The sequence below is a fragment of the Mesoplodon bidens genome, assembly GCF_964165515.1.
Source record: "Mesoplodon bidens genome assembly, chromosome: 7".
Lineage (NCBI taxonomy): Eukaryota > Metazoa > Chordata > Mammalia > Artiodactyla > Ziphiidae > Mesoplodon > Mesoplodon bidens.
This window is the reverse complement of record NC_138164.1, coordinates 30460841-30532929: the sequence shown is the minus strand read 5'-3', so window position 1 is coordinate 30532929 and position 72089 is coordinate 30460841. Positions and strand designations below refer to the sequence as shown.

Here is a 72089-nt window from a genome sequence, read left to right as displayed (position 1 = left end):
AGGAACTTTGCAGATATGACTAAGTTAAGGATATTAAGATGGGGATGTTATCTTGGGTGATCTGAGTGGATTCAGTGTAATCATAAGGGTCCAGATAAGTAAAAGAGGAAGGCAGGAGGGTCAGTGTTAAAGTCAGGGAGAGAGATGTATATTATGCTAAACTGCAGGTTTTGAAGATGGAGGAGGGGACCACACCCTTAGGAATACAGGTGGCCTCTAAAAGCAAGAAAAGGTAAGGAAACAAATTCTGCCCTAGAGCCTACAGAAGTAACAGTCCTATCAACACCTTGATTCTAGCCCACAGAAACCCATTTTAGATTTCTGATCTTTATAACTAAGTAACAAATTTATATTGTCTTGAGACACTAAGTTTGTGGTATTTTGCTACATCACAATAGGAAACTAATACACCATTTTACATAACATAGTCGTGGGTTATGGGGATTAGAATGTGACTATTTCTGGTGAACCATTATTCTGTTACCATAATCCAGAGACAGTTAAACCCACCCAAGGTCATGACCAACTGAAAGAAGAAGCATTTTGTAGCATCTTATTTGGAGTGTATAAGAGCAGAATTTAGGAAGGCAAGAGTAAATTTAGAGCTTAGATTTTAAAAAATAGAAAGTTGTATGCCTCTACTAGTAAATATTTTGGGACTTTTTTATGCTATCAATACAATTTTCTGAATTTTGATGTCATTTATTAAATGACATTCCTCTCGGTCCCGGTAATGTATGGAGGTCGAGGGAAAGGGCTCTGGCCTTCCCAGTGTCACATCTTCGGCACGGAAGGCTTCCATTCCGTGGGTTCTAACCTCAAGTGCCCAGACACCAGGCTCCAAGGAGCAGGGCAAAACCAGGGTTCAGCAGGCTCCTTCCTGGGGTACTCACTCCTTCTTTGATTTCAGGTCTGTGGAGCTGTCCTAGGAGCCAGAGTTGTGGTATCCCCTCCTCTTCCACATTGCATTGCAAACAATAAAGGCTATTCTACAGTAAATAAATAAACAAACAAACAAATAAATAATGATATTCCAATGGGGTAAGCAGGCCAAATGGATGTGCCATGATGTTTGTGAAGTATTCCAAACATCTCAAATGAAAATTTGTGGGTTTTTTTAAAGACAAAGATTTAGATTTATATTTATATGCTACTGTAGATGTATTCAACAGCATCCTACGTGCCAAACCAGCTCCACAGTTAATAATCCCTAACTTTAATTCCTTTCATTTGTGCATCAAAGAATGCCTCTACAAACAAGGATAGTTAAAAATAGTTAAAATCCAGGGCTTCCCTGGTGGCGCAGTGGTTGAGAGTCCACCTGCCGATGCAGGAGACACGGGTTCGTGCCCCCGTCTGGGAAGATCCCACATGCCGCGGAGCGGCTAGGCCCGTGAGCCATGGCCGCTGAGCCTGCGCGTCCGGAGCCTGTGCTCCACAACGGGAGAGGCTGCAACAGTGCAACAGAGCCCGCGTACTGCAAAAAAAAAAAAAAAAAAAATCGTTAAAATCCAAAGTCAGGCTAGGCCAAAACAGCCTCAATAGTAAGCTGGTAAAGCAGGATAAGATTTGTACTTTACTAATACATTATGACATTGTCCACTACTAGAATCACTGTGCAATATTGGCCATAACTCCCCCAAAAATAAATGTTAGTATTTTAGATCCAGAGTGGGTTCATTAAAACTGAGAAAAGTAGAAAGACAAAGAGTAGAGGTTCCTTTTGAATTAAAGTGAAAGAGAATAGCATTTTGCATGCTACAAAAGTGAAGACTAAGTGAGAATGTGATAGTATATATATTTTTAAATAATGTAAGAAAGAAAAATGCCTTATCACACTGAGTTTTAAGTTTTAGGGAAAAAGAATTCTCTTTCGAATTGAGAAAGTAAATTTAGAAGAATCAAAGAAAGCATCACTTTCCTCAATGAATAAATTTATAAAACTCACTACAAGATATAGTAATCTCTTAGGCAAAGGATATCAAAAAAATCAGAAGAGGGACTTCCGGGCTTCCCTGGTGGCTCAGTGGTTAAGAATCCGCCTGCCAATGCAGAGGACATGGGTTCGAGCCCTGGTCCGGGAAGATCCCACATGCCATGGAGCAACTAAGCCCATGCGCCACAACTACTGAGCCTGCATGCTGCAACTACTGAAGCCCACACGCCTACAGCCCGTGCTCCACAACAAGAGAAGCCACCGCAATGAGAAGCCTACACGCCACAACAAAGAGTAGCCCCCACTCGCCACAACTAGAGAAAGCCTGCGTGCAGCAAAGAAGACCCAATGCAGCCAAATAAATAAATAAATTTAAATAAATAAAGGGATTTGGAAAAAATAATCAAAAGAAAAGTTAGACACACTTGTCGGAGGCAGAGCTTCTAATAACTGATAAGAGAAATTTAGACAGGTTTATCTTTAAAATCACCGTCAGAGAGGATCACTTGCTTACAATAGCATGGAAACACATTTGGATATTTGAACTGTCCAAGCATGAGTCTGGAAATTGTTTAAGCAAAAGTTTTAATTAAAATATAACACATATATAAAGGGGGAACAAATCATGTATATATCATATATATCTTGATAAAATTTTATGAAGTAACCACCACCTAGATTAAGATATGGAACATTACTAGCACCCCAGAAGTATTACACATTACCCCCAAAAAAAATTGTTATCCTGACTTCTGTCACCAGAGGTTTAATTAGCCCATTTTGAGCATTTATATAAATAAAATCATACTGAAGTATATATATGTAATATTAAAATAAAATTGACATCAAAGAGGATTACCATAACCTCATTTTAAGTCCATGTTGGCAAAGCACATGAAGAGATGCTCAACATCACTAATTATTAGAGAAATGCAAATCAAAACTACAATGAGCTATCACCTCACACTGGTCAGAATGGCCATCATTAAAAAATCTACAAACAATAAATGCTGGAGAGGGTTTGGAGAAAAGGGAACCCTCCTACACTATTGGTGAGAATGTAAATTGGTACAGCCATTATGGAGAACAGTATGGAGGTTCCTTAAAAAACTAAAAATAGAACTACCAAATGATCCAGCAATCCCATTCCTGGAGAAAATCATAATTCAAAAAGATACATGCTTGACCACCTAAAGGGGTGGGGTAGGGAAGGTGGGAGAGAGATACAAGAGGGAAGAGATATGGGAACATATGTATATGTATAACTGATACACTTTGTTATAAAGCAGAAACTAACACACCATTGTAAAGCAATTATACTCAAAGATGTTAAAAAAAAAAAGATACATGCACCCCAATGTTCATTTCAACACTACTTACAATAGCCAGGACATAAAAGCAACCTAAATGTCCATCAACAGAAGAATAGATAAAGAAGATGTGGTATATATATATATATACACACACACACACACACACACACACACGCACACACAATGGAATATTACTCAGCCATAAAGAAGAATGAAAATGCTATTTGCAGCAACATGGATGGACCTAGAGATTGTCATACTGAGCAAAGTTAAGTCAGACAGAGAAAGACAAATATATGTTATCACTTATATGTGGAATCTAAAAAAAAATGGTACAGATGAACTTATTTACAAAACAGAAATAGAGTCACAGATGTAGAAACAATCTTTTGGTTACCAGAGGGGAAAGGGGGGGAGGGATAAATTGGTAGATTGGGATTGACATATACATGCTATTATATATAAAATAGATAACTAATAAGGACCTACTGTATAGCACAGGGAACTCTACTCAATACTCTGTGATGACCTATATGGGAAAAGAATCTAAAAAAGAATGATATATGTATATGTATAACTGATTTGCTTTGCTGTACAGCAGAAACTAACACAACATTATAAATCAACTATACTCCAGTAAAAATTTTAAAAATAAATAAATCACATTGGCAATAAAATGCACCAACACCACTCAATACAAGAAACATAGAGGTAAATTTTTGTTTCTAATAACAACAAAACCTCATTAGTTTGAGTCAGAATGGCAATGCCTGTGTTCCTACAAATGTTGATGCTTTTAGAGAAAACTACATTGTATACATATATAAATACACACACACTTGCATATATTTTAATAGCTTGTAACATGTACAAGATTTTCTCAATTTCATGTAATTTTACCCTTTCCAGTTAAAAGAATTCTTTAAATGTGTAACTAAATATGACTTAGTTTTTATAGCTCTATAGATATTTTATATAAAAAATTCCAAAAATGTTTATTCTTTTATTTATTCAAAAATGTTTATCTCTTTCTTCTTTCTTTGGCATTAAGAAACCTGGCTCTCATTATCCACAGTGAGTGCATTAATTTGTTTAACCCTAGTACACAATGAAAAGTAGTTTCACAACTGCTAACTCATATACCTATGAGAAACAAACTTACCAACTAAAGTACAGTGTTTATACCATTCCTTTTGCCTTTAGTCTTACTGATTCATTCAATATATTGTTTTCCAAAGTTTTGTAGGTCAGCTCCTTTCTTCCCCATCCCCTTCAGTGTGGTTATGTCATTAATTTTAATAGTTAGATTTATTCATCACGATCTGCATTCCATGTTGAGCTCCTCCAATGTTCTGGCTAAAGTTTTTTCTAATTTGCACACAGTAAAATTCACTTTTTGTGGTATACAATTCTATGAATGTTGACAAATGCAGAGAGTTGTGCATCTACCACCACTGAACCATGAAGATTTGTCAAGCCAAAATTTCCCTTGTGCAGCCTTGAGCAACCAACCACTGACCCATTTTTTGTTCTTATGGTTTTGCCTTTTCCAGAAAAGGTTAAAGCTAGAATAAAACCTCTGGTGCTGGATGGGAGTCAGAGTCAGCATGAATTCATGCTGTTTTAAAATATATATACAGATAGATGGATACAAAAATACAGACATGTATGTGTACATCGGTCAGCACACATATGCATATTTCCTTGCTCTGTCTGCTGAGAGAACCTGACGCTCAGATCTTGGTTTCTAAAAACTATTCTCTAATAGAAGGAACCAGGGTTTTGGGGGAAGTTATTGATTCTAGAACTGGTACAGGGAAAATACAAGATAGGTCTGGAGTAAATAAAAATGGAAATGTTTTAAAAGGACACAGGAGGGCTTCCCTGGTGGCGCAGTGGTTGGGAGTCTGCCTGCCGATGCAGGGGACACAGGTTCGTGCCCCGGTCCGGGAAGATCCCACGTGCCGTGGAGCGGCTAGGCCAGTGAGCCATGGCCACTGAGCCTGTGCATCCGGAGCCTGTGCTCCACAACGGGAGAGACCACAACAGTGAGAGGCCCGCGTACCACAATAAATAAATAAATAGATAAATAAATAAATAAATAAATAAATAAATAATAAAAGGACACAGGAACTAACCTAAAAGTGCTTCCAATAGCCAAAACTGGAACAATTTGACCAAAAAAATAATGATAATATTGTATTATAACCCAAAGAATAAGACAAATATCCATAAGTCCATACTGACATAAATGATTAAATAAATAAATGGGAGGGAAGAAACAACTCTTCTTTACAAAAGAATTCCAATTAATAAACGTAGAAGAAATGAGGGAAATAGAAAAATCACCATTACAAAATTGTTACAAGCAAGATCCACAAATGAATGCTAAAATCAGCTGGAAAGTTTAAGGAGAAGCAGAATATTTACATAGCCTCAAAGTATCTCACCCAAAGTATTTATTCATCTCAAAGGGAAAAAAGTAATCTTATAGGAAAGGAGACCCTGGCTGCTATCACTTGAACCAAGTGATGAAGATTAAAATTACTAGTAAGAGAATATGTCATTATGCTGTACCCCCTAATATATCACACTGAGAAGGGTACATTACTTCTGTGGCACCCTTCCCCAAAATCTATAAACTCAATAATCTGGAGAAACACATCACACAAACTCAGACAAATTGAGGACATTCTGCAAAATGCCTGACCAGTACTTTACAAAATTATCAAGGTCGTGAAAGGAAAGGAAAAACAAAGGAACTGTGACAGATTAGAAGAGACTAAAGGACAGAACAAAATGTAACATTATTGTCTTGGGTTGGACCCTGAAACAGAATAAGGACATTAACAGACAAAACTGTTGAAATCCTAATAAAATCTGTGGTTTAGTTAACAGTATTGTACAAATGTTTGTTTCTAAGTTTTAACTACTCTACCATGGTGATATGAGATGTTAACATTAGGGAAAGCTGAGTAATGGGTAAGTAGGAACTCTCTGTACTGTCATGATCACTTTTCTGTAAGTCTAAAATGATCTCAAAATTAAAAGTTAAAATGTTTTAAACTCTTAAAACGGTTTAAAATTTTTTGTTGTACCATACATCCCAATTTTTGGAATATTAAAACATATGTTTAATAGTTTGCTTAAAAATATATTAATCGGGCTTCCCTGGTGGCGCAGTGGTTGGGAGTCCGCCTGCCGATGCAGGGGACGCGGGTTCGTGCCCCGATCCCGGAAGATCCCACATGCCGCGGAGCGGCTGGGCCCGCGAGCCATGGCCGCGGAGCCTGTGTGTCCGGAGCCTGTGCTCCGCAGCGGGAGAGGCCACAGCAGTGAGAGGCCCGCGTACAGCAAAAAAAAAACAACAAAAAAAAAACAACAAAAAAAAAATATATATATATATTAATCACTTATGTATGTATGCCTTTTTTTTTTTTTTTTTTTTTCCAGTACGCGGGCCTCTCACTGTTGTGGCTTTTCCCGTTGTGGAGCACAGGCTCCGGACGCGCAGGCTCAGCGGCCATGGCTCACGGGCCTAGCCGCTCTGCGGCATGTGGGATCTTCCCGGACCGGGGCACAAACCCGTGTCCCCTGCATCGGCAGGCGGACTCCCAACCACTGCGCCACCAGGGAAGCCCCTGTATGCCATTTTGATATGGATTATACAGAGTAACATTCCTACCCATAGGAACTGATCATTTAGATAATCTGTTTGAAAGCCATATTACAAACCCAACATCAGTGACGCTGTAGAAGAAAAATCTCACTCTTGCCAAAGTAGTAGAAGACCCTCAAGGTGCTTAATAACAAGGCTGTATTCCCCACTGCATCCGCAGGGGCAGCAAAGGTAAAAACTCTTTGGATGGGAAATACTGTGAGAGACTTTTTGAGGCCCGTGGAGTCTGATCCCCACCAGCCCAGGCTATCGCATCCCACAGCAGGGGCTTCACTTTACCTTCACCAAAGTCCTCATGCTCTCAAGCCCCCATTTGCTTATGTCATATGTCTTATCAAACCAGCAAGAATAAACTTCTTACAGCCATAGTGGGGGAAAAAAAATCCATTAAGCGCTGGTTATTTGAAAAAGAAAAGTCTACACACCAAGAAAAAAATGCTTTTATCTTGCAGTAAAGATCTTTATCTTGTAATAATACCTAACATTTTTTGAAAGTTCACAATATGCCAAATCTTGTGCAACGCTCTTTACATGCAGGACCTCATCGAATCGTCCTAGCAACCCAGTGAGGGAAGTACTGTTGCTGTGTCCATATTTCAAATGAGGGAACTGAAGCGAAGTGAGGTTGAGTAATGTGCCCAAGGTCACAGAGCTAGAAAAAGTCATACCCAGGACTCAAACCAAAGTCTATTTGATTTTAGACCTCACTTAACCCTTGTAATGTACAACCACGTCTCTTTACAGAGCAGAATTTCCTAGATGATTATGAGTATGGGCATTTCTATAAGATTTAAAACAAGCTAAAAATACCTTTTTATCTTTTTGCAAGCATATCTAAAGTGAACATATAACAAAATCTTTTATAAAAAACTACATATACTGCTTGGATGGAGAATTGTTTAATTTGCCACATGAGTACTTGGGGCATGTTGAAACTTGACTGATTCCTTTAGCTTTTGTAGATCACAATGGAATGTACTAGGCACCCTGTCTTCTTAATGTTAAAGGTGTCAGGGTTGTTAACTGCTAGCCAGATGACAAACAGAACCACTTTGCCTACTTGGCTACTGTAAGATAGGGACAGAAGAGCAAAGATTATTTAGTCTCAGCTGTGTGTTGCTAAAGTGAAGATCATTCCCCAAGGTGTCATGGGGGAAATATCAGGGAAAACTAAATTATCCTCCAAAATTCATTTCCCTTTCCTTTTCTTATTTGGCAAAGCCTAACTCTCCCGCACCATCAGCAAGTCAAAGCAGCCTGTCTTTCATTTGCTATGGAGACTGAATAGATGCTTTTTAGTGGCATGTACAGAAGGAGAGCGTAGAAGGATCAATGGAGAGACTCTAGAGGAAATTATCTCATTACAGCATCTCTTCATAGCACTTTTATTTGCTCATATATTAAATATGCATTTTAAGCACTGTCTATGTGATAGGCACAACCACAGCCAGAGAAACAAAAATGAACAACACATCCCTTGCCTTCCAGCAGCTCAGTTTCCTAGGGAAAAGAGACATAAGTCCTCAACTCTAAGAGGACTAAACTTGGTTCCAAAGGAGTGGAATGGAGAAAGCACATGCTTGCACTTAACTTTGCCTGGGAGAGTCAGGATTTTGGAGTTTGAGGTGTAAATTGGGGTTCACCACGCAGAGAGAAGCACAAACAATATTCCAGGAAGAGAGAACAGCATGTGCAAGACAATTAGGAGTAGTAGCATGACCGCAGCTCAGCTTGCAAGCTGGGGAGTGGCAGGATATGAGGCTGGAAAGGCAGACACAAGCCAAACCGAAGTGAATAACTAACTGCCTTGAGTTATCATCCTTGTCTTCTTACTAAATTATAGAACATGTCTTATTCATCAGTATATCCCTAACTCAGTGTATGCCATGTGGTAGGTCCTCACATACCATTAAACTAACAGTCCAACATAAAATTACTTGTAATTTTATGTTTATCATAATCAGTTGTAAAACTAGGTCGAGTTGTATTAAGTTGTATTGTCTGAGATTTTTTTTTTTAACTAATGTAATATACTGCCCTCTAGTGGTTAGGAGACAATGGGCTTTCTATCACAGTGAATGCCAGTAACTTTTACCCTTTAAAATCGGGTGCTGGTTGTTTTCATGTCTTGGCTATTGTAAATAATGCTGCAGGGAACATGCGAGTGCAGATATTTTTTTGAGATAGTGATTTCATTTCCTTCACATAAATACCAAGAAGTAGAATTGCCGGATTGTTTGGTAGTTCTACTTTTTATTTCTTGAGGAATTTAACAGTTGCTTGGAAGTTAACTAAATTTATTGTGGTAATCATTTTGCAATATATACATTATTTTGTACACCTAAAACTAATACAATGTTATATGTCAATTATATCTCAATTAAAAAAACAAATCAATGCTGGTTACAACCAATAAAATATCTTCACTCACTGATAACTTGCAACCTAGTTTGAAGATCAGTGATTTCTGACAACACTTGTTTTATGTTAATATTGTTTTATATAGAGAAAGAAAAATGAGGAAATCTATGCAACAGAATATTAGCATTGGTGGTTTTTCAGTAGTATATTTTTCACACTATATTTTTCACACTATCTACTTTGTACATTTATTTTTTTATCAGATAAGCCAAAAAATTAAGAGCAAATGAGAATGTCTTCTTTGATAAAAGTGTACACATGAAAGGCTAAAGAATGTCCCTTAAAGTCTGTCTTTCCAGAGTTCCGATGAAGCTGAATTACAGATCCTACAACAGTTTTTCCACATTGGAGACTGAGTTTGCTTGTCACAAAAGCAACTTCCAGGGCATTCTTTAAACAAATATTCCTTAAAGGGGCTCCTGTAGCTTCAGAATCAGACGAGGAGTAACTAATCATAAACTTGCTTTATTTCTTCCTGTATATGAACATCAATGAAATAAACTCTCCAAGGACTTCCTTGAAAAGGTTACATTAGAATGACTTTTGTTCTGTGGTTGGCGCTTTTGAAAACAAATTAAAGCACTATTAGTATTGTACTAAAGAGTGGTAAACTATGTAAGCAAAAATATAATATTGAAGGGTTGCCTTAATGATTGTTATTGCTTATATTTCCTAAAAGTTGGGTTATGAGCCAAAAAATACTTATTAAACACTTAAAATATTTTTAAATCTCTTCTCCATTTTTAATATTTTATCCTCGTACTTTATTGCTTATGTAATAGTTGTCATAATGCCTTTCTTCTAGAGATTTTTATAATGCCTAGATACTAAAATTAGAAGTTTGAGTAGTAAACATTTAAAGAACTTAGAGAGAGAGAGAGAGAACTTTACACATCATCTACTCCTAACCCATATTAGTGATAAACTCAAGTACTTTTAAAATGGCATTGGTTAAGACATTAATATCTATGAGTCTAATGACCATCGAAATAAAACTAGTATTGACTTTTTGGTTTCTAGAGTCCAGCAAATAAAGAAAAGAAAAAATATTTATCTACAGAAAAGTGAGAGCTTTGTAAGTCACTACATTTATTGGAAATCAACTCAAAGCTGTGTCATTTATTTATGTATCAATATATATTCACTCAGTACAACTCTGTTGAATACCTCTTAAATCACCTCTGTGCTTGGGACTGGGGACTCCAATAGAGATCAAGTACAATCCCCGTCAATAAATGTGTAGCCTATGAGATGTTAAAGGCTGGTAAACAAGGATTTAGCACAAAGTGTGATAAATGTTACAATAAGAGGAACAAAGTTTATACTGCAATCACATTGAAGAAGTAGCTAACCCAGACTTGGGCTGTGAAGGCAGGCGTCCTGGAGAATGTGACTACTACTTTGAGACCCGAAGGTTGGGTTAGGCAAGCAAAGATGAAGAAGAAAGAAGGGGTAATTCGGGCCATGAGAAACAGCCTATGTCAAACTCCGCCCACTTTACCTTTGTTTCATAAATCTCCAAATCCAGATACTGAGAGAGCTTCCAGGCAAGAACAATTGAACACACAATTCACCTCTGTTCCTTCCTGAACCCAACTTAAATGACAATTAAGGGATAAAAAAGAAAGAGACCAGGGGAGAAGACAGCATCAGACCTTTGAAGGTCAGAAAGCAGGTAGTCAAGTGGTAACTGACTTGGATGACCAAAGAAAGCTAAAACCTATGCTGCAGTGGGAGAAGCCTAAAAGCAAGCCAGTCTGTCCTGCAGAACCACAGAAAAAGCTCGGGTTACCCGGGGTAAAGGTGAGGCCGATGCAGGATGAGTTGAAAGTCTGTTTAAGAAGCAGTCAGGGCTTCCCTGGTGGCACAGTGGTTGAGAGTCCTCCTGCCCATGCAGGGGACACGGGTTCGTGCCCCGGTCCGGGAAGATCCCACATGCCGCGGAGCAGCTGGGCCCGTGAGCCATGGCCACTGAGCCTACGCGTCCGGAGCCTGTGCTCCGCAACGGGAGAGGCCACAACAGTGAGAGGCCCGCGTACCGCAAAAAAAAAAAAAAAAAAAAAAGAAGCAGTCAGACCCCACATCCAATTCCCCACACCGTACAGGTAGGCACCTCCTCTCCTTTTGCCAAAGCAGGAGCATTTAACAAAACTAAGAATAAAAGAGAACTCTTCAATCTGTTAAAGGACATTTAATAGTTGCTCTGATAGGCTGAGACTCCCCCTTCAGGCCTAAGTAGTATTTCCCAGCTGGTGGGAATGTCGACAGCTGGCAGGTCTCATTTGAGTCATTCTCCAGACAGTGGCCTCAGGCCAAGAGACTCCTCACATAGGGTCACACCCAGTCCCTGAGGGCAGCCCTTAGCCAGTAACTGGTAGATGTGGGATATAAAGGCCAGACCTCTTTGCCTCAAAGGACAATTCTGAAAGGCATGACTATACTCCAGCAAGAAACAGAAAATATAACTTTTTTGAAGAAAAGATGCCATTTACAACAATGACAAAAATTTAAAGTACCAATGATGAATCTTTTAAAAGATATGCAAGCCTTTTCTGGAAAAAAATATATATATAATATTGAAAGACATTTAAAAAGAAATAAACAGAAGGATATACCATGTCATTGGATTTGAAAACACACTACCATACAGATGTCAGTTCTTCCCAATGATCTTAAATATTCACTGCAATTCCAGTCAAAACACTAAAGGACTGTTTCTGGAACTTGACAAGCTGATCGGAAAATTTATGTGAATGAGGAAAGGAAAAAGAATAGCTCAGATACACCTGTATAAGTAGAAAAACATGCAGATACTTGCTTTACAAATAACAAGACTTAATAGAAAGTTCTTATAATTAAGACAATATGGTATTGGCACAGGGATACACATAAAATCAGTGTAACAGGATAGAGAGCCCCAAAATAAACCCATGCGAACAAAGAGACCTGATTTATGACAAAGCAGGCATTGCAGATCAGTGGGGGAAGGATAGAAGTGACAGTCATGGGTGTGCACTGTTTAGATTTCCCTTTGTAAGTAAAAAGGACAAAGACTGTCGCTCATCATCATACAAAGGGTTAAGACACAACACAGCAACAGTGCACCCTGAGGGGAATTCAGGGTGGGAAAATCAAGATGAAAGTTCTGTGCTTTGGATATTTGGACCCCTAGATAGTTAAGGTGCATATCTAAGGGAGAATTTTAATGACCCCAGATTCTTGCATCTTCCTACAGTAGAAAAACACTAAAATCATTAACTTGAGATGTCTGTATTTGTGAATAGCAGTAATGTTTTATCAAGATGTATGCATGACTACATGTATTTTCCAGCCAAAAAATTCATGCGTATACTAACTGGCTCCTCCCCTACCTCTTTGGAGCAGTCCCCTTAGACCTACTGAGAGGCTGTTTCCCAGGCTATAGTTCTCAGTAAGATCCCTGAATAAAACTTAACTCACAACTTCATTTTTCTTTAAGTTGACACCTTTGACCCAGGGAGGATATTGGCTGAAGCCTCTACCTGGGGTACCTTCAGCATCCTCACAGTGTTCAAACCAATGCCTCACTCCCCCAGGCTCTTCCCTGTGACTGAGTAGTGAGTGGGGACTGTTCTGGCCCAATGGGGACTCGTCCAGTGGGCAGTCTTTGTTGACAAGAGACTCATTAGCCTGGGCAAGACTTTCTTGATGCTGCTTCTTCCTTCCTTCTTTCCACATCATAATATCAACACTTTCCTAGCTAACCCCTGCTCTTACTCCACATTAACCTTCACAGGTGTTTCCTCCTAATAAGTCTCGTACGTCTCCAATTCCATCATGGTATCTGCTTCTCAGAGGAACTGAACTGAATAGTTGGTACTGGGAAATGGTCCAAGAAAGCAGCCTGTAGAGGGAAGGCCAGATCACTCACTGGCTGGCAAGGAAAACCCCAACTTGAGTGGAATGTTGGCCGCAGATCGTCCCTGGCACAAGATGGTGGCTTAACTGCTGAATAGTTCACAGATAATGGCCTGGGGAAACATACCCAGTGGAGAAAAACAGGCTTACCAGTGCAATAATTCAGGCCTTTGTAAGACACAGGAGGGACCATACCTGCAAGGACAGTGACTAGTTTTTACTAAGTGAATGGAAGCCCTTCAGAGGGTTAATGAGAAACTGAGGGCAGCTGGCAAACAGTTAAAAGCTAAGTGTGAGAACCAACGTGTGCTTGTTGTGGTACTTCTTTCAAAGAGGTCCTTCTCTTCCTGCAGTGGAAGAGAACACAGCTAAGGAACAATCACAGGACTTAATATGTAGAATGGGGAGCTGCAGAGGTGATTAAATGCTATGTTACACTAAGGTATCAGAGCATTTAGTGAAACATGAGATGGGGGACATCTGGGTGGATGTCCCCCAGTATTGAGGGTCAACAGACCCCCAGCTCTGTGCCCATTCTCTTACCATCAGCCCCAGACTACAGAGGGGAACCAGCACTGAAGCTCTTAGTGATGCTTGTCCCTCTCTCACCAGATTCTTCTGGCAGATCCTTCAGGCCCAGCACCTCCCTAGCAATATTGTGCTGGGATTTCATAATAGTTATCTGACTGGCAGCCAGAAGAGGAAGTAGGGACAACTCTGAGGCATACTCATTGCTTTGTGATGGAGAGGCCTCAGTAGGGTCTTACAAGGGGTAAGTGCTAGCTCTTACAGAGGCAGGTGCTATCACTAAGAAATTCAGCGCCAGTTCTCCTGTGTAGTCCAGGCCTAAATGTAGAAGAGGATGTCACAGAACAGGGCTCATTAATAGTGATGGACATGATGAGCCCCCAAAGTAAGAGAAACCAGGTAGCAGCACTTAACTGTCAGAAGTCAGGGGACCACAGTTACCATAAAACCAGCAAGGTTAAAGAGGCAGCTGAGAGAACTTAACTGGCAGAGAGAGAAGTAATAGAAATTTGGAGTTCCTAAGGACAAAATACCCAGGCACCCTTCAAGGGTACAACTTAACATCTTCAATTAGGGGTAAGAATGCAGGAGCAGGAGGCTGAGGACAGTGGTCCCAATAAAAAGTCACAATGCCTTGCTCAGTTCCCAGACCTGACCCAATTTTCAGATCTGGAACCACTGAGTGAAAAGATGGCCAGGTCCCCAGGAAGAAGGACCCTGCAATACATCCAACAAATATACTGTAAAGATTCCCTTGGTCCTTGCCTAAAGGGACCATTTCAGTGAATATATACTGAGAAAAGGGGAATAAACCAAATATCAAGGAATATTGCACAGGATATGAGTGTATCATGATTTTAAGCTACTAGAGTATGTGATCTACTATAACAAAGGAGTAAACTAAAGAAAAAAAGATATTAAATCTAAGAAACAGATGGCTATGGTGGCCATGAGAATGCACCTGACAGCCCTCCAACTATAGGAGGATATTGACCAAGGGCCCTAGGTGCTGTGCTTGGAAATCCAGCCCAGCCCACACTTTCCATGTGGTGGTCCCAGTGAATGACTCCATTACTAAGGCAGGCTTATTCCTGGGAGACACAGGACTCTTCTGATGGGCCACTTGAAGGCTGGTTTAACCTTCCTTCCATCTAACCATCCTTCCCTGAGGGTCAGACTTGTCTTCTGTTTTGATGGATTCCCTCAGCCTCTCCCAGTTCCCTCTCTGTTTTTGCTCACAGGCATTTCATGAATATATTATTGCTTATTTAACCCCATCTTGGCATTTAGTTCTTGGAAGACCCATTGCTAATACAGAAAAAGTCTAAAAAAAAAAAAACCCTAGGGTGATGGTAAAGGAAGATTCCAGCTGTGCACCAAGCATAGAAAGCAACCATTAAGACAAATGCAGAAGAGATGGCTACAAAAACATAAAAAGAACCAAAAATCTACTATGTTTGATGTTATTTATTACTCTTCACTCTGGCAGAGTTAGAATTAGCAATAAATTACATAAAAAACTAAACAGAAAGTCATGATTTTTTAATAACAACCAAAACAAAAAGTTGAATAAGAAATAAATATGTTCATAGTATGCTACATAACAGCAGCAAAATATTATATTTACATAGTAATTTATTAAATATTACTGTAACAAATTATAATATATTGGTAAGTACTTTATAGGCTGAAAGAAAAGAGGGTATGGGGAGAAGGGTAGAGAATGCTATAAGAGCTACCATAGGAAGTGAATATATCACATATAAAACTGAACTGTCAAGAATGACAGTATAGGCATGTTGCTTAGAAATATTGAGGTAAATTCTGAAAGAAAGAGCTAAAAGAATTAAAAGTGATTATCTCTGGGAAGAAAGAATGGAGATGGGTGCTGGTAATTATTTCATAATAACATTTGTAGATTTTTAAGCTATGTGTAGCTTTGTTAAAGTTTAAATTAAAAATAATTATTAAAAATCAACAATTTGACAATTATATGTGGAATATATAAATAGTTATTAGAAATCAACAAAAGGCAAGCACCACAATGTGAATAAACAAGTGATTCATAAAAAAACTGAAAACGTGAATTAAATGTAAAAACATTTATTTCAGAATTAATTTAATTAATTAAAGTTTAACAAAGGTTATGAAATGACTTCTAGATTTATATGCAAGAGAATGTAAAGCATATGTCCACATAAAAACATGTACACAAATATTTGTATCAGCCTTATTCATAATAGCTAAAAAAAAAAAGTTGATGGACCCAAATGTCCATCAGCTGATGGATAAATCAAATGTGATATATCCATATAACAGACTATTATTCTGCAATTAAAAAAAGAATGAAGTACTGATGCAAGCTACAACACGGGTTATGCTAAGTGAAAGAAGCCAGTCAAAAAAGGTCACATATCATATGATTCCATTTATATGAAATGTCCAGAATAGGCAAATCCACAGAAGCAGAAAATAGTTTAGTGGTTGACAGAGACTAGTGGAGGGGGAAATAAGGATTTTCTGCTAATGGGTATGGAGTGTTTTTATGGGATTGCGAAAATATTCTAAAATTAGATAGTGGTCATGATTGCACAACTCTGTTAAAAACCACTGAATTGTATACTTTATAAGGGAAAATGTTATGGTATGAGAATATATCTCAATAAAGCTGTTGTAAAATTAAAATCACCCCCCCAAAAAAAAACAAAGAGAAATGTACAGCAGAAAATAGTAAGACTGAAAGAGAAAGAAACAGAAGAAAAGCTGAAAGCCACAGTTCAAGCAAATGTGTTTCATGGTTAAATGAGTGAGTGATAAATTATAGAGATCCTCACTCATGGAATCACACATGGAAATTTATGTCTCAAATTTGGACACAATAAATAATATTCTTTCGGATGTGTCATTTCTGTATACAAAATATTTTATTTTACATACTGATTACCACAAATAAATGTTCAAATAGCTCAAGATACTTTTTTAAACATCTTGACAGGCTAAGGATTAGAATAAAAACCTATGACAGAATCTATTTCATCAACAAAGAGAAGTAAGACTGTTTTCTTCTTGGCCTGAGAAGAAAAACAAAGAATAAATGGATTTTAAAAATAAACTGTTAAAGCCACAGGTTTAGCAAGGAGATACCGCATTTCTAGGAGAATCTAGTTGAACTACCCCCAATGCAAAATATTCCATTGTGTTTACTTAGGTTGCTTTCCAAGTGTGCATATTGCCTGAAGTGGGTAAGGTTTTCAAATGGCTTTTTGCCAAATGAATTGGGAAGGCAAAAATATCATCAAAGACCCAGAGATGTTATCAGAGCATTACAAGAAAAGACCTGGAAGGAGTGCCTGACCAGGAAGCCAAGAATTCATTCATCCAAATGAATCATAAACCAAAAGCATCATTTTCAATGGGAAAGCTTCTTCCATAAAACCATCTCCTCACTTCCCAGTTTATTTTCATGAAAAACAAGCTAGAAATACATGGGATTTAATTGGCAAGGTTAGTTTTTTAATCGTTTGAGGTATATTTATAAGTTTGATATAAACAAAAGGTAATCTCCTCCCAGAAACATCTGCTAGAGTATTTCTCATACACAGAGCTTCAGTGACACATAGAGTTTCTCTACCAGTCAAATCAATTCTTAAATAATTCATGTAACTTCATCTTTCATCTTGGTACCTAAATAAACATCAAATAAAACACAAACACTTTGGATTTTTTTAAAGAAAATATAACAAAAAAAGAATCCTTTTAAGCAATAGGGTATTCAAGCACAGTATTTCCTGCCTTTGGAAGGCGGGAGGGTATGTAAGCCTTCTGAATAAGCCTAGCTAATATATCTGTCAAGATCATGAGTCTGTTTTTTATTCCTATGAATTAGAAATGCTATAGCAATATTAAAAATCTATATATTATGACCACACTACTATTAAAATCTTAAAATAATTTAAAATATTTATATTCAGGTATGCTATTTTGAGACTTTCTCATTTTCAAAAATACTGATTGTTTTCATGTCCCACAATTTCCAGGATATATTTAATTTTAAGGTAAAATTCAAACTTTCTATTATTAAAATATTTTGATATGCCTTCTTTTAAGATTAAAGGAATCAAATAAAAATAATTCAAGTGCCAGTTGATTTAACATATATGACCTGACAATAGATTCATATACCCCATAAATGGAAAGGCAAGAAAGCTCCAACTAAATTTTCAGTCAGCTTTTATTGAGGACCCACTTTATGTCAAGCCCTCATAAAACTAAGGTACTCTAGATAATTTTTCAGGCAAAAACAGTGGTGTGCAGTCATGAGCAGCTTTTGGATGAGTTACTGTAATGATAATTTGTTGACATTTACAACTGATGTCAATTGATATTGCCAATGATAATTTAAGGACAATTTATCACGCATTTACAATGTGCCAGGCATTTTGCTAGACAAAGTACATGATAATTTCATTTAATACTCTCAAAACCTTATAATGTAGCTGGGACACTTTTACCCCTTTTAACAGATGGAACAGTGAAGCACAGAGAGGTTAAGAAACTTTTCCAAAGCCACACAGGATGTGAGACAAGCTGGAATTCTAAACCACGTAATCTGACCCCAGAACCTACACTCTTAGCTACTATACTATCTCTTGAAATTCAGAATGAATTTTCCTTTGGAACTATATTGTAACTGTAATTAGCTTCACAAGCTAGGCTATAAAAGCCTAGAAACATATCTAGACAACAGACTATACATACATAACTGGACTGCTCTGACTGATGAACCAATTCAGATGGAGAACGAATTGATAGCAAAAAGGGTGTTTTAGCTCTACTTTTAGCAATAGTCATTACCTTGGGGAAAAAAAAAGGATTTTGAACATTTTAAAGTCAAAGAATCCTCTTTGCAAATGAGATCTTACCCAACACTTCAGTTTCTAAAACAGATAAAAGTAGGGCTGCTCTAACGGAAGCAGGAAAGGAAAAACCATACTCTCCTTCCTCCACCCCCAAAATAAACTCCAAGCATTTTCCCAAAATTTCAGGGCTCCAAGGAATACAGCCCTGAAAAACCACTGAAGGAGATGAGATTGCCACAGACCCAATGGATTTTATTTTCCAGAAATCACTGGAGAAAGTATCATGATATTCTCATAGCAAAACAGACAAATGTAAGTTGTAAGATAGCTATAGTTATATTAACAGTAGATCTGCCCATCTAATGGAAGGTCTTTCTTTAGTGTCATGCCAGAGGATTTTGTATCTGGTCCTATTTCTGTTCAACATTTTTCGTCAATAACTTGGATGAAGTCACAAAACGTATGCCTATGAAACAAAATAGAAAACAGTTGTAAATTATCACCAAACATAATCAAAGAGAGTGTAAGCTACAAGCAGTTCAGGAATACACATTTTAAAACGCTGAATATTTTACACAAAATTCTTTTTACGAGAGACCTAGTGTAGGAGCAGACCCTTGAAGGAGTCAAAGCATTCAAGACTCCATCTTAAACCTAAACCCCAAGGTGAACTCACTCTTTGCACAGCTAACTTTCCAGTTGTATGAATTCCTGCCCTCCTCCCCAGGCTACAGGAATGGATTGATCACAAGAACACAGGCAATGCCAAAATCAAAGAACAGAAAACTAAACTTCAAGGAGACAGAGTGATGTATAAATTAACTGATCCAGAAACAGATTCTAAAACCAGTGTAAGAAGCCAAGAATACAAAAACCCGGGAGGTTAGCAATAACAGCAAGGCCAGTGACTGAGTGTAGTGGGGAAGAGAGGCGAGGTCATAGCAGTTAGGAAGGCCTAGATCTCCCAATAGAAGTGAGAGGGGTTTGGAGTTCTATTCCAAATGTGAAGGGAAGCCATTGGAGGTTATTTTATACAAAATGTGTGTGTGTGTGTATCAGCTTTTCTGAGGTATAATTTACTTACAGTAGAATTTCCCAATTTTAAATCTACAACTTGACTACTTTTCATAAACATATACAGTTGTATAATCAATACCACAATCTACTGGGTTGGCCAAAATTTAGTTCAGATTTTCCTGTAACATATTACTGAAAAACCTGAATTAAATTTTTCGTCAACCCAATGTGATATAAAACCTTTTCATCACTCCAAAAAGTTTCTTCTGTCTCTTTGCAGTCAATCCCCTCTCTCCTAACAACCACTGATCTGCTGTCACCAGAATTTTAACTTCCCTAGAATCTCATATCAAAGGAATCATGCAGTGAAGACAATTACATAATTTGCAGGGCCCTCATTAAAAAAATTATTAAGAATTTCCAGGCAGCAAAAACAGAGCATTAAACCAAGCACAGGGCCCTTCTGAGCATGGAGCCCATGTGACTACATAGGTAAAACACCCCTGAAGCCAGCCCTACATTCACTGTGTAATTTTTTGGTGTCTGTCTCCTTTCACTTAGCACTGAGATTAATTCATGTTGTTGCATGGACCTGTGGTTTGTCCCTTTCTGTTGCTGAGTAGTATTCCATTGCTTGAGCATGCCACAATTTATTTATCTACCAATGAAAGAACATTTGTACTGTTTCCAGTTTAAACTGCTATAAACATTTAAATACAAGTATTTATGTGAAGTCTTTTGAAGAGAATTTTTTTAATTTTAATGAAGTCCAAATTATGAAACTTTTTCTTTTATGATTCATACTTTCTAACACCAGTCTAAGAAATATTTACCTAACCCAAGATAACAAAGATGTTCACCCAACTTCTTTCAGAAGTTTCACAATTTTAGATTTTAAATTTAGGTCTATGCTCCATTTTGAGTTAGTTTTGTAGGCGGTGCAAAGTATGATTCAAAATCCTTTTTTTTTTTTTGAATATGTTGAAGTCCTAACTCTTAATTCATTAATTAATTTTTGCTGTGTTGCGTCTTCATTTCTATGCCAGGGCTTTCTCTAGTTGTGGCAAGCGGGGGCCACTCTTCATCGCGGTGCACGGGCCTCTCACTATTGCGGCCTCTCTTGTTGCGGAGCACAGGCTCCAGACACGCAGGCTCAGTAGTTGTGGCTCACGGGCCTAGTTGATCCGTGGCCTGTGGGATCCTCCCAGACCAGGGCTCGAACCCGTGTCCCCTGCATTGGCAGGCAGATTCTCAACCACTGCGCCACCAGGGAAGCCCAAAAATCCTTTTTTTTTTAAATTTAATTGATTTACTGGCTAGCTATGAGAAAGGAACTAACAATTTGCAAATATCCTTGGAGTCCTAAATTCAGTTAGCTGTTTTTTCTCTTTTTTGCTTTTTTCTTCAATTTATTTAAACTAAAACAAAACAAAAACAGTTCACCCATTTCTCCCACCCCCTTCATCCCCCACCTCTTGACAACTGTTCTCTGCATCTATGAGCTTGGGGTTTTGTTGTTGTTGTTGTTGTTTTTCAAGATTCCACATATATGAGATCATACAGTATTTGTCTTTCTCTGTCTAATTTATTTCACTTAGCATAATGCCCTTGCATTTTCATTTTTCATTTTTTGAGAAACATCTATACTGTTTTCCATAGTGACTGCAACAGTTTACACCCCCACCAACAGTGCACAAGTGTTTCCTTTTCTCCACATCCTTGCCAACACTTCTTCTTTTGTATCTTTTTTATACTCACCATTTTAACAGGTATAAGGTGATATCTCATTGTTGTTTTGATTTGCATTTTCTTGATGATGATTTTCTGATTTGCATCTTTTCATGTTCCTGTTAGATATCTGCATGTCTTCTTTGGAAAAATCTCCATTCAGGTCTATTGCCCATTTTTTAATAGGATTGTTTGCTTTTTGATATTGAGTTGTGTAAGTTATCTATATATTTTGCTGAAGGTTGAGGTGGCTGTAGCAATTTCTTACAATAAGACAACAATAAAGTTTGCCACATAGACTGATTCTTTCTTTCACAAATAATTTCTCTGTGAAATGCAATATTGTTAGATAGCGTTTTACCCACAATAAAACTTCTTTCAAAATTGGATTCAATCCTCTCAAACCCTGCCACTGCTTTAGCAACTAGGTGAATGTAGTATTCTCAGTGCTTTGTTGTCATTTCAACAATCGTCATAGCATCTTCCCTAGGAGTAGATTCCATCTTAAGAAACCACTTTCTTTGCTCATCCATAAGAAGCAACTACTCGCCCACTTAAGTTTTATCATGAGATTGCAGCAATTCAGTTATGTCTTCAGTCTCCACCTCTAATTCTAGTTCTTTTGCTATTTCCACCACGTCTGCAGTTACTTCCTCCACTGAAGTCCTCAAAGTCCCTCAAAGTAATCCATGAGGGTTGGACTCAACTTCTTCCAAACTCCTGTTAATATTGCCATTTTTACCTCTTCCCATGAATCATGAATGTTCTTAATGGTATCTAGAATGGTGAATCCTTTCCAGAAGGTTTTCAGTTTACCTTCCCCAAATCCATCAGAGAAATCACTGTCTGTGGTAGCTGTAGCCTTATGAAATGTATTTCTTAAATAACAAGACTTGAAATTCAAAATTACTTCTTGATCTATGAGCTGCAGAATGGATGTTTTGTTAGCAGGCATGAAAACAACATTAATCTCATTGTACAAGTCCACAAATCCATCAAAGCTCTTGGGTAGCCAAGTACATTGTCAATGAGCAGTGATTTTTTTTTTTTTTTGAGCTGTAGATCTCAACAGTGGGCTTAAAATATCCAGTAAACCATGTTGTAAACAGATGTTCTGACACCCAGGCTTTGTTGTTCCATTTCTAGAGCACAGGCAGAGTAGATTTAGAATAATTCTTAAGGACCCTAGGATTTTCAGAATGGTAAATGAGGATTGGCTTCAACTTTAAGTCACCACTTCACTAGACCCTAACAAGAGAGTCAGCCTGTCCTTCAAAGCTTTTAAAGCCAGGCATTGCCTTCTCCTCTCTAGCTATGAAAGTCCAAGATGACATCTTCTTCCAATAGAAGGCTGTTATGTCTACATTGAAAATCTGTTGTTTAGTGGAACCACCTTCATTAATTATCTTAGCTAGATCTTCTTGATAACTTGCTGCAGCTTCTCTATCAGCATGTGCTGCTTCACCTCGCACTTTTAGGTTATAGAGATGGCTTCTTTCCTTAAAGCTCATGAACCAACCTCTGCTAGCTTCAAACTTTTCTTCTGTAGCTTCTTCACCTCTCTCAGCCTTCAGAGAATTGAAGAGAGTTAGGACCTTAGTGTGGATTAGGCTTCACCTTAAAGGAATGTTGTGTTTGGTTTGATCTTTTATCTTGACCACTAAAACTTTTTCCATATCAGCAATAAGGCTATTTGGCTTTCTTATCATTCCTGTGTTCACTGGAGTAGCACTTTTAATTTCCTTCAGGAACTTTTCCTTTGTATTCACAACTTGGCTAGAGGCCTAGCTTTGGGCCTATCTCAGCTTTTGACGTGGCTTCCTCACTAGGCTTAATCATTTCTAGCTTTTGATTTAAAGTAAGAGTTCCTATCACTTGAACTCTTGGACGTCGTTGTAGAGTTATTAATTGGCCTAATTTCAATATTGTTGTGTCTCAGGAAATAAGGAGACGCAAGGAGAGGGAGAGAGATGGGGGAATGGCTGGTCCCTGGAGCAGTCAGAACACACACAACATTTATCAGTTAAGTTTGAAGTCTTATGTGGGTGTGGTTTATTGTTCTCCAAAATAATTACAATAGTAACATCAAAGATCACTAATAACAGATCACCACAACAAATACAAGAATAATGAAAAAGGTTGAAATATTGTAAGAATTACCAAAATGAGACACAGAGTCATGAAGTGAGCAAATGCTGTTGGAAAATGGCACCGATAGACTTACTTGATGCAGAGCCACCACAAACCTTCAATTTGTAAAAAATGCACTATCCGTGAAGTGCAATAAAATGAAGCAAAATAAAACAAGGTATAATGGAAGCAAAAGTGGAAGCAGAGAGATCAGCTGGAAGACTATTTATAGTACAAGTGAGAAAAGATGGAAGCTGGGACTGGTTTTGAGCAGTGGAATGACAAGATCTCACTCTGGTTTTGGTTGTCATTTCCCTAATGACTAATGATACTGAGCATTTTTCATGGGCTTATTTGCCATTTATTAACCATCTTCGGTGAGTGTCCATTTAAACCATTTACCATTTTGTTTTTCTTGTTGTTTTACATTTAGGTCCAATACTCACTAGAGGGTTTTAAGCAGAGGAGTGACAAGATCTCATTGTAGTTTTAGTTGGCATTTTCCTCATATCTAATGATGTTGAGCATTTCTTTGCCATCCATTTAACATCTTTGGTGAAGTGCCCATTCAAATCTTTTGTCTATTTTGCTTTTACATTTAGTTCTATGATCCATTGGAGGATTTTATTTATTTATTTATTTATTTTTAGTATTTGTTTATTTATTTGGCTTGCTGGATCTTAGTTGTGGCACGCGGGATCTTCGTTGCAGAATGTGGGCTCTTTTAGCTGTGGCGTGCAGACTTCTTAGTCACAGCATTGGAGGATTTTAAAACAGAGGAGTGACAAGATCTTTTTACAAGATCATTTAGCTACTATGAGAATGGATTATAATGAAGCAAAGGTAGAATCAGAAAGATCAATTAGGAAGCTATTGTCCAAGGGAGAAAAAATGGAGACTTGTACTGACCTGGGAATAGGAGACAAGAAGAGAAATGGACAGATTTGGAAAGTTTTAGAAGTAGAATTGATAGAAACTGCTGGTACATTGGCTGTGGAAGATGGGGGAAAGACAGGAATTCTTATATTTGGGGCTTGAACTACAAAGAAGATGGAGAGGCTATTGACTAGGATGGAAAAAACTAGAGAGTGGTGGAAGAAGCAGGAGAGGGAGGGGGCCTGTTTTGGCTATGTAAAATGTAGGTACTTTTGGATATCCATGCAAGATGTTAAGGAGGCATTTGGAGATAAAAGTCTGGAATTTCAGAGAGAGATCAGAGTCAGGGAATTTTTTTTAATGGCCTCTAGATGGTATTTAAAACTAAAATAACTCTTATGTACAAAATTGTGTGTCCCACTCCAAATTTCATAGGTTGAAGCCCTAACCCACAATGAGATTGTAATTGGAGATAGAGCCTTTAAGGAAGTAATTAAGGTTAAATGAGGTCATAAGTGTGGAACTCTAACCCACAGGACTGGTGTACTTATAAGGAAAGGAAGAGACACCAGGAATACACAGCTACTAAAAGATCAAGTAAAGAATAAAAAAGAAACAGTAAGGTTTAGAAACACTGGCAGTCACTAATAACCTTGACAAGGACAGTCTTAATAGATTAGTGCAGACCCAAGATTAACTAGAGCAGCTGGAGGAGAAAATGTGAAGTAAAACAGTGACTAAGACAAGTTTTCAAGATGTTTTGCTGTGAAGGGGAGCTAAGAAATGGGGTGGTAGCCAGAAGCTCATATGGAGTCCAAAGAAGTTTTTATGGGTTTGTTTTTGTGTTGTTTTTAGGATGGGGGATAATGGTGTACATTTGTGTGGATGATCAAGTAGAGAATCAAGTAGATTGAAAGAGCTAATGCAGGAGAGAAGGAGCCAAATGCAGGAGGTAAGTCCTTGAGGAAGTCGAAGGGATAGAATCCAAGTGAAGTGTTTGAAGTTTGATGGGGAACAAGGCAATGGTGCTCTATTAGGTTGACAGAGTTGATGGTGTGAAAATGAAGAGATTCTCTCTGATTGCTTCTTTTTTTCTCATTCAGATACAACTCAAGGTCGCCAGCTCATGTGGGAATGCAAATGTAGAATTTAGGGGCTGTCGGGGAAGGTGTGGTATAATTGTCTTAGAAAGTGGAAAAGTGAACATACTGGAGAAATTTCATAGGAATGCTCAGCAATGTTGAAAGTCCAGGGAGGAGTTTTTCCTGGAAGTCTAGCTCATTTACCCTTCTATTTCAACAGCCTAAATAGACCTCAGATTTACCCTTAAACTAGGGACTGGAAGTGCCTTAATTGAAAACGTTAAACCTCTACCCAACTTGAAAACATAACTATGATTCTGTTAGCAAGTAAGAAGGCAGGGTGGTGACTTTGGGGTAAGCAACCAACAGTATCTGCCATACATTGCCAGGTTGATAAGTGAAAAAAAAGGACATCATTGTTTTAATTTATACTTATTTCTTTGATTATTAGAAATTTTTTTTAGTTGGTCATTTAATATTTTTTCTTTTGTGAATTAGTTGTTCATATAATTTACCCAACTTTTCTATATTTAAGTTGATATTTATGAGCATTTTGTGTATTTTTTAAAATATTTTTTATGTGGACCATTTTTTTTTAAGTCTTTATTAAATTTTTTATGATATTGCTTCTGTTTTATGCCTTGGTTTTTTGGCCACAAGGCATATGGGATCTTAGCTCCCCGACCAGGGATCAAACCTGCACCCCCTGCATTGGAAGGTGAAGTCTTAACCACTGGACCACCAGGGAAGTCCCATAAGCCTTTTATGTATTCAGGATAGTAATCCATAATCTATTTTATTTATTTCAAAGTATGTTTTCCAATTATCATTTGGCTTTCTTTCTTACATGTACAGATGTTTCTAATTTTTCATATAAATCTGTCAATCTTTTTCTTTCTTTCTTGAGTATCATACTTAAAAAGAATGCCCCCACATTGGTTCAACATGGCAGAGTAGAAGGACGTGTGATCACTCACTCTTGTGAGAGGACCAGAATCACAACTAACTGCTGAACAGTCATCGACAGGAAGACACTGGAAATCACCAAAAAAGATACCCCATATCCAAAGACAAAGGAGAAACCACAGTGAGATGGGAGGAGCTTCCACAATAAAATCAAATCCCATAGCCACTGTGTGGGTGACTCACAAACTAGAGAACAATTATATCACAGAAGTCCAACAACTGGAGTGAAGGTTCTGAGCGCCACATCAGGCTTCCCAACCTGGGGGTCTGGCAAGGGGAGGAGGAATTCCCAGAGAATCAGACATTGAGGGCTACCGGGACTTGATTGCACAACTTTGACAGGTCAGGGGGAAACAGAGACTCCACTCTTGAAGGGCACACACAAAGTAGTGTGCACATCAGGACCCAGGGGAAGGAGCAGTGACCCCATAGGAGAGTGAACCAGACCTATGTGCTAGTGTTGGAGGGTTTCCTAAAGAGGTGGGGGGCAGCTGTGGCCCACCGCAGGGCCAAGGACAGAGGCAGCAGAAGTTCCAGGAAGTACTCCTTGGCGGGGGCCCCCACAGAGTCAGCCATTAGCCTCACCAAAGGGCCTGTAGGCTCCAGTGCTGGGTTGCCTCAGGCCAAACAACCAACAGGGAGGGAACTCAGCCCCACCCATCAGCAGACAAGTGGATTAAAGTTTTACTGAGCTCTGCCCACCAGATCAACACCCAGCTCTACCCACCACCAGCCCCTCCCATCAGGAAGCTTGCACGAGCCTCTTAGATAGCCTCACGCACCAGAAGGCAGACAACAGAAGCAGGAAAAACTACAATCCTGCATCCTGTGGAATGAAAACCACATTCACAGAAACATAGACAAGATGAAAAGGCTGAGGACCGTGTACCACATGAAGGAACAAGATAAAACCCAAGAAAACAACTCAATGAAGTGGAGATAGGCAAACATCCAGAAAAAGATTTCAGAATAATGATAGTGAAGATGATACAGAACCTTGGAAAAAGAATGGAGGCAAAGATGGAGAAGATGCAAGAAATGTTTAATAAAGACCTAGAAGAATTAAAGAACAAACACCTAGAAGATTTAAAGAACAAACAAACAGAGATGAACAATACAATAACTGAAATGAAAAATACACTAGAAGGAATCAACAGCAGAATAACTGAGGCAGAAGAATGGATAAGTGACCTGGAAGACAGAATGGTGGAATTCACTGCTGTGGAACAGAATAAAGAAAAAAGAATGAAAAGAAATGAAGACAGCCTAAGAGACCTCTGGGACAACATTAAACGCACCAACATTCACATTGTAGGGGTCCCAGAAAGAGAACAGAGAGAGAAAGGACCCGAGAAAATATTTGAAGAGATTATACTCAAAAATTTCCCTAACATGGGAAAGGAAATAGCCACCCAAGTCCAGGAAGTGCAGAGAGTCCCAGGCAGGATGAACCCAAGGAGAAACACACCAAGACACACAGTAATCAAACTGACAAAAATTAAAGACAAAGAAAAATTATTAAACACAAGAAGGGAAAAATGATATTAACATACAAGGGAACTCCCATAAGGTTAACAGCTGATTTCTCAGCAGAAACTCTACAAGCCAGAAGGGAGTGGCATGACATATTTGCAGTGATGAAAGGGAAGAACCTACAACCAAGATTACTCTACCAGGCAAAGGTCTCATTCAGATTCGATGAAGAAATCAAAAGCTTTACAGACAAGCAAAAGCTAAGAGAATTCAGCACCACCAAACCAGCTCTACAACAAATGCTAAAGGAACTTCTCTAAGTGGGAAACACAAGAGAAGAAAAGGACCTACAAAAACAAACACAAAACAATTAAGAAAATGGTAATAGGAACATACATATCAATAATTACCTTAAATGTAAATGGATTAAATGCTCCAACCAAAAATCACAGGCTCTCTGAAAGGATACAAAAACAAGACCCGTATATATGCTGTCTACAAGAGACCCACTTCAGACCTAGGGACACATACAGACTGAAAGTGAGGGGACAGAAAAAGATATTCCATGCAAATGGAAATCAAAAGAAAGCTGGAGGAGCAATACTCATATCAGATAAAATGAACTTTAAAATAAAGACTGTTGCCAGAGACAAGGAAGGACACTACATAATGATCAAGGGATCAATCCAAGAAGAAGATAGAACAATTATAAATATATATGCACCCAACATAGGAGCACCTCAATACACAAGGCAAATGCTAACAGCTATAAGAGAGGAAATTGATGGTAAAACAGTAATAGTGGTGGACATTAAAACCTCACTTACACCAAAGGACGGATCATCCAGACAGAAGATTAATAAGGAAACACAAGCTTTAAATGACACATTAAACCAGATGAAATTAATTGATATCTATAAGACATTCTATCCAAAAACAACAGATTACACTTTCTTCTCAAGTACACATGGAACATTCTCCAAGATAGATCACATCTTGGGTCACAAGTCAAGCTTTGGTAAATTTAAGAAAATTGAAATCATATCAAGCATCTTTTCCAACTAGAACACTATGAGATTAAAAATAAATTACAGGGGAAAAAAATGTAAAAAACACAAACACATGGAGGCTAAACAATACGTTACTAAATAACCAAGAGATCACTGAAGAAATCAAAGAGGATATCAAAATATACCTAGAGACAAATGACAATGAAAACACAACAATCCAAAACCTATGGGAGGGGCTTCCCTGGTGGCGCAGTGGTTGAGAGTCCGCCTGCCAATGCAGGGGATACGGGTTCGTGCCCCAGTCCGGGAAGATCCCACATGCCGTGGAGCGGCTAGGCCCGTGAGCCATGGCCGCTGAGCCTGCGTGTCTGGAGTCTGTGCTCCACAACGGGAGAGGCCATGACAGTGAGAGGCCCGTGTACTGCAAAAAAAAACAAAAAACAAAAAACCTATGGGAGGCAGCAAAAGCAGTTCTAAGAGGGAAGTTTATAGCAATACAAACCTACCTCAAGAAACAAGAAAAATCTCAAATAAACAATCTAACCTTACACCTAAAGGAACTAGAGAAAGAAGAACAAACAAAACCCAAAGTTTGTAGAAGGAAAGAAATCATAAAGATCAGAGCAGAAATAAATGAAATAGAAACAACAAAAACAATAGCAAAGATCAATAAAACTAAAAGCTGGTTCTCTGAGAAGATAAATAAGCTTGATAAACCTTTAGCCAGACTCATCAAGAAAAAGAGGGAGAAGACTCAAATTAATAAAATTAGAAATTAAAAAGAAGTTACAATGGACACCACAGAAATACAAAGCATCCTAAGAGACTACTACAAGCAACTCTATGCCAATAAAATGGACAACCTGGAAGAAATGGACAAATTCTTACAAAGGTATAACCTTCCAAGACTGAACCAGGAAGAAATAGAAAATATGAACAGACCAATCACAAGTAATGAAATTGAAACTGTGATTAAAAATCTTCCAACAAATGAAAGTCCAGGACCAGATGGCTTCACAGGTGAATTCTATCAAACAGTTAGTGAAGAGCTAACACCTATTCTTCTCCAACTCTTCCAAAAAATTGCAGAAGGAACACTCCCAAACTCATTCCATGAGGACACCATCACCCTGATAACAAAACCAGGCAAAGATACTACAAAAAAAATAAAATTACAGACCAAAATCACTGATGAATATAGATGCAAAAATCCTCAACTAAACACTAGCAAACAGAAGCCAACAAAACATTAAAAGGATCATACACCATGATCACATGGGATTTATCCCAGGGATGCAAGGATTCTTCAGTATACACAAATCAATCAATGTGATACACCATATTAACAAACTGAAGGATAAAACTATATGATCATCTCCATAGATGCAGAAAAAGCTTTTGACAAAATTCAATACCCACTTATGATAAAACCTCTCCAGAAAGTTAGCATACAGGGATCCTACCTCAACATAATAAAGGCCATATACGACACACCCACAGCAAACATCACTCTCAACGGTGAAAAAACTGCAAGCATTTCATCTAAGATCAGGAAGAAGGCAACAATGTCCACTCTTGCCACTATTATTCAACATAGTTTTGGAAGTCCTATCCATGGCAATCAGAGAAGAAAAAGAAATAAAAGTATACAAGTTTGGAAAGAAGAAGTGAAATTTCACTGTTCACAGATGACATGATACTATACATAGAAAATCCTAAAGATGCCACCAGAAATGTACTAGAGCTAATCAATGAATTTGGTAAAGTTGCAGGATACAAAATTAATGCATAGAAATCTCTTGAATTCCTATACACCAACAATGAAAGATCAGAAAGAGAAATTAAGGAAACAATCCCATTCACCATTGCAACAAAAAGAATAAAATACCTAGGAATAAACCTACCTAAGGACGTAAAAGACCTGTACTCAGAAAACTATAAGACACTGATGAAAGAAATCAAAAATGACACAAACAGATGGAGAGATATATCATGTTCTTGGACTGGAAGACTCAATATTGAGAAAATGTCTTTTCTACCCAAAGCAGTCTACAGATTCAATGCAATCCCTATCAAATTACCAGTGGTATTTTTTACAGAATTAGAACAAAAAATCTTAAAATTTGTGTGGAGACACAAAAGATCCCAAACAACCAAAGCAACCTTGAGAGGATAAAAAAACAGGGCTGGACGAATCAGACTCCCTGACTTCAGACTATACTACAAAGCTACAGTAATCAAGACAATATGGTACTGCTGCAAAAACAGAAATATAGATCAGTGGAACAGGACAGAAAGCCCAGAGATAAACCCATGCACCTTTGGTCAACTAATCTTTGACAAAGGAGGCAAGGATATACAATGGAGAAAAGACAGTCTCTTCAATAAGTGCTGCTGGGACAACTGGACAGCTACATGTAAAAGAATGAAATTAGAACACTTCCTAACACCATACACAAAAACAAACTCAAAATGGATTAGAGACCTAAACGTAAGACCAGACACTATAAAACTCTTAGAGGAAAACATAGGAAGAACACACTTTGACATAAATCACAGCAAGATCTTTTTCAACCCACCTCCCAGAGTAATGGAAATAAAAACAAAAATAAACAAATGGGACCTAATGAAACTTAAAAGATTTTGCACAGCAAAGGAAACTGTAAACAAGATGAAAGGACAACCCTCAGAACAGGAGAAAATATTTGCAAATGAATCAACGGACAAAGGATTAACCTCCAAAATATATAAACAGGGCATGCAGCTCAATATTAAAAAAACAAAGAACCCGATCCGAAAATGGGCAGAAGACCTAAATAGACATTTCTCCAAAGCAGACATACAGATGGCCAAGAAGCACATGAAAAGCTGCTCAACATCACTAATTATTAGAGAAATGCAAATCAAAACTACAATGAGGTATCACGTCACACCAGTTAGAATGGACATCATCAGAAAATCTACAAACAACAAATGCTGGAGAGGGTGTGGAGAAAAGGGAACCCTCTTGCACTGTTGGTGGGAGTGTAGATTGATACAGCCACTATGGAGAACATTATGGAGGTTCCTTAAAAAACTAAAAATAGAATTACCGTATGACTCAGCAATCCCATTACTGGGCATATACCCAGAGAAAACTATAATTCAAAAAAACACATGCACCCCAATGTTCATTGCAACACTATTTACAATAGCCAGGTCATGGAAGCAACCTAAATGCCCATTGACAGATGAATGGATAAAGAAGATGTTGTATATATATACAATGGAATATTACTCAGCCATAAAAAGGAATGAAATTGGGTCATTTGTAGAGATGTGGATGGACCTAAAGACTGTCATACAGAGGGAAGTAAGTCAGAAGGATAAAAACAAATATCGTATATTAACGCATATATGTGGAACCTAGAAAATGGTACAGATGAACTGGTTGGCAGGGCAGAAATTGAGACAGATGTAGAGAACAAATGTATGGACACCAAGGCGGGTAAAGGGGGGTGGGATGAATTGGCAGATTGGGATTGACATATATACATTAATATGTATAAAATAGATAACTAATAAGAACCTGCTGTATAAAAAAAGTAAATAAAGATTAAATGTAAAAAAAAAAAAAAAAAGAAAAGACTGCCCCCAGGTAACTCCTGTGGTATGTTTTCAAGGAAAACCCCAAGACTGTGTAAATATTTATACATTTTATAGGAATTTTGTGACTTCATTACATGTATATATTTATTCCACCTGGGAACTGTTATATAATGTGAGGTAGAGATTTCTTTTTTTCCCCTTATGTTTAGCCATTTGCCTCAATGCAGTTCTGATTATGTTAGCCCCTTAATTAGATACTGTCAGTCCTCTCCATACCCTCCTACCCTCACCTCCAGAATAATGTTCAGATTTCCTGTCCTGACATCCAAAGCACTCAATGGCCTGGCCCGGTTTTCTTTCCTACCCTGTTTCATGGATTCTGTGATTTTCCTACTGCTTTTTGAACTGTACAGAGATGAGACCCAGTGGGTGTGTAAAGCCCTCTGAGAACCATCTTGGCATAGAATAAGGGAGTCAAAACAGGCAAAGACAGTAACGCTCACTCCCACTTCAAGTACAGAAACTCCCCTTTCACCAGATTTACATGATGATGCTTCCAGACAAGAATTTTATTGAAGATATTTAACTGCTTTAAAAGGAAAAAAAAAAAACCAAAAAACCCACTCTCTGGACCAACTGATCCTCCTGTGTGAGCCTCACAATATCTGCTTCTTATAGATCAAAATCCCCAGGAAACAGACTTTGAGGCAGAGATCTGTGCACAGGAGTTTTATCAAGGAATGATCTCCTGTAAAGGAGTGAAGGAAGTAGGATGAAATAGAAAGAGATGTTAGAACTCTGAAACAGTTACAATAGAGATTCCAGGCAAAGCTAGAAGGACCTCTGAAGCTTGAATGAGATGTCCCAAATTGAGGTAAGCGGCAGTGTTGTCCAGCCGTTGGACTGTGGCTGCCCTGGGGAAGTAAACTTGGGTGAAGAGCTCTCTTGGGTTGTGGACCTTTCCTGGAGAAAGACTCAGATATTAGCCACCCACAGACCACAATTCCATCAGTTGGGGGAATGAGTGCCTCAGTTCTGCCAGGGTTTCTGGGTGGTACACACATCTACACCATTTCCATGAACTGGCTCAGGCTATTTTGTCAAGGGTGACATTTCTCACCACCTCCAAATCCTACCTATCCATTAAGCCTAGCTCTAATACTATAGCCTCCATTAAACATTCCCTGATTCTTGTCATTGTTAATAATATTTTTCTCCTCTAAATTTCAAGGAATATCTATATTCCTCTTCTGGCACTATAGCATTTATCTTGGTCTACCTTCCATTAGAGCCAATTTTTACTTCGATTAATTAAGAACTTTCAATGATCCAGGCAATAAACTAGGACCTGGGGATATAGCGTGAATAAAACAGATATGATTCTCTCCATACTTTAAACAAATAATTGGAAGTTTTAAAGTTCACAGTAATAAAAGAGAGTGTAGCACAAAACTTAATTCAAACAAAGGTGTCAGGGAACGACTCTCTAAAGAAGTGATATTAAACACAGGGCAAAAGCATAGGCAGAGAGTAGCTTAGTGAAAGAAGGTGATGGGGATAAGAAGTGGGTTGTATTCAAGTAAGAGAGAGTCGCAAATGCTAACACTGACATTTATTCAACAAATATATATATCTTCCTGTGTGCCAGACATCATTTTAGGTGCTGGAGTTCCATCACTAAACAAGACAGAAGAAAATTCCTTCCTCTCGTGGACTTTGCATTCTAGGAAATGAAATAATCCAATATAGCTAGAGTTTAGAGAACAAAGGAGAAAGTGGTACAAGGGGTGCAAGATGTGACTGTATTGGTAGGTAGAGGCAGACTACTAGAAGCCTGATAAGAATTTGAGAATTTTTATACCATAGGATATGGTCAGATTTTTTTAAAAACAATAACTCTAGCTGCTATGTACATGTCCTGTCTCTCCTACTATACTGTAAGCTTTTAGAAGACTGCTCTCTAAGAAGCACATAAAGCCCCTTTGTAAATAATGGGCACCCAATAAACAATAACAATAACTAACACTTGAGTGCTTTCTGTGTGCACGAGACTGGTCTAAGCACATACCATGTGTTAAATCATTAATCCTCACAATCCACCACCTCAGTTGACTGGATGAATGAGAGGAGGTATGCTTATTCCTTTGCAACACTGGAACCTGGATACACCTGAAAATCTACAGATATGTGCAAGGTAAGGGGAGAAGGAAGTGGCAGAGGAAAAAAAAAAGTCAAAATGCCACATGCACGGCTCCATACGCCTTAGCATCTTATTCAAACCAAATCATTTTAAAACATTCACAGTGAACTACAAAGATAAGAATACGTGGACAAGAAAACAGCATGATCCTATGCCCAGGAAAGACTGGTGTACACACTGGCACCTCTCTAGGACCCTCATCGTATCCTCTGTATTAATAACTGTTTAAATGCGTGTCTAAAGAACATGATAAACTGGTTTAACAAAATTATTGTGCTTTCTGAAGAGCCGTTTTTTACAAATCATAACAATCTCTTAAAGCATCAACGGTAGCCCATCCCTCTTGTAAAAAAGTTTAAATTTTTTTTTTAATCTCGAGAAATTGTCTCCTGGGGTCTGCAAAGAGACCCACCCTGATTGGGAGACCCCTACCCACCCACCCCCATCCCTGGATTTCCTTGACATTGCAACACACAAAATGAAAGCGTCTCCTGTAGCCTTGGAAAAGCGGCCGCACCTGCCTGCCTGAAAAGCTAGATAAATATTACCCTTACGAAGAGGTACCCAGGAACAGAGCCTCACAAGTATGTTCTTATTTCCAAATAGGAAACAACACAACGAGCCAGGATATCTCAGAAGATGAGGAAAGGCAATTCAGGTGGGAGGATACAGTTGTGTGGTGAGGGGTGGTCACGTTAAATAGGTTTACAGGAGGATCTTTGACCAGAATTCCATTCACATACAAAACAAATGTGAAACAGTTCAGCGGTCCTTTCCTTCAAGCAATCCCGAGATCTTGGATTAAGTGTAGGTTTATCTATGTAGGTTTATCTGTAGATTTATCCATAAAGAAGAACGTATAAATAATAATCAAGAGCCACACCCTCCCCGATTGGAGCTTTATTTCTGTGTGCCAATTTCCCGAAGATTGGATCTCCTGCTTGATTTCTTTAGCGTTTTCCTCCATTGCAGGCAAGAGTTTCAGCCCCTCGTTGGGCCTTGTCCCTCTCGCCGTGCTGGAGGCGTGGCGGACTGATCTGAGTAGGAAATCAAGACACCTTAACTTTATAACATTTCATAAATTTTGTTTAAACAAGTGCAAACCAAAACCAGGGTTTTGCAATAAAGAGTATTTTTATAGAAGCCAAACAAGACTAACAGCCATTAGAAAGGCAGAGGAACTGCTTTTTCTGACAGCCCTGAAAAGCTTTAATATCAAAGACAGGAGCCCTGTCACAGAACAGAGAGACAAGTTCTACCTCCTACTTGTTTATATCTTCCTGAGGCCCTAATGCCACCCCAACCCACCCAGCTCCCAGAGGTCTTCCAGAAACAGAAGACGTCAGGTTTAACCCTTTCCTTTACCACAGGGCCTTTTAACTGCCCGGAGACATATGACTTGATGAACTACAGGCTGCAGCTGTGCTAAACGTAGTCAAAATCAATACGCAAATAACGATAACGTTCTGTTAGCACATACAGACACAGTGTTAAGCGTGTATATTATTGCAGCAATCCAGATGAGGAAACTGAGGCTTAGAGATTAGTACCTGGCAGAATAAAGAGCAGATTGCTTGATCTAAAAAATCTATGCTTTATCCACAGTACTACACTACCTATAAATTAAATTTATAAAATGTTATTTTTAAATAGACTTCTTAATCCTTAAGTACTCAAAATTGTTTTAAATTAAATAAATATAGTCGGGCAGCAAGTCTGCCTGTGGCTAAATTTAATGCTTAGGACAAAAATACAACTTAGTCAAATTATTTGCCTTTTTCATATATAATATGGTATAGCTCAGAAAAATCAGAATCACTGATTCATTTACTCAACAGATTTTTTGGAATTTCCTTCTGTGTGCCAGTGACCAAGAACACGTGTTGAACAGTCTCTGACCTCTTGAATTTTACTGGCTAGTGAGGGAGACAAACATTAACTACAGAAGCACACAAATATTTAAATAACTGTACATTGTTATAAGCGTTGTGAGGGACAAGTTATGTGTTTTGAGAGAATAACCAGGAAAACCAGTATTAACTAGGCTGTCAGAAAGGTCCCTCTGGGGAAGTAATTAATAATTTGAAATGTGAAGGATGCATAGGAAGTATTTAGGCTGAAAGTAAAAGGAAGGAAGGTGTCCCAGGCAAAGGATATACTTTTACCAAGGCCCTGAGCAAGAAAAGAGCTTGGCTCTTTCCAGACTAGGGCTCCCTGAGTAGGGATCCCAGGAAGGAGGTAGGAAATGAGGCTGAAAATGATGAATATAGACCATCAGGAGTTGGATTTTACCCTAAGTGCAACAGAAACCCATTAAAGGATTCTCAAAAGGATAGTTTTAGAATCTGATTTATTATTTTTAAAAGCTCAAATCTGGCTGCTGTGTACAAAATGGATGTCAGGAGGGCAAAAGTGAAAGAGGGGGTTGAGGTAGGAAGTCTTGCTTACAGCCATCCAAGCAAAAAGATTGGTTGTGGCTTGGACTAAAGTGTCAACACTGGAACCTGAAGAGATGTAAACAGATTGTAGTATATACATTTAGAAGATTATAAGATTTAATGATGAGTTTTATATGGGAGATGATAAGGGAGGGGTGAGATAAGGTGGGGTCAAAGATAAGTCCCAGGTTTCTGAATTGAGCAATTGAGTAGATGGAGGTATAGAATAACTTGAAAATAAGAGTAAAAGGGGGTAGGGCTGGTAGATGCGCATCATCTAGACCAGCGTCTCTAATTTAATGTGTATATGAATCACCTGCAGAATCTGATTCAGTAGATCTGGTGCAGAGATACTGCATTTCTACAAGCTCTCAAATGATGTCAATGCTGTTTGTCCATCGACCACACTTTGAGTAGCAAGGCTCTACTCTACCAACCCAACATAGGGTTATAAAATTTTTATTTAATTATGATGATTTCCTAAGGAAAGGAGATTTTAATTACAAAAAAGAGAGCATAATTTAAAAATAAAGTTCTTTAATATGAAGTGATTTAATTTTATGAAAAAGTACACCACCCTTAGTTTGTCCATTTGGCCACAGATGAAATGAAATTTTTATTATGAACTGACTTTGAATAGCCACTGATCTAAACAAAATAACTTATTGATGAACAACATTTTTCAAATTTCAACTACTTGTGATCACAACTACTATTTCAATCCTCCATAAAGTAAAAATTCTATCCTTATCTATCAGGAACACACAACCACTGGAATCAGCTTAATATTGTTCTTGGCTTCTAACTGTGTTCAGTAAATCTTTTTCAAATCATTAGAATCATAGAAAATTTACACCAAGTAGAACCACAGAAAGAAAATAAGTGCTATTTTGACACATTGATATAAGTCAATATTAGAATTAGCTCCCTCCTCACTTTATTGAATGTTTTTAGTCAGACTTACTTTAGGTAAAATATATGTGTATTGTAAATTGTCAGATAAAAAGCTGGTAGCTTGGCAACTTTAAACAGTGACTAGAGGGCAAGTAAATGGTCAATAAGATTAGATTGAATTTTAGAAGGATGAGAGGAAGCAAGTAGAGTTTAAATACATGAAATAGCAAGATGACAAGTATTGTTCAATAATTTCCAAATAATTTGTAAGGGCTTTGAAGGCAGAATCGATATTTTATACATTTTGGAATTCCCATAGTGCCTAGCGACATGCAGGGTGCTAACTAGCCAAATGAAAGGAATGTAAAACCTGAAAGAATAATAACAGTTAATGACCAAATATTAGAACAACGGTAATGTTTCACTTGGTAAACTTTTACAGTTAAATGAAGCGAATGGGAGCCAGTAGTAATAATTAACACCTTCATCTTGTAGCAACAACTTACAATCCAATAAGGCAAAGTCCATATTTTAAGGATGTAAAATTGAGATTCATAGCAATTAGGTGATGAAAAACTAGAAGAAGCTAAAGGAGAGAAAACAATAATTTCTAACCCAGCGAGTCTCTAGGAGAGAGCCATAAATTAAAATATGTCAAGTCAAACCTTATTTCCTTTATACGCAAACTATATATTGAGATTCTGTTCCTAGAAGCCCACATGAAAATAGCCATTAATATTAAGAACTACCATACATTAGAATTTTAAGTGTCAATCATTGTGATAAGCACATCACACAACTTAACTAATTTAATCTTTATGATAACCCTATAAAGTAAAAAAACAAATTATGTTCTATTTACAGATGAGGAAACCTAGACACTAGAGCTAGAGTTGGATTTCTAATCTGACTTCACTGTCCATGCTGTTAAACATAGCTGTACTGAGACAGGCTGGGACCTGGGGCCTGGGACCCTTTGCTGCAGTGCTTGCATGTGGACATGCATCTCCTAGAGCAATAGAATACAAAGAAACTGTAACTGCACCCATTCCCTGTTGTGACAAATTATGAACAGCAAGATACAAAGAGGCCAAAAACCACATGCCACTTCTGAGGTGCAGGAAGCAATAGCAGATTACTGCACGTGATCCCTGCACACAGCACCACCAAGGGGGTATGCAGACCACCTAAGCCACCCTTCCAGCCCAATCCACCCTCACCCTCACCCCTTTTAAGGGACCAGCTAGCAGCCACTCAGGGGGTGAGCAAGGGAGCCTGTTACTTGTTTTTGCTCCCTCCTTGCTGCAGCACGAATCCCAGTAAAGCCTTGTCTGAATTCCTCATCTGGCCTCTTACCAATTTCTTTTGATTAAAGAGTCCAACGGGGTTTCCCTGGTGACGCAGTGTTTAAGAATCTGCCTGCCAATGCAGGGGGCACGGGTTCAAGCCCTACTCCAGGAAGATCCCACATGCCGTGGAGCAACTAAGCCCGTGCACCACAACTACTGAGCCTGCGCTCTAGAGCCCACGCACCACAACTACTGAAGCCCACACGTGCCCTAGAGCTTGTGCTCCGCAACAAGAGAGGCCACCGCAATGAGGAGCCCGCGCACCGCAAGGAAGAGTAGCTCCCGCTCGCCGCAACTAGAGGAAGTCCGCACGCAGCAACAAAGACCCAACGCAGCCAAAAACAAATTAATTAATTATTTAATTATTTAATAAAAGAGTCCAAGGACCCTGATCAATAACAATACTGTACTGTGAAAATACTGAAACTGACCATAAAAATAAAGATTAAAAAAACATAAACATACATAAAATTAAACAATATGAGAACTGTTTTGTAAATGTGGGAGGGTTTTTTTCCACATATACTTGTCCGGCCAAGACTCCTTAAAGTGTGAGTCAATGAAAGTTAGACTGAAAACATCTTTTTTCTGGAAAATCTCCCTATGGAAATTGTTCTTCATTGCTCCAAGAAGTTGAAAAATCATAGTTTTGGGATTATGGGTATTTTTATTCTTTTTGCTTACTTGTTTCTTTCCTGTGTTAAACATGTGTTACTTATGCAATTTAAAAAAAAAAGAAAAACTTAAAGATAATTGGGAGATAAAAATAAAAAACTATTGTCAGGGCCAAATTAATAAAGGTTGTATAGAACATATACCAATCATGCATATTTAAGTGACAAACAACAACTAGAAAACTATCAATTTCCAAGTAAATATTGAACTTAAGACTATATAGTCAAAGTATAATCACTGATTATAGGGTTGAAAAAAAGAGGATGAATTTCATCAACAACACAATAAAAATGATTACTTTTGAGTAATGCAAAGCATAAGCAAAAAATTTCTAATTTAAATTAGCATCCTAAGTCCAAAATAAGTATAATTATATCTTTATTTTTAATGGGGGATTTTTTTGAATTTAAGGAACATTATGGAGGTTCCTTAAAAAAACTAAAAATAGAATTACCATATGACCCAGACATCCCACTACTGGGCATATACCAGAAAAAAACATAATTCAAAATGACACATGCACCCAATGTTCATTGTAGCACTATTTACAATAGCCAGGTCATGGAAGCAACCTAAATGCCCATCGACAGATGAATAGATAAAGAAGATGTTGTATATATATACAATGGAATATTACTCAGCCATAAAAAGGAACGAAATTGGGTCATTTGTAGAGATGTGGATGGACCTAGAGACTGTCATACAGAGTGAAGTAAGTCAGAAAGAGAAAAACAAATATCGTATATTAATGCATATATGTGGAACCTAGAAAAATGGTACAGATGAACCGGTTTGCAAGGCAGAAATTGAGACACAGATGTAGAGAACAAACGTATGGACACCAAGGGGGGAAAGCGGCAGTGGGTGGGGTTGGTGGTGTGATGAATTGGGTGATTGGGATTGACATGTATACACTGATGTGTATAAAATTTATGACTAATAAGAAAAAAATCCAAAAAACCCACAAAGATCACATATAGCATATCTCATGACATTGTACACTTTAAATATGTGCAGTTTATTTTATGTTGGTTATACCACAATAAAACCAGAAAAACCTAGAAAAAAATCAACTAAACAAATACTATGTGCTTAGGTCATGTGGAAAATGTTTTTATAAAATGTCAAGCAAATTCCCCCATGTTGAACAGTATGTAATCTATTTGGCAAGATGTTCACAAAAAATCAGAAAAATAAAAGTACAGTATAGTATATTACCAAATATTTGATTGTCTAGCAAAAACTAAATGTATATAAAGTCAGACAGAAGTATTGGAATAAATTTCTTCATGAGATGGGATTTAAGATAAATTGTAAAGAAAGTGTGGGAAATGAATTTTCTCAATGAATAGTGTAGAAAACCTGCATCAAATTCATCCAAAGAGCATATTAAAAATACAAGTTCCTAGGCACCGTCCAAGACCTGTGGAATCTCAATCTCTGGTCTCTGAAATCTCTCAATCTCAATCTCTGAAATCAAGGAATCTACATTCTAATACTTCCCTCAGAAAATCCTTCCAAGATGAGCTGATGTTTACAAGACCTTTATTTCAATAGTCTCATTTACTGGCTGATATGCAAAGTAAAGATTGAGTGACTTTTGGTGGTCATGCAAGGAAATCTGAAGGGTCAAACATGGCTACACTTCCAAAGAAAATTTGCTGAGTTTGGGTGCTATGTGTAGGATGCTGAGTTGCTCTGCAAAGGCTTCTAAAGCACAGAGTGAGATCTTCCATAATGTCATGGTGCTCAGAAAACAAAGTCCTACTGGAAGGATGGGGCCTGCCTCAAACACACATTCAGTCTCTCCATTAAGACATTTGCTAGATTTCAGTGCTGTAGGATGTGGGAAGCTAAAGAGAAAGCTCAACACCTCTGAAAGGAAAACCTCAATTTTCTCATCTTTGGGGGCCAAGAAGATAGAGATCTGTTAGATTTTCAGTCGGGCCTGCTCAAGGTATAGGAGAAAAGAGATGGACTGTGGTTCAGTCCTACTAAAACTAAAACTCAGCCTTGACCCATTGAATCCCTGATTATATTAAAGTTGTCGGCTATTCACCTTCAAATAGTGAATACTTTCCAGTGGAAGATAATGTCTTCTGAATCTCTTCCACTTTTCAAACACACAATGTTGTACCTAAAACAAAAAGTTGTTAAATGTGTGAGAAGGCAGAGAAACATGATTTATAATCAAGAAATAAACAGGGAAAAGAAGCAGATCCAAAAATAATTCTATTGAAGCACTCAAAGATTTAAAAATAACTTTAACCTGTTAAATAAAGAAAAATGTATACTAAATGAATGAAAAAAATGGAGATTTAAATAGAATATATTAAACAAGATTAAGATGGACATTCAAGAACTAAAAAATAAACTATCTGAAATTAAGAGTTAAGCAGAAAAAATTAGTGAATTCAAAGTCAGGTCAATAAAGAATGGAAAAGATGAAGCACAAGAAGAAACAAAGAATTGAAAAAGATATAACAGAGAAATATGGGAAATAGGTAAAAGTTCTAATATACATGTAATTGGAGTCCAAGAAAAAGAGAAGAGTAAGAATAAAGTGGAAGAAATATTTGATGAGATAATAGCTGAGTTTAAAAAAAAACTGATTAAAAGGCATCAGTGAAAGAATTCAAGAAGCTCAGCAAATCCCAAACAGGATGAAAACAGAAGACACACACAAAAGCACACATACACAAGAATACACACACATGACAGATGGAGGAGGATAGCCAAACTACTGAAACGAAAGGCAAAGAAAAAAATTTTAAGCAGGAAGAGAAAAAAAAGACATATGACTTTGAACGGAGCAACACTAAAACTAATGTTTGACCTTTCAACAAAAAATTTGGAATCCAGAAGACAACAGAATACATTTTTAAAGTGCTGGAAAAAAGTTGTCAACTTACAATTCTATTTAAAAATGACGATAAGGACATTTTCAGACAACAAACTCTGAGAAACTTACTCATCAGAAGACCTGAATTATAGGAAATACCAACAGAAGATGGTCAAACTCAATGAAAATAATCCCAGATTATAAATTCAAAACTGCTGGAAGGAATAAGAAAAATGTAAAGGATAAATATATTAGCAAATATGAAATATTACTGGCTGTTTAAAATAACAGTAACAAAATAATATATTTTGGACCTATGTAGAAGTAAAATATTGACCAAAAAAACCCAAAAGGTGAAAAGTGAATAAATAGATTTTACCGGTTGTAAGGTTCTTGTTTGAAACATAGTGTAAATGATGGGTTAAGGTGCTATGTAATAAATCAAGGAGTCATATTTTATCTTGAGTAACCATTAAAAATTATACTAAAATGTATAACTAAAAAGCTAAAAAGGAGAAAAGTGGAATAATAAAAATATTCTATTATTCCTTCTTTCTTGCCTACTTTTGGATTAAAGGAAAAAAGAACAGAATTAGAAAACAACAAACAAGATGGTAAGCTTAAACCCAACCATGTCCATAACATAAAAGGACTAATCTACAAACCTTGATGGAAAAAAAAAAAATCAACAACGAAGACGAATATTCTGTGTGTGTGCGTTTCCTTCCCTCTTTCTCCTACTGCTGTTGGCTGAATATGGAATAATCAAGATCAGTTTTTGGAGGACTAGGGGAAAAGGAAAGGGAGTTAGCAAGGAGGTGGAAAAGAACGACATCCCTGTCTCCCCCTTCTGAAGCTCAGATACACAGCTATTAGACAAAACAAAACGACAACAGAACTATAGATACGAGAGGTCATTTCAATAGGAAATAAGAAATACGTGTTTCTATTAAACAGCACGTTGTACTGTAGTGTATATGGAAAAATTTTTTAGCCTTCAGATGTAACTTTTGAAGAAAAAAAAAAGCCAGATGTAAAAGAATAGTTTCCCAAGTAGTCATAATAGATAAACCTAATTAATTAACCTAGTTAATTCAGAATAACTTTCTATTCAGAAATGTTTGTCACTAAACTTAGATAGCTATAAATCTAAGATTACAGCGTCTGAGACTAAGAAATTAACCCACGCGGCGTAATTATTATCGAGTTAATTTCAACAAGTATGTACTGGCAATTTTTCTCCGCCCCCGACCCCTAGTTTCCAGCACCGCTAAGACGGCGTGAAGGAGCGAAAGTGACGGTACGCGCGGGAGGAGTTGCGGTAGCGGCGCCCCGAAACCCCAAGGGGGATTCTTCCTCCGCTGGCTGCCGCCGGGCCGGGAGGCAGATTTCCTCTGCCTAGGTAGACCCGTGGCCCCGCCCCACTCTGGCCCCGCCCCCGCAGCGTCCGGCCTACCCGACGGCCGCCGCGTTGCTATGGAACCCGCCCCCGCGTTGCTATGGAAACGGCCCTCGCTCCGCGCAGCCAAGACGGAGATGGCGGCTGGGGAGCTGGGGTCTTTTGGCGGCTACTACTTCAGATTCCTGCCTCAGAAAACCTTCCAGTCTCTGAGCACTCCGGAGACCACCAGCCGGCTCCGCCAGTGGTGAGAGGCCGAGGGGCAGGAAGAGAAGAGCCCCTCGGTCTTCGCGCCTGCGGAGACGCGGGTTGGGCGGCGAGGCGGCCCCTTCCTGAGTGAAACCGGGAGGCAGCAGTAACAGGGGCGAGGGGCGGACTCCGTGGGTGGGCCGGGCTGAATGTGCTCCCCCAGAGGATGCCACCCCAAGTTGACTGTTTTTCTCTTCTCTGCCCCAGGTCCATGCTGGGTAGAATCAAGGCGCAGGCGTTCGGGTTTGACCAGAAGTTTCAGGTTTATCGGAAGGATGATTTCGTTATGGTTGGTATGGGGGTTGGAGAGTTCCTTGGACCACTGCTGATTTTACACTTTTTCCCACTTCGGCATAAATTCTTGTGAAGACGCCATTACTTAGTGACGTCGTTTTCTTGGAGTTTGAGAATAATAAAAAGGTTCAAATGATCAGTTTTAAGAGGAACTTTTACATTTCGTATCACCATAAATTAGCTCATCTTCAGTATCCTGCCGTATAGAACTTTTCCATTTTGAAAAGTCAGTCTCTTGCTAGAAAATTGGGTCTCTCTTTTAGTAGGTACACCTCATTTTTAAATATTATCCAGCCTTATCAGCAGCTTTATTTACTAGGGTTGTTAGCTTCAAATTACTTTTGGTTGTTTCTCGAAATCAAGTCTACCCTGTGAGTACAGGCGCTATTAGCAGTTCCAATGAAGAATTCCAGAAAAAGTCTTAAACAGTGGCAGAGTTATTGGAATAAGTCTTTAGCTGGTAGAGGTAGCTGCTTTGAAAAGGGAAAAACTCATTTGAAGGTGCAAATTCTGGTGTGTTTGTTAAATTTCATTCACATTATTTAAAATCCTGAAGTTTTTTAATCCTCAATTAAATGGAAAATACTGTTATGGTTTGTGATATTATTTTTGCCATTCATGCCCTTCAGGCATTGACTGTAGCATAGTTGGCATAGTTTATTTACTCATTCACAAACACTTCCCGAGAGCTGCCATGTGCTAGGAATTCTGTCAAGTGGTGGGGTTGCTAGAAGGAACAAGACAGACAGGAGCCTGGCTTTCAAGGATCTTACAGACCCGTGGCAAGACTGCCAACAAATAAAAAAATCAGATCATCTCATACAGAATGATAGTGCAGTGAAGAAAATATTAGCCTAGTTAAGAAATCGAAATATTTACTGTGAGGGAAATTAGTTTCCCAGGGCTGCTATAGCAAAGTACCACAAACTGGGTGGCTTAAAACAACAGAAATGTATTGTCTTACAGTTTTGGAGGCTAGAAGTCCAAAATTAGGGTGTCAGCAGGGTTATGCTCTCTCTGAAATCTATAGGGACAAATCCTTCCTTACCTCTTCCTAGCTTCTCTTGGTTGCCAGCAGTCCTTGGCACTCTTTGGCTTGCAGCTGCAGAACTTGAATCTCTACCTCTGTCAAAGTCACGTAGCTCTCTCTCATCATGTGTCCATGACTGTGTCTCTTCTCTTTTTATAACAACACCAGTCATATCGAATTAAGAGCCCACCCTACTCCAGTATAACCTGATTTTAACTAATTTTATCTGCAACAACCCTGTTTCCAACTAAGGTCGCTTTCTGAGGTTCCAAGAAGGACATGAATTTTGGGTAGAGGGTTGAGGGTGGAATACTCTTCAACCCTGAACAGAGGGTAAATTGGTTAAATGTCTATTTCCCTTTACCTAAGTTAGTGTTATAATGTTAATATAATATGCCACTGATGGTGGCATTAATGACATTTCTCAAATATTCATGGTAAAATTTGTATAGTTTTTAATATTTTTCATTTATGCCAGTACTGGCTCTCAAATTAATATTTTTTTAGAAGGAGATGATCAGGATTTTAATTTGCTGAATTTTAGAGTGCTGTACAATTTTTAATATAAGCCATTTACTCAATAAATATTTGTTGGATACTTACTGTATCCCTGCTGGGAGGTATTAAAAAGATGAAGAGACCTGATCCCAGCTTGTAAGTGATGTGTACAGTTTTGGAAGCTAGAAATGTAAAGAATTCTCTACAAGACAAAATAATTGCTATACTGGAGGATTTATAAGGTGCCCTAGGCACAAGGAAAAAAAAAGATCACTCAATTGGAGGGTCATTGGTGTCAGAAAAATTTCATAGAGAAGGGTGTAGAATTAATTTGGGTTGTTCAATAGACACAAAGTTCTTCAACAAAATCAGAATTCATCCATAAAGCACAACAAATTTCCATAATAGCAGGCAATTGTTTTCAAACTAATTTTCAATATCTTCATGTTTATTTATCCTATTTTTTTCCTGTGAGGTAGACAGTATTATTCCCATATTTCAATTTAAAGAACTGTATTCATACAATCATTATTTTTACTCATGTAACTAATTTGGAGGAAATAAAGCACTATGGCTAAGAGCATGGCCCAGAAGGAGATTTACCTTGAAGCTAATGAATCTTCAGGGCCCCTCACTTAGAGAATCCCCTTCCAAGGAACTCGGAGATACTCCAGCAGTATGTTCACATGTTTTTGGAGTTTTTCAAAAGTAGATGTTTTGTATTCTTAGAGTCCCTAAAATCGTTTATGCTTAGAGCCCTACAAAACCTGGATCCCCTGCTCATTTGGCCTCAAGTTAGCTGTCTCTGTTCAAATTCCAACTCTTGCCACTTACTGGCTCTATGACATTGGGCAAGTTACTTAACCTTCTTCAGCCTCTGTTTACTTTTCTGCAAAATGGTCACAGTGCGTGTCTTTTTGAAAATGAAAATAATGCTGAATATCTGATGGGATTATTATGAAGATTAAATGAATTATATAAAATATTTAGCAAAATGCCTGGCTCATAATAAGTGCTGTTATTGTTATTAACATTTGAATACTACTTTACAAAGTGTTTTCCCAAAGCAGTAGTGACTCCTGTGTGCCAGATTTAGCTTTCAGCACTTTTTATCCATTTATCACTAATCTTTACAACAATCTGGTAAATTTGGTGTTTTGACCCCCGTTTTACAGCTGAGGAAACTGAAGCTCAGAATGGTTAAATAATTTGTGCAAGCTTGCCCAGCAAATGGCAAAACCCAGGCCTTTGACTCCAACTTCCATGTCATTTCTACTACAAAAACTATAACTGAACAAAGGGTACTGCTTAAACTAGAATTCCCGATTATGAATTTTCCCTTTCAATTTAAAAACAAATTATGTTCCAAAAGTTTATGTGTGAGGTAGTAAGTGGATAGAAGGAAGGAAGGAAATATTTATCCAGCAAATATTTCTTTAGTTCCTAAGTCTGTACAGATGAACAATACACAGTTAAAGAGAAGGAAACAGACCAAAAATTGCATTGCAGAATGAGAAGTGATATAAAACATAACATGCACAAGGTACGGTAGTGACACAAAAGAGAAAGTGGTCATTTTTGACTGAGGTGGTTAAAGGAGGGTTTCCAAAAGACAGGGCACTTGAGCTAGGGCCTGAAAGATGAGTAGGAGTTTGTCAGGTAGACAAAGTGGGATTATTTTAGACAGATGGGTGGGACGATATTGTATAAGACTTTATGTGCCATACAAAGGAGTTTAGGCTTTATCTAGCTGCTGAGGAGTTGCTGAAAGGTTTTCAGCAAGACAGTAAAATTTAAAGTACTGAGATCACCTGGCAGAAGTATGGAAGGTAGATTGTTAGGACTGAGTCTGGAAGCAGTGAGAACAAATTGGAAACTGTTATCCTCCAGACAGTATATGGTGATACCCTGAATTAAAACAGGGGCACTGGGATGGCCTGGAGAGACGTTTATGAGAAACGTAGTACTCAAGGACTGATAAGATAATTGAGAGTTAGGCAAAGGGCAACATGTAGGATGACCAAGTTTTGATTTGGTTGATTAGAGTGGCAGATTTAAATACACAGAAAGTGGAAAAGAATATATAATGAAAATGAATTCAGTTTCAGGCATGCTAAATTTGAGGTGCATACAAGTGGCAATATCCTAGATAGTTCAATATATTATCTCACTTTGAGTCTCAAGAGAGAGCTCTGGGCTTAGTGTATAGTGTTGGCATCCTCACCCTGGACTAGGGATAATGACAGGAACCTTCCATATGTCCTGCAAGGGAGCTCCTTAATTTACAGAATTTTCTGAAGATCCGCACAACACATTATATCTCATGACCAGACTCTGCTTACATCTCAGGACCACATACCGCAGAGACTGCTAGGAAATGCAAATGTTTAGCTGAGCACGTTGCTGTCCCAAATAACCTTGGGATTCCTTAAGGAAGAAGGAGAGATTTGATATTGGATCAGAAATCAGCAGTCTGCCAGATAGATGATAAAGTCAAACATCTACTTATATTTCATATGTGTGACATATAATAAACATACATTTAAACTGTATTACATAAAATATTAGTTTAGAAATATGTTTCTACTCTCACATTTTATGAAACAAATTTATGCAAATCTTCACATGCATTTGACATCAGTATCTTTGTTATCACTGGAAGTAGTTTGTGAATCAAATATTTTTCCAAAGGATATCAGCTTTCCTAAAGCTATCTGAGATTCAGAGAATCCCTTCTAATGTCTCACTAGAAATTCTATAACCCAAAATACCATTTGTACACATTAGGGCAGGGTTTCTTGTTTTCTTTAAAAAAGTTCATTCTTCAGGTATATAATTTTTATTTCAATAACAACAACTGTTGCTTTGAGGGGCCTTTATGAAGACTTATTTCCATTGGCTCCAGGCCAATTCACTGCAGGCCACTTAACCTACTTCCTTTCATTATGACATTTAAAATGTAATTGTAAGTGGATACCCCCCAGGGATAATTACAAACCTGAATTAAATTCTCCCTTTTGCCGATTCTTCAGAAGCCCTCTAAAAAGCATTCAAAACGAGTATTAATTGGGGTTAATCCCAGCATATGTGTATCTTTTCAAGATGTGTATTATATAAATTAAAATAATTGCACAAACATTCTTTATTTGACTTTTTTAAGTTATAAGGCAACTTCCCTTTTTTCTGAAGAATAATTTTGGGGAAGACTTTTGTAATTGGGCATATATGATACCTGTAAATTGTTTACCTTTAACCTCCACCATTAGAATGTGGAGACATGAGAACAGAGACTTTGTCTTGCTTGGCATAATGTAGACATTCACAAATATTTGTTGAATGAGTTTTCACCCACATACCTGGTCCTCTCCACTTTTGCCTCTCATTAAACGACATTCATTCTGCCTTATTATTCATGCAAAAATCCTAAGAGTCATCTTCGATTCCTCCTTCTCCCTTTGTCCCTTCTAAATATTCATTGAATCCATCCACTTCTCTCCCTCCCACTTGCTATCATTTTGACATGATAGCATTCTCATGTGAACATCAGACCTTTCTGGATTACAGTAGTACCATCCCTCCTAATCAGTCTCTTTACAGCCCCTCAATTCATCTCCACACTGCAGCAGGAATGAGCTTTTAAAAATATGACTCTAATCACATCTTTCCTCTGTTTACATCTCTTCAGGGTCTTCCAACTGCCCTTAAGCTCAAAATACTGATCAACCTAGATCAATATTAGATTAAGATAAAAATTTTTGACTTGACCTACAAGGTCCTATTTAACTCCCCAACCTCATCAGACCATCGGCCCATCAACTCTGGTCACACTGAACCTCATTATTTGTCTTCAATGGGAAGTCCCCTCCGTTCTCCCCTTACAGACTTGATATTTTCTCCATCTTGAAAAACAGTCTTGCCAGTGTCATGCTGGAGCCAGCTCAGGACAGCCTAACTGCTAAATCTTCAGGAAGCTTTGCTGGTTGTTAAGCTTTTGGCAACTTGAAATCCACCCTGGAAATCAGCAAGTGCTACAAATCAGGGCTTTTGGCAGGGAGGAAGGGGTATCAGTTGTTAAGAATTTACCAGTATACCTTTTGCCCAGCTGACCCCTACTCACCTTTTAGATCTAAACCTAAATGTTCTTTCTGCATTAACCTTTCTTCCCAAAACCATTAGAGTAGATCTGCGTATTACCTACTTGCATTATAGCACCCTGCATTTCTTCATAACACTCATAGCGTGTTACTTAATATCTTCCATTTTAGTCTGTAAACTCTATGAGAGCAGGGACTGCGTCCATTTGATTTTTGGAATTGTGATGTCAAGTGTACTTTCAATTGAGTGATGGGAGCAAGAGTAACTGGTAGACAGAGAAGTGAAACAAGATAGACGCCTCTTTCAAGAAGCTATTTAGGAAAAGAGAGTGACAGCTTAAAGGGAGTGTCAGAATAAGATAAATATTTACTGCAACAATCTAAACAACAAAGAACAGAGAGTCAACAATCTTTCTGTATCAAATCCAGCCCTCTCAACCCCTCTCTTCCCACAAGCCTACACAACCACCACTTCTTAGGTGACTTGTTAATGTTTGGTATATATTCTTCCATACTTTTGTTTATGTTCGTATAAATAGGTTTTATTTTGTTTTGTTTTTTCAAACGTATTACTTTTAAACCACTCTTTTTACTCAAAATACTTACGGCTTTCCTTCAAATTCAATACAGTAAATGTTTATTGAGTAACTGCTAAATGCCAGGCCCTGGGGATATAGCAGTGAATAAGAAAAAAAGTATTTGGAGCTTACATTCTCTTCTAATACTTTCTTTTCAATAACTGCATACCATCTAGTATAGATATACTGTGTTCAACCACTTTTATTTTATTATTATTCAGCCATTTTATTCAATCATTCTACTGATAGGCACTGAAGTTCCCAGGTTTTGACACCACAAACAATACTACTAAAAAAAATTCCTTGCACATAAATCTTATCTATTGGTGGTTTCATTTTTATATGACACATACCTAAAAGTGGAATTTCTTGGTTCATAAGCTATACATGTTTTTAAAGTTCAAGATAGTATCCAATACTTCCCCAAAGGTGGTAAAAATTCACACTTCCACCAGCAGTATGTAAGAGTGCATATCTTCTGGTACTCTGACCAAAAGTCTTTTTACTTTTTTATAATCTTTTTGGCCGCACTGTGCAGCATGTGGGATCTTAGTTCCCCAACCAGGGATCAAACCCGTGTCCCCTGCAGTGGAAGCACAGAGTCTTAACCACTTGACCACCAGGGAAGTCTGTTACTAGTCTTTTAAAATCTTACCAATATAATGAGTAAAAATGGTATCTTCTGGTTTTTATTTTCATTTCTCTCACTGCTCTTGAAGTTGAGCATCTTTTCATAAGTTTATTGGCTATTTGTAATTTTTACATGACCTTTTGTATCCTTTGGCTATGTTTAAATCAGGCTGTCAGTTTTTCTTATAAATATTGGGCTTTTTTTAAGCCATTGATGTCATCCTCCCCCACCTTTTTTTTTTTAATTAATTTATTTATTTTTGGCTGCGTTGGGTCTTCGTTGCTGCGGGGGCTTTCTCTAGTTGTGGCAAGCGGGGGCTACTCTTTGTTGTGGTGCGCTGGCTTCTCATTGTGGTGGTTTCTCTTGTTGCAGAGCACGGGCTCTAGGCACGCGGGCTTCAGTAGTTGTGGCACGTGGGCTCTAGAGCGCAGGCTCAGTAGTTGTGGCGCACGGGCTGAGTTGCTTCACGGCATGTGGGATCTTCCCAGACCAGGGTTTGAACCCGCGTCCCCTGCATTGGCAGGCGGATTCTTAACCACTGTGCCACCAGGGAAGCCCCCTCCCCCACCTTTTCAATCATATTTGTTGCAAATATTTCCTCCCAGTCTATTGTGGTTTTTTTTCTTTACTACTCATCATGGACATCATTATGTTTTCTGACTGACCAACACTTCTTGAACATACATGTGATTTGGAGTGATTTCCACCTTTCATTTTTTAGGAAGTTTGAAGTGGAATCCGAAACACTTGCCTGTTTTTAGATATAATTGACATGATATTATATTAGTTTCAGTTATACAACATAATGATTTGATATTAGTATGTACTGCGAAATGATCGCCACAGTAAGTCTAGTTATCATCTGTCACCATAGAGAGTTACAAAATTTCTTGTGATGAGAACTTTTAAATTTTATTCTCTTAGCAACTTTCAAATATGCAGTACAGTATTATTAATTAGAGTCACCATGCTGTCCATTACATACCTATAACTTATTTATTTTGTAACTGGAAGTTTGTACCTCTTCAACCCCTTTACCCATTTCATTCGCCTCCCAGCCCTTCTCTCTGGCAGCAACCAGTGTGCTTTCTGTATCTATTTGTTTGGTTTGGTTTGTTCTGTTTTTTTAAATTCCACATATAAGTGAAATGATGGAGTATTTGTCTTTCTCTGTCTGACATTTCATTTAACATAATACCCTCAAGGTCCATCTATGTTGTTGCAAATGACAAGATTTCACTCTTTTTTATGACTGAGTAGTATTCCAGTGTGTGTGTGTGTGTGTGCGTGCGTGTGTGTGTGTGTGTGTACACCACAACTTCTTTATCCATTCATTCATCTATGGACATTTAGGTCATTTAGGTTGTTTCCATATCTTGGCTATTGTAAATAATGCTGCAATGAAATAGGGATGCATATAGCTTTTTTGATGTGGACCATTTTTAAAGTCTTTATCGAATTTGTTACCATATTGCTTCTGTTCTATGTTTTGGTTTTTTGGCCCCGAAGCATGTGGTATCTTAGTTCCCCGACCAGGGATCGAACCCACACCCCCTGCATTGGAAGGTGAAGTCTTAACCACTAGACTGCCAGGGAAGTCCATATAGCTTTTTGAATTAGAGTTTTTGTTTTCTTTGGATAAATACTCAGAAGTGGAGTTGCTGGATAATATGGTAGTTCTATTTTTTTATTTTTTGAGGAACCTCCATACTGTTTTCCATAGTAGCTGCACAAATTCACATTCCCACCAACAGTGCACGAGGGTTCCCTTTTCTTCACATCCTTGCCAACACTTGTTATTTCTTGTCTTTTTGTTGATAGCTATTCTAACAGGTGTGAAGTGATACCTCATTGTGGTTTTGATTTGCATTTCCCCGATATTAGTGTTGAGCATCTTTTCATGTGCCTGTTCACCATCTGTTTGTCTTCTTTGGAAAAATATCTATTCAGATTCTCTGCCCATTTTTTAAACAGATTTTTAGGAGTTTTGTTGTTGTTGTTATTGAGCTGTATGAGTTCCTTATGTACTTCGGATATTAACCCCTTATCAAATATATGATTTGCAAATATTTTCCCTGTTCAGTAGGTTGCCTTTTCATTTTGTTGATGGTTTCCTTCACTGCGTAATACTTGCCCCTTTTGCATTCAGAGCACAAATCTGGGATCTAGAGCTACCAACCAGATTTATCAGTGCAAAACCAGTTTTTGAAAAGTGAGCAACCTTAAGGAAAGAGGTACACACAGAATCCTGAATTTTTATGGCAAAGGTGGTGGCAAAGGCATCCAGCTTTCAGTTAGGGCAGTCCTGGAACAGTAGCCTTGGTGAGGAAAGGATCATGGTAGCTCTTTTTTTTTTAGTGCTTGATGGGACTATAGCAAGGATGACTATTTCCTCATCAGGGCAGTTCTACATATGATTTTGTGTTATTCTGAGGGCCCAGCACTTAGCCTGATTCTCTACATCTCCTGATAATTATGTAGACTGCCTAAGATACTTTTAATAAGTTTCTCTTCAGATCTTTTCAGCCAGAGTCAACTGCTGGTGCCTAGAAATAAAACTCTTGGCTACTTTTCTTTCTTTTGCCATACAGAAAATTTTCATTTTTTAAGAAGTGAAATTTATCACTTTTCTATGTGCCCCTTGGATAGAATTAAATTGACAATTACATTTAGATTTAGATTTAGTTGGGGAGAGTGGAAGCAGTGATTACTTACATCAGTTAATTGGGAGAACAAGGTTGAAAGAAAACAAAATTTTCAAACATTATATAACCTCTTACTTTTCACTGTAAATCATTACTTTCTATTTATTAAATTCGTCCCAAAGGTATCTACTTGGACATAACAGTATTGTTCATACTGTTCCAACTTGAAGGTAACAGAACTTCATTTCTTTATGAAACATTTATTGCTTAAGACATTTTAGCAATTTAAAATTATCCTTCCCCAATTTAAATTAAATGAGATTTTACTGTAGTTATTTAAGAAGTTAATTCTTATTACTGTTTATAATAACATATCTAACTTGTTCCCCTCAAATTTGTATTTCAGGCTTTTTTTAAAGATCCAAATGTTATTCCCAATTTGAAGTTACTTTCAGATTCTTCTGGACAGTGGATTACATTAGGTAAACAAAATTTATTTTCACCTCTTCAGATTACTATTTTACTATTATAACAAAATTTTACCTCAGGAATTTTCATTATTAAAATATAAATTGTGAATAATGACTCATTTGCTTGACAACATCAAAGTCATACATTATCAACTGTGCCAGGCCTGCCCTGCATCTTTCTCCTGGTAGTCCACTGATGCTATCCTGGCTTAACACCTAAGAGCAACTTTTCACTCTTTACATTTGTTTGGAAAGTATTTATTGTGCACCTTTCATGGACTCTGACAGATGCAGGGAACATAAAGGTGAGTAAGAGAAAACGTGTACTCAAGGAACTCACTGATATATTTTAAAATATGTGCAATAATGTATCACAGGTGCTAACATAACAACGGGAGAAAAAGGAGGGGAGTGGTCAATTCTACCCAGTGGGAAAGGGTCAGGTAAGATTCCACGGATGTGCGGATGCATGGGTAAAATCTCAGTTGGGTCAGGGGAATGGATTTCTGGCAGCCACCATGGAACAGTCTTTAAAAATAATATATTAAATCATGGAGGAGAGAGTCTTAAATTCTCAAAAGGAGAACTTCATATAGATAATATTTTCATAGTACGTTGAAACACAGCTAGAAATCTTTAAAGAAAATTACCCAAACATTTAAACACTTAATAACACTCAAATCTCTTAAATATCTCTCAGGTCAAGGAATAAATTAGAGAGTTAACAGAAGACCATTTTGAAAACAGAAACGTGAACACTGTATTTGAAAATTTAGGTTGAGCCCTCTTAACAATAGAATAAATTATCATTCCAATTAGAAGGAGAATCTGGTTGGTAATGTGAATATGTGCTGAAGAAAATGTAAGTTGATTTTAAATTAGATGGGGTTGTTTTGGTAAATTCTTGCAACGTATTTTCATGGAACTCTAGTGGCCTTACACAAAAATAACTTTTCATAAAGTGTTAGTCAAGCACAAGTTTACAAACAGTTCATGAAGTTGGACTTAGTAGGTCAAATTTTATTGCTTTTGGCTAAAGACCACTGCAAAATTTATAGAACAAAAACTTAGTACAGTGTGATCTTCAGACTACTTACAAAGTTAAACTGAGTACCTAAGCAAATATATTTACCATTTCCAAATCTTCAAAAGGAAATAATCAGAGTCATGTATCATAGTGTTTACAAACCATGTTTACAGTAACTTCAGTAAACTGATTACAAAAGATAACGTTCATTGAAATAGGCATTCTACCTTCCCCCATTTTGGTACATACTTCACAAAACAGCACTGACTTTTTTCTAATTATTGTAAAAGGCACTGCAAAAAGAAAGGTTCTAAAATTCCACATGTACTTGACAGAATCAATTAGAAGTACTCTGAAAAATAGAAGACGAGGTAGCACTCCATTTCAGAAACAGAAGTTTCTAGTGGATTGCTTGTACTCTTAACATTAACTTGTTTTTATCTCCTCCTATTTGCTTTTCTTCTTCTTTTTCTCATATATTGGCCATCTTCTCTCTAATTTTACTCTGGGGGCCTTTATAAGCATAAGAAATAGCTTTTGTTTAATGAGAGAAAAGACATTTTTCAAGCAAGTGAACCAGGTTTAAAGAGAGTGATGATGGAATCTCCTTCACTACTGGCTACACTACCTACATTGCCAATTGCTGGTGCTGATTTATCCTCTCAGCCAGCTGCCACGGCCCCCTTCTTTTAGACATACTATGCCCTTCTTTGGCTGACGTGTAATGGGTGCTTCCTATGTGCTGAGCTAAGGGCATTATGCACATTTACCTCCTTTAATTCTCAAAACAACTCTGAGAGAGGTATTATTGTATATCCCTATTTCAAAAATGAGGGGTCAGAGGCATGAGCTAAGTAACTTGTGCAGTTTTACATAGCTGGCCAGGTGGAGTTGAGATTCAAATCCAGGCTCTAGAACTCATCTTGCCTCTGTCACTTCCACATTAACGGGGTTTCCAGAAAAGCACCGACTTGGACACTAAGTAAAAAGGAGCTATCCAGTGTATTGTAATGCTAGTACTGAGGGGGAAAAAACAATACATTCTTAACTTTCTGTGTGATCTTCGTGATGCATTGTAAAACTTATAAATGCTGGAGACATAATTTAACCAAATTTCTACATAACAGAGAGTGTGTGCTATGCACTGGATTGTGTCCCCTCCCAAAGTCTTATATTGAAGCCTTAACTCCTGATGTGATGGTATTTGGAGACGAGGTCTTTGGGAGATTTCAGGTTTAGATAAGGTCTTTTTTTTTTTTTTTTTTTTTTTTTTTTTTTTTGCGGTACGCGGGCCTCTCACTGCTGTGGCCTCTCCCTTTGCGGAGCACAGGCTCTGGACGTGCAGGCTCAGCGGCCATGGCTCATGGGCCCAGCCACTCCGCAGCATTTGGGATCTTCCCGGACGGGGGCACGAACCCGTGTCCCCTGCATTGGCAGGCAGACTCCCAACCACTGAGCCACCAGGAAAGCCCTAGATAAGGTCTTGAGAGGCCCTCATGATGGGATTAGTGTTCTTATAAGAGTCTGTCACATGTGGACACAGCTAGAAGGCAGCCGTTTGCAAGCCAGGAAGAGAGTCCTCACCAGGAACTAAATCAGCTGACATCTTGATTTTAGACTTCCCACCCTATAGAACTGTGGAAAAATAAATGTCTGTTGTTTAAACTACCCAGTCTACAGTAATTTGTGATAGCAGCCCAAGCAGACTAATACAAATTTTGGTACCAAGCAGAGTGCTTCTGTAAAAATACCTAAAAATGTGGAAGTAGCATTGAAATTGTGTAATGGTTATAGTCTGTAAAAGTCTTGAGGTGCATGCTAGAATATGGATGTTAAGGTTGATTCTAGTGAGGTCTCAGACGGAAATGAGGAACATGGCATTCAAAACTGGAAGGAAAGCAATCCTTGTTATAAAATGGCAGAGAACTTGGCTGAACTGTGTTCTAGTGTTTTTGTGGAAAATAGAACTTGTAAGTGATAAAATTAATATTTGCTGAGGAGACTTCTAAGCAAAGTATTGATAGAGTGGCTTGTTTCCTCCTGAATGGTTATAGTAAAATATGGAAGGAGAGAGATGAATTGAAGAAGGAATTGTTAAGCGGAACGGAACCAGAACTTGAACATTTGGAAAATTTTCAGCATATCCATATTGCACAAAATGAGAAAACTTGTTCTGAAGAGAACACTAAATGTGTCCTTGAGCAACCATTTGATAAAGAGATCATGGGTGCAACTCATGGGCTTAATCAGCCATTTCAGCAGAAGCCAGAAATAGAGATGGGATTGTACCAGCAAAGATACTGCCAGCTTGAACTAAAGGGGACAGAAAAAAATGAGACAAAATGAAGGCTATCAGACTTTTTAGATCCTACAGGGCTAGACCATGGAGCCACTCAGCTGTAAGCATGTGCTATTCTTCAAGAAAAGAGAAGAAGGACTGAGAAGGCAATTCAGAGATCGTCAGGGTCACCCCCTCAGTTTCAACAGCACACTTCCTTGGGGGAAAAGCTGCCCCAGTAGGTATGGAAAGCAGAACATTGAACCAAAGAGGATTATTCTTGAGGCTTAAAGTCTAATGGAATTTGCCTTGCCAAGTTCTAGGCTTGCTTGGGACCATCACCCCTATCTTCTTTCCTATTTCTCCCTTTTGGAATGTAAACGTCTATCCTATGCCTATCTCACCACTGTATTTTGGAAGCATGTAACTTGTCTTGTTTTGCAGGTTCTTAGCTGGAGAGGAATTTTGCCTCAGGATGAATTAATTGTACCTCAACTCTCACCCATATCTGATTTAGATGATATTTAGATGAGACTTTGGACTTTAGACTTTAGGGTTGATGCTGGAATGAGTTAAGACTTTTGGGGCTGTTGGGATAGAATCAATGTATTTTTCATGTGAGAAGGACATGAATTTGGGGGTCCAGGGGCAGAAGGCTGTGGACTAGATTGTGTCCCTTCAAAATTCATATGTTGAAGTCCTCCTAACCCCACCCATGACCTCATCTAACCCTAATTACTTCCCCAAAGGCTCCATCTCAAAATACCATCCCTTTGGGGGTTAGGGCTTTAACATATGAATTTTGGAGGGACACAATTCAGAAAGTTCTGTTTCTATGTTTCAGATTAAGTGGTTTAAATTCAATTACCTTCTCTCACCATCCACACCCTCCTGCCACTCCCCAAATCAGACCTAGGGTAGATTTATTAAAATGGCATGTTGCCCAATGTCAGTCCCTCATCCTATGGCCACCAACCCATCTTTGAAAATTGCCTGGCTTTATACTGCTCTTGTTCTTTGGTCTTCCAATATTACTCAGACCTACTCTGTCATTTTCTAGGGTCTTCATTTTACTTTAATCCCCCGAAGGATTTTGCTTCTAGAACAAAAGGAGCTTTTCTTAGCAGCATATCTTTTGAAATAACTGAGGCATGCACAGTTCTTGGCTCCAGGCATTCTTCTTGCCTCCACACTAGCCCAGCTCAGGATCAGAATGAGAGCAACAGGTCCTAGCAAGACTCTGGGTGGACAGCCAGAGGGAGGAAGTGCAAATAATCACCAACATTACTTTCTCAAGCTCAAATTGCTTCTCAGGTCAGAGATCCAGCAAATATATTGGGGAGAGGACACACCATATCTAAGTCTGCAATCATCCTAGAACTTTGAACAAGGAGAACTCCACCCCTTTATATCTGAGTGAGTGCGTGTGCGTATGTAGGTGCATAAAAGAGAGAAACCGATTGAGTGACTCACTGAGGCAATAATAAAAGTATTCACCTTAATCTTTATGTCTTTTTGCAATTTAATAGAACCTCTAGTAACAGAAAATCCATTCCTGAAAGACACACTGAGGAAATAAATGGGGGGGGGGGGTGGTGTTGGTGTGGAAGTGGGAAGAATGAGAGCTACAAGAGAAAAATAGACAGAACACCAGGATTTCAAATTTCTCTAACACTCGTAATAACTTGATTAGGGCCTCATTTGAAATTTACGTTGATTTGGAAAACCTTTTTTTTTTTTGTAATAAACACTATAAGTGAGATCACAAGGGAGAAATTTTTAAATGGAGAGAAACATTTTCAAAATACCCTCAGTGACTTTAGAAACATCCTTACTTATGTTAATTAAAATTTTTGTAATATGAATTATAAAGCATTAAGCATAATACAAATCCAAAATCATATGAAGCAGTTTCTATGTTTAATAGGCAATTCTGATATATACATTAAAACTGATCTAAGAACCTCCTACTACACAATAAATATTTCATTTTCAAGTATTTTCTAATTTACATATCCTTCATCTAGGCCTGAAATGGTGAAATTTTGTTATAAACTTTTAATAATTAATAAAAATAACCTGCAAAATAAGAATTTAATAAAATCCCCAAACTAATGTGTCTTTTAAATATATCAAAACATATGTTGTGGGCTTCCCTGGTGGCGCAGTGGTTGAGAGTCTGCCTGCCGATGCAGGGGACACGGGTTCGTGCCCCGGTCTGGGAAGATCCCACACGCCACGGAGCGGCTAGGCCAGTGAGCCACGGCCGCTGAGCCTGAGCGTCCGAAGCCTGTGCTCCGCAACGGGAGAGGCCACAACAGTGAGAGGCCCGCGTACCGCAAAAAACAAACAAGCAAACAAACCATATGTTGTATTTTGTTACTTCTTAGAATCTCTGCAGAGTGATATTTGTTTTGGCAATAATTGAGAGTACTATATTAATTTTTATATCTCTTTATTCAGGAACTGAAGTGAAAAAAATTGAAGCTATAAACGTTCCTTGCACACAGCTTTCAATGTCATTTTTTAATCCGTTATATGATGAAGATATTGTACGAGAGAATGGACATATTGTTAAATGTTTAGATTCTTTTTGTGATCCCTTCCTTATTTCTGATGAATTACGAAAAGTAAGTACAGAATTTAAAATTTTCACAATAGAATTTAATTTCAGGAAATGCTTAATGTCAAAAACTTTTGCCTGCCTAAAACCCATAAAATACCTCTTATCAATGAATAATGATCAGTAATAATCATTACCCGGGTAGGCTTCTTCTTGGATGACACTTTTCTTATCAACTTGCTTATGTGTGTATTTCATTAGTTCTCAGTGGGCTTCTACTGACATCTAATGGGTAGAGGCCAGGGATGCTGCTAAGCATCATGCAATGCACAGGACAGTCCCTACAACAAAGTTATCTGGCCCAAAATGTCAGTAGTGCTGAGGTCAAGAAACTCTGGCCTATTTAATTGATGATTATTTTTCTTCAGTGTTTTCTCTTAACATATCAAATGAATATTTAAAAACATCCCTGGAGGGAAATAATCTTTTAATCTCATTGCTGAGATCAAAAAGGCATTTGATTAACTAAGTTAACTTTTGTTTTAATGAGAGGCATACTGAACTTGGCATCAGAAGACATGGATTATTTTCCTAATTCCTGATTTATTATTTACAAGATAATAATAACCTTAGGCAAGTCATTCAATATCTTGAGCCTCAAGATCTTATCTGTACAATATGGAAATTAAAATGCCCATTCTACCTTCTTCCTAAAATTGTTGAGAAAGCATTTTATGAAATGCTGTTAAAGTGAAATATCATCATTATTATTATTTTAATTGATGAGAAAGAGTATTTACATAGAGGTCAAAAATTAGGGCTATCAAATAGACGTAGGTTCAAATCTAGGCTCTGTCACTTTAATAACTGTCATACTTAACCTCTCTAAGCTTCAGTTTCTTCATATATAGTTTGCTCTTCAACAGAATACCCTGCAAAACTGCCTCCTGCTTATTTATTGCCATGAGTAGTACCTCTATTCAGGAAGTGCTGGGGCTCAGTGTTTTTTGCCGATTGCCTGTATGTTTTGCTCTTGTGTTCTTTGCCACTCTGTGGCAACAGAGCGGGCTTTAACTTGGTAGCTTTCTGGCTGAAAAAAATATAAATAACTTTTAGCTTTAGCCTGAACTAGAAAGGGCCCTCCCATTGTGTAGCTACACAGATTCTGTTGGCACACTGTGTAATTAAGTTCTGATAATAGCCTCCTTCCTGACTGCGGCTCAGAAGTTGGACTCATTAACCATTGCCTATCTCCTCTCTGAGGGCTACACAACTAAACAGATCTGTATGTTAATAGAGAGGGAGATCAGACATAAAATGATATTGTTTTAACATTCTCTCCAAAAATGTTTTTAATTATAATGTTTTAATTGCACAGCCTAATCAATTCAATATATGAGTCCTTGTGTAAGGAATGTGTAAACTATTCATCCCTAAGGGCTTTTGTCACCCTTGTATTAAGCCAGATCTTTAGGGCTGCAAACTTGGGTTTTAATATCACATTATTTCCTTATAGAGAGAGAGGGAGGAAGGGAGAGGAGATGTTACAGGTCTTATATGTGCCACACAGAGAGCAATAAACTGTGGACCACTTCCTCTTACCTTTTACTACATATAACTTCAGCTTTCATCAAGTCATTATAAGTAAACTACATATAGACAACACCATAGAGTTTACTGCTTTTTAATGCCTCTTATATAATGACCTTGTAATGATTTTCATTTGAGATTGAGGTAAATAAAATGTTAAGTTTAATCAATTTTCCTAATAAAAAGTGTACTTCTTACTGCTAGACAGTGATTGTTATATGACTCATATATCCTTCCTTTACCTATGTGATAGCATTAAGTGTTATACACAATTTTTATAGCTTTTTTCCATCTAGAGTTTCTTATGTGTATTTATGTTTGTGTTAAGTGTATGGTAGTGTTAAATGTTATGCACAAGTTTTAAAGCTTTTCTCCATGTAGAGTTCCTTATGTGTTTTTATTTTCTCTTCCCACTTTATATCTTGGTTACATTCTTTTGTCTTTTATTGTTTTTGTCTTACTGTATCAATATTTTATTATTAGCTATTTCACATTCTTTTTTCAAGTAAATGAGCTATAAGCAATTCAATAAAAGGAATATATTTTGTAGTATACATTCATCACCTGTTCATGTCCACTACAGTCAACAAATTAAGCATTGTCTATAATGCCCAATGGTGTAAGAAAATCCCCCACATCAGACCTAATCAAACTATTTTCTGAAAGAGGTAGCAAGGTCTCAAGAGAGCAAACATCCATGTAGTTTGGTGATGTGTCAGGTGATATTATTAGAGAAGAATAGAAGAAGAGGTGATTATGAGGCTCCAGCTACCGGAATAGTTCAAAATGGTGTAACTGTGGGCATAAGGAAAATAGTAATCCAAACACTATGAAACGGCTTAGAAAATGACCATTTGTGTTTAGCCTCTTGATGGAAGCAAAGACTATGGACCTTATGGGATGGAGAAGTTTCTCCATTTATTTATACTCCCATTGTTTCCAAATGAGATTCACAGTGACTCAACTCTAAAATTTCAGTAGCACTGAAATGATTACTAAAGATATAAACTAGAACAAAGAAAGCAGAAGAAGAGAAGGCTTAGGTTTAGATTTATTCCTTTCACTGTCTGTACCTGATAAAATGATAGAATGGAGGGACAATAAGCACAGGTCTCACAGATCATTTTCTCCACTGCTTCAGGATTGGTTCTTAAAATAGGTCTAAAATTACTTTTAAACATATAAACTGGAACTTTTGAAAACATAAAAATTAGAACCTCAAATTATGTTACATTGAGATGAATTTTATCATCTTACATAGGTTTTGCTAGTGGAAGACTCAGAAAAATATGAAGTATTCAGCCAAGCAGATAGAGAAGAGTTCCTGTTTTGTCTTTTCAAACATCTTTGCCTTGGTGGAGCCCTTTGTCAATATGAAGATGTGCTTAATCCATATCTGGAAACAACAAAGCTTATCTATAAGAATCTAGTGAGGTAATGTTGCTAGATTACAATATGTAAATCTCTGGTTAATAGAGCAAATTATTTGTTTAACTCTGGTAGGATTACCCAGCAACTATTTGTGGATCTATTAACAACCAAAGTGAGTAAAAATAGCACCACCCTGATGCCCTCGTCAGAGCCTCCTTATTCTCTTCCAGGCTACAAAATTTCTAGATTTCCCTGACCCTATTTTAGTCCTCAGTCCTCTCAGCTGCCTCTTGTCCTTGTTTTCTCATCCAGACCTGTCACCCACTCCATCCCTTACTAGCAACTGCCTTCTTCCAGGTCTCCCTTTTGTCCCTAGGCCTTCTTTTAAATCTCAAGGGGACATGAGCTCCCTCAGGGTGTTTGAACTTGCTTGACTAATACTGATGAATATAATAGTAAAAAAAATTATTACCTTTGTTCTAAAGAGATAGAAGAATTTTCACCTAAGTGTTAATCTTTATCTTTTCAAAATTAATCCTAAATTTGTTTTAGGTATTCCACTAGGGCTTTTTTTTTTTTTTTTTTTTTTTGAAGACCAACTGAGGATAAAGACTTTACAAATCTTTTATTTATACTTTTATTTTAACTGGAGTGAACATTCTTTAGTTGGGTTTTTCAGTGATGAAGAGATTGGATCATCTTTATAGGCAAAGGGGATAGGAACAAGTAAAAGCAAAGGTTCCCAGAGTTTAGTTACACAATTTTACTTTTTTTTTTTTTTTTTTTTTTTTTTTGGCGGTACGCGGGCCTCTCACTTCTGTGGCCTCTCCCGTTGCGGAACACAGGCTCAGGACGCGCAGGCCCAGCGGCCATGGCTCACGGGCCCAGCTGCTCCACGGCATGCGGGATCCCCCCGGACCGGGGCCAAACCCGCGTCCCCTGCATCGGCAGGCGGACTCCCAACCACTGCGCCACCAGGGAAGCCCTAAATTTATTTATTTATTTTATTCTTGTCTGCGTTGAGTCTTCGTTGCTGCGTGCAGGCTTTCTCTAGTTGCAGCAATTGGGGGCTACTCTTTGTTGCAGTGCACGGGCTTCAGTAGTTGCGGCACGCAGGCTCAGTAGTCGTGGCTCACGGGCTCTAGAGCGCAGGCTCAGTAGTTGTGGCGCATGGGCTTAGTTGCTCCGAGGCATGTAGGATCTTCCTGGACCAGGGCTTGAACCTGTGTCCCCTGCATTGGCAGGCAGATTCTTAACCGCTGTGCCATCAGGGAAGCCCCACAATTTTAATTTAATAGGAAAACAACAGAATTAGATTCTCATCAAACTCTTGATTGTTACTTTACTCATCCTCAACACCTCAATTCTCATATCCATTACATGTGTCATACAGCTATACAACAAACTGCATGATTCAGTTATTCTACTGAGTTTATTTTTGATATAGTTTTAAAAACAGAAAAATATTTCTATAATCTGTCTCTGATTTTTATGAAAAAGCTATTGTGTCAATACATAAAGATTGTTTGAAGAGAAATTATCAAAATAGAATTTCAGAAATAACATGCACATACCTACATCAAACATATTCTGTTCTTATCATTTGCAGCTCATGAAAACTTACAAGACTGCTTCTAGCACTCGCGCTAGATACTCCTCGATGTACCCTAAACACACACATACACACAAACACACACACCACAGCCACCACAGTGTGTTGTACCTCATCAACCACATGAACCTGTGGAATTCCTCACTACCATGTGCTGTGGAGGAAGAGATTCTATTAGAGATATTTGAAATAGAAATAACTTTAGAACCTAAACATTGAAGAAACTGCTATTTTTTCCAACATTCCCTTCCCTGAATTCTCACTTGTGATACTCCTCTATACTTTTTGGGTGCTAAGAAAAAGTATGACTCAAAGAGTAATGACCACTCATAAAATGAGTATCCAAAATTCATGACATCTTACAGAAAGGATAAGAATTGTGTCCATGGAATCACTTAATCAGGCAACCAGCAAGTGTTAACATTGGGCACTGAACTCGACCAAGCACTAAAGAGTGCAAGAGGAGGCATCAGGCAGTCTCTGACCTTAAGGAAATTACAAGTTAACATAGTAAATAATAGTAAAGTAATTGTTTAAAATCTTTTATAAGTAAACGTTTTTTATATAATCAAATGTTCAGTTATTTATAGGCAAATGTTTACAGCTCTTTATACTGTAATAAAACCCCCGGAAGTTCAAAAGAAGAAATTGTCAGTGTGGGTGTGAGCAATCAGGGACGTCTTGATGGAGTCAAGTCCACAAGGGCCAGCAAAGAGGGGGGCAGTCTGTTCCCATTTCAGGGGCGATGCATCACAAGTCTGTCATTCTAGGGGAGACTGGGAAGGAGACCAGCCCAGTTACAGCATTACTTTTCTCTGAGACCCATTAAATATTTCTCTTGATGATCCAAGTTAAGCATGCTTATGAATTTCTTTGCTGAATGAGGGGAGGATATGAAATTGTCTTCCCAAAGCAACTTCAATAGAAAATTATGATTAGAATAAATATTTGCTTGAGATGGCTTAGGTGCCAACACAAAGCAACTGAATGCGTTAAATGACCTCAAAATCCCTTAGGAGCTATGTTGGTTTGCTTATCATATGCACTACATGGGTCTTTTCTAATATTAGTCATGCTGATTTGGGTCAGATGCTGTGTCAGTTGGTTAAGGTAAAGATACAGGTTGGTTCAACATAGCATTTATCAAGGGGTGTATAAGTAGAGGAAGCACAAGTGGAACTTGAAGTATCATCAGTAATTTCTCAGAATTCTGAGCCATGTATCTAATCAAGTCATTTGTACAAGCTAACTTAACCAAGACGGATGTTTTTTCCTGTTCCTTTACTTGAGTTTTGGGTGTTTTTTTTACATGCTTCAGAAAAATGTTTGCTATCTTTCTAATTAAACATGCAGTAGCTACCTTGCATTATCTAACCTGCACTTGCAGGTAAACATTGTCCCTGATTCATTCTAGCAAAGACGTCCATCCCTTATGTTTGTAGATATTGAGGGCACATTACAGAGCCTGATTTTAGGGGTCTCTGACTCAAACAAAAAGGTAAAAACATTCTTAAGATATTTTCCCCCTCATCCATTATTGCAAGTCCTATAAAAGACATCTTTTAAATGTTTTGGAAAATGCCTTATTTTCAAGGATTATGGTCCCTTTAAATCGCATAGGCAGTACTTCAGAACCATTTTCTTGGAGAGCAAATGATCAATTGTTTCATTGCATCTCAAAAATAATTCTATAGTTACTAATGGTGCCTGTGTCTTTCCTACTTTAGACACTAAACACATGCTCTTGTCAAAGTTTTAGGAGACGTTCTCCAAAATACATATCTGCCCCAGATTTTATGATTTGTACTGAGAGGTTTAGATTATGACCTTCAGATGCTAATTAAGCGGTGGGGTCCTTGTGTCTTAAAATGAGCAGTTAGCTAGAATGGTCTGTACACCATAACATTTAGAGTCAATATGGGACTGATCCTCAGAAATGAGCACAAATGATATTGATAAGAAACCAATCATTACACTCTTTCTAAACTATTAATACAAGCATATTTTTTAAAAGCACTACATGGAAATTATGTTGCAGCATCCTTAAAAACTATGGTTACCTGGAGAGTGAATTAGTGACTGCCAAAAATGTGATATAATGCAATTATTAGTAGAACACCCTAGGACACAAATGAATATCACTTCACATTTCCTTTTCTTTTTTTCTTATGAGATATAGGACAGGTGATAATATACTTTGCTTGACCTATAAAAAACTAGACGAATTGTCTTAGATAGATAGATAGATATATATATATATATATTTTTTTTTTTTTTTTTTTTTTTTTGCGGTACGTGGGCCTCTCACTGTTGTGGCCTCTTCCATTGCGGAGCACAGGCTCCGGACGCGCAGGCTCAGTGGCCGTGGCTCACGGGTCCAGCCGCTCTGCAGCATGTGGGATCTTCCTGGACCGGGGCACGAACCTGTGTCCCCTGCATCGACAGACGGACTCTCAACCACTGCGCCACCTGGGAAGCCCTCTTAGAGATATTTTAAAGTAACAGTAATACAGGATCAGCAGTAATAACATGGAATAATATGATTTATTTCCATTAGGAACCAACTCCTAATAATGTACAAATGTAGTTTCTTTTTAAAAATAATACAACTATGGTGTGTGTTTGTATGTGTTAAGTGATTACTATGTGAAGTATCAAATACTAAATTTCCTCTAAGTTTATTAGATAAGCACAAACTTTTACAGGGGCCCTTTTTTTAAAAAACTGAGGAGTAATTTACATACAGTAAACTGAACAAATCATAGTGTACATAAGTTCAGTGAATTTTGATATATGTTTACACCCATATAACCACCTCCAGATCAGTATTTAAAATTAGATATAACCATAGATATGTTCTGTATTTTGATCTGGGTGGTCATACAGGTGTATGCAAACGTTTTATATGTAGTGGTGATAGTCTTCTCTTGGATAAGCATGAAATTTTAAATGTAGTCTCCAACTTTCAAGCAGTGTATCTTACGCATTAGAGAAATAAAAGAAAATGACCTCAACTTATGTTATAGAAATATATGGAAATCAATTTAATTGCATGATTCCTGGGTTTAAATTTGAATTAAATGTGTTAAAGCTGAAAACTGCCTAAGAATCTTGAACCCTGAACCCTGAAATGGCTTGCATCTGGTCATCTCTAACAGGTGCACAAGCTCAAACACACATGCATGCGCACCCTCCCACAGAGTCCCCCTTCTTCCTCCTCCTCTCTCTTTCTCCCCATTTCTTTACATATGTAGTGAAGGGAAAGAAGTACTTTCACCTGATAAAGTGAAGAAGAGGGATATCTTCCTTTAAATGTAAGCTACACGTGTAACACATGGACAATACCTTTGATGTATATGAATTTAGAGGTATAAGATAAAGGTGTAAGATAAAGGTATAAGATAAACAGGTGAGGTGTAGGGAAAGAAAACTGGACTCTATATCACCTAAATTCTATTCCCAGAAATACCACTTTTAGTTGGAATGTCTGAAATGTATCATTTAACTGCTCTACTTCTATTGTCTGTAAAATTGGCAAAATCATGCCTACCTCACTGAGTTGTGTGATCTTTACATGAGGTAAAGTATATAAAGGTATTTTGCAAATTGTAAAGCATTATAAATATGTGTATATATTTATATATGAATTAATATATAAATATATATCTGTAGCTTATTTCCTCAATCCTCAGTTTGCTTCCTCCCTATATATTGCTACAGATTATCTTTTGTGGGGAGAGTAACTGAAAGAGAGCTATGAGAGAAAGTGATTTTAATAGAATATAATTTGGTAATAAATAATTTAATAAATAGTTTTCATATACATTACTCCACCTAATTCTCATATAATCCTAAAGGGAACCATATCCTACCCAGTCTGCATATGAGAAAATTGAGGTTCAGAAAGGTTAATCTTGCCTAAAGTGAAATAACAAATCAGTGGCAGAACTGTCATTTATGTTCAGCCTGTTTAATTCTTTAAGTTTAGTATGTTTTTATCTACCCCTATGGCTGTTTACACTTCAGGCTGACTTTAACCAATTCTTGTTTTTCCAGTAATTGTCTCTGGCCTAGGAGTCTTTTCATCATCTGAGTCTCAAACTGACCTCAAACCCTCTAACCGTAAAATTCAATTTTCTGCAATTTCAATTCAGTTAACGTTGCCCCATCCTTTGATGAAACCACAGATGCCATTCTTTTCAAACTACTTAATTGGGTATTCTATATTTCCATGTTATATATGGATAAGAACACCTGAATACTAAAAGGGATCAACATCTTAAATGTATTATGCCAGTGCTTGTTATATTTTAAAATGTTCCCTTTTCCTCTCTATTTTAGTGTTCGAAAGAATCCTCAAACCAAGAAAATACAGATTACCTCTTCTATCTTTAAAGTTACAGCATATGTAAGTGTTGAGGGGAAATGTGCAACCAACCAATCTAATTATTTGTTATTAAGAGGATTGTAATAGCTGGAGATAGCAACTAGGACGATGTTATGCCTCAGAGAGGAATAGCTAACAGAACGTATACCTGTATATACAGAACATAGTTAACATAAACTAAATAGTTTTCTGTTAAAATTAAAAGTTGATAAGGTATGCTTTTATTTGGAGAAAGTATGAACTTTTTTCCCTGGCTTCTTTTCTGTTATCCATGTCTAATAATAGTTCTTTCTTATTTTAGAGCTAAATCTGTGGCTCAGATGAGATAGAACACAGTTCTTTAGACTGTCAAACAATAATTTTTGGGCAAATAAGTAAGAATGACATAAATGTCTTTATATCACAGAATCTGATACTTGAATTTTAGTATCACACAAAAGATTGTTAATACATATGAAGCAGTTTCTAAGTATCTGTATTCACTTATTTAACAATTATTTTTTGAATACCTACTGTGTATCAGCTACTGTGCTGGACTAGAGCCCAGTGATAAACAAAAGAAACATAGTCCCAGCCCGCATGGTATGTATAGACCATATTCTGAAAAAAGCAAAGATAGAGGAAAAATGCAAAATAAATTTTTGCAATATTAGGACTTTTTTCAAAGATAGAATTTACTTTGGACTATGAAATCCTTAAGGTCAAGAATTATGCATGTTTGCATAGTACATATGTATTGTTAGCATAGTAAGTAGACTGTGCTGCCCACAAATATTTTAAAATAGTAGTTAACTGCCAACTTATGGTCAAAGATTTGATATATGTTTCGTGACATTTTACCACAAAATATATAATAGCTAAATATGTTGATTATTATTTAAATTTAGTTGTATACTAAATAATTTAGGTTTCTCTTTTTCAGGATTCTGTTGGTATGTGCTACCCTTCAACAAAGAGTCATGAACAAACATTTTCTTACTTTATTGTGGATCCTATCCTGCGTCATGTTCATGTTTTATACCACTGTTATGGCGTGGGGGAAATGTCTTAATGTTTTTCAGATTATCTATATTTAGATAATTTTTTATTACCAATTTTTTATTTACCAGTTTTTAATTTTAATACTGATTTATGGATAAACATTTACTTTGCAAGTTAATTCAAGTAAAATGTAAAGAACCTGCTTAGAGCAAAAAAAACAAATACCAAGATGCCTTTCTTTAAATTTATCTGGAATACTAACACGGGAACCAAATTTCATCCCTAGAATAATCTACACCAATACAGTTATGGAATTTTTACAGAAAGTTACAAAGAACTAAAAATCTAGTTCATATTTGTTGCATTAAAATTCGAGTGAGTCCTCAATTTTCCGTTTATTTTATTTTAGAACCAAATTCTGGATTGAAATTGTGACAGAAAACTAAACATCTCTAACCACTGATCATTAATATGAATCGTTAGCTTTTAAAATTCGAGTTTCATTTAATTACGTTTCTTCACTGCATAAAGATTTGCATCTCTGGAGCTGTGGAAAACATAACAATTCCTTTAATTCATTTGTCCCACTTAAAATCCTCAATAAAAAAATAATGTTCTGAACATAATTGTAAACTCTTTTATCACATAATAAATTAAAACTGAGCTGCCCCCACAGCTAATACAAGAACTACATGTAAACAAAGAGGGTTGTCCTGATGGTATTATTAAGTTGGCAAAAGAGTAAAGCACTTTTGTGCTTTACTTAGTGTCTTAGTACTGTCTCCTTGTTACCTTAGTAAAATGAATATATAACTTATATTATTTTAATGGAAAAAGTGATTGACATGTATGCCCAAGATTATGATGGAGACCCTAAATGAAATGTTGAAACCTTGAGGAAGGGGCAAGTTTGGAATATGTGTTTCTGAGTTGCAGGCGTAAGGATGATGATCTTGGATTTGAACCTGTGATTGTATCTGGAAGGCAGCTGAAAATTTAGGTATACAGCTCAGGAGAGAGAGTTTGTTTTACTTCTAATAATACTTAGCACAATGCTTTGGCACATTAATTGTTTATTGAATGAATATTTTCCAGACATGGTCATAACATTGATTTTTTGTTAAATCATATAAAAAACATAAAATCAAAAACTAAAATGTCCATTTGCTACCAGTTTTGCCGCCTACCACACAGACCCCTACAAGCTGGGGACCCTCTCTTAATCAATAATTCTTTCTGAGTACCAGTTCTGTACAAGGCACTGTGTGATTTACTTTGGGGAAACATACACTCCCTATAAACCTAGTAGAGAACATAATCTGTAAGAGTTTTTATAGACAGTGATTGTAACATGAATTCAGAGATGGAAGTGATCACTGTGAACTAGGCCTAGGAAGGGTTCATCTGGCTTCTGTAGAAGAACTAGTGGGGTTTCAACAACTAAGAAGGAAAGCAGTCCAGCCAAGTGGAGAAGCATGATGTGGCAGAGTG

General features: G+C 37.6%; 1 protein-coding gene across 1 annotated transcript; it reads left to right on the top strand.

The window, feature by feature from the left end:
* The first annotated feature begins 44400 nt into the window (after positions 1-44400).
* Positions 44401-71254, top strand: CFAP300 (cilia and flagella associated protein 300). The gene is made up of 7 exons (XM_081240797.1): positions 44401-44547; positions 44757-44838; positions 54726-54801; positions 60558-60724; positions 63509-63681; positions 69572-69638; positions 70540-71254. Exons 1-7 carry the CDS (start codon positions 44438-44440, stop codon positions 70666-70668), a joined length of 804 nt encoding a protein of 267 aa, XP_081096923.1. The 5' UTR covers positions 44401-44437; the 3' UTR covers positions 70669-71254.
* Positions 71255-72089: the final 835 nt, after the last annotated feature.

What these genes read in the sequence shown, in the direction of transcription:
- CFAP300 (XM_081240797.1), top strand. Translation starts at nt 44,438, where the DNA reads ATGGCGGCTGGGGAGCTGGGGTCTTTTGGCGGCTACTACTTCAGATTC. An exon ending in GGAAGGATGATTTCGTTATG is followed by an intron (nt 44,839 to 54,725) that starts GTTGGTATGGGG and finishes TTTGTATTTCAG; the next exon opens with GCTTTTTTTAAAGATCCAAA. An exon ending in ATCTATAAGAATCTAGTGAG is followed by an intron (nt 63,682 to 69,571) that starts GTAATGTTGCTA and finishes TCTCTATTTTAG; the next exon opens with TGTTCGAAAGAATCCTCAAA.